The 72,089-nt window shown below is 34.1% G+C and overlaps 2 protein-coding genes and 2 pseudogenes across 3 annotated transcripts; 1 reads left to right on the forward strand and 3 right to left on the reverse strand.

Annotated features, from left to right (window-relative positions):
• Positions 1-25,445: 25,445 nt before the first annotated feature.
• Positions 25,446-25,590, reverse strand: LOC120145447 (annotated as a pseudogene).
• A 1,256-nt stretch (positions 25,591-26,846) lies between these two features.
• Positions 26,847-33,916, forward strand: LOC120144824 (annotated as a pseudogene).
• A 469-nt stretch (positions 33,917-34,385) lies between these two features.
• LOC120144836 (protein IWS1 homolog 1-like) lies at positions 34,386-35,167 on the reverse strand. The gene is made up of 4 exons (XM_039158794.1): positions 35,111-35,167; positions 34,935-34,997; positions 34,669-34,852; positions 34,386-34,457 (listed from the first exon to the last, which is right to left on the reverse strand). The coding sequence occupies exons 1-4, from the start codon at positions 35,161-35,163 to the stop codon at positions 34,386-34,388; spliced, it is 372 nt and encodes a 123-aa protein (XP_039014725.1). The 5' UTR covers positions 35,164-35,167.
• Positions 35,168-42,683: 7,516 nt separating this feature from the next.
• LOC120145060 (glycerol-3-phosphate acyltransferase ATS12, chloroplastic-like) lies at positions 42,684-60,431 on the reverse strand. 2 transcript variants are annotated; one of them, XM_039158967.1, is made up of 13 exons: positions 60,083-60,431; positions 58,875-58,972; positions 58,393-58,479; positions 58,164-58,261; positions 57,501-57,558; positions 56,919-57,020; positions 56,775-56,836; positions 56,573-56,683; positions 56,374-56,452; positions 43,699-43,818; positions 43,516-43,629; positions 43,038-43,210; positions 42,684-42,907 (listed from the first exon to the last, which is right to left on the reverse strand). In XM_039158967.1, the coding sequence occupies exons 1-12, from the start codon at positions 60,414-60,416 to the stop codon at positions 43,076-43,078; spliced, it is 1,398 nt and encodes a 465-aa protein (XP_039014898.1). In that variant the 5' UTR covers positions 60,417-60,431; the 3' UTR covers positions 42,684-42,907; positions 43,038-43,075. The 2 variants fall into 2 exon arrangements, with proteins under 2 accessions (XP_039014898.1, XP_039014904.1); XM_039158973.1 differs by lacking the exon at positions 42,684-42,907 and adding an exon at positions 42,916-42,946 and having other exon boundaries at positions 43,040-43,210.
• Positions 60,432-72,089: the final 11,658 nt, after the last annotated feature.

Here is a 72,089-nt window from a genome sequence, read left to right on the forward strand (position 1 = left end):
GTATAAAGTCTCATAAGGAGCCATTTTGATACTTGACTGATAACTATTGTTATAGGAAAATTTAGCAAGTGGCAACTATTTTTCCCACGATCCTTTGAATTCAATCACACAAGCTCTTAACATATCCTCTAAGATAGTCTGCTCAGATTGTCCATCTGTCTGAGGATGAAATGATGTGCTAAAATTCAATCGAGTTCCTAACGCTCCATGTAAAGACTTTTAAAACCGTGATGTAAATCTAGGATCCTGATCAGATATAATAGAAATAGGTACACCATGAAATCGTATAATCTCTCTAATATAAAGCTCATCATATTTATCCATAGAGAAATCGGTTATCACCGGAATGAAATGTACTAACTTAGTCAATCTGTCTACAATCACCCAGATTGAATCTCTTTTGTTCGGAGTCAAAGGCAATCCAATTACAAAATCCATCGTTACATTCTCTCATTTCTACTGAGGAATCGACATTGGTTGCAATAATCTTGACGGAACCTGATGCTCAGCTTTGACTTGCTGACAAGTCAAATATTTGGATACAAATTCCGTAATATTTCTTTTCATTCATGGCCACCAATAAATACTCTTAAGATCCATATACATTTTATTTCCTCCTAGGTGCATTATCAACGAGCTATAGTGAGCTTCTGTTAACAAATCAGTATTTAATTCATCATTTTCCAGAATTAGTAATCTTCTTCGATAGTATAAATTTCCATCAGCTTTTATCTCATAATTGGTAAGCTCTCCGTTTATCACTTGCTGTAATTTCTTTAAACACTTTTCATCTCTAACCTGCAATTCATTAAATTTATCTATCCATGATGGCCGAAGGGATAATTCAACACACAAAGCATCATCATCATTCAATGACAACTTAGCATCCAAGGCTATTAAGGCTGCAAATGTCTTCCGGCTTAAAGCATCTGCCACTATATTTGCTTTTACAGGATAGAAATCGATTAATACATCATAATCTTTTAGAAATTCCATCTATATTATTTACCTTAAATTTAACTCCTTTTGAGTCATCAGATACTTCAGACTCTTGTGATCTGTATACAAATAACATCGTTCACCATACAAGTAGTGACGCCAAATTTTAAAAGCGAATACCACTGCAGCCATCTCCAGATCATGCATAGGATAATTCTTCTCGTACGGTTTTAATTACCTCGAAGCATAGGCCACCACAATGCCTTCTTAAAATAATACGCATCCTAAGCCATTATGGGACGCATCACTATACACTACGAAGTTCTTGCTGGACTTAGGTTGGACTAACACTAGAGCTTCTGTCAAAATCTTCTTTAACTTTTTGAAACTTTCCTGGCATTCCAGGGTCCAAGAAAATTTTACTTCCTTTCTCAACAGATTAGTTAGGGGTAAAGCTATCATCGAAAAGTTCTTAACAAACCTTCAATAATTACCGACTGACCCCAAAAAACTTCTAACTTTCGATACATTCTTTGGAACTTATCACTCTAGAATAGCTTTGATCTTTTGAGGATCCACTCGAATTCCTTCTGCAGAAATTACATGTCCAAGGAATGTCACTTTATTCAACCAGAATTCACATTTAGAGAGTTTAACATAAAGCTTCTAATCTCGTAAAATCTAAAAAACTATCTTCAAGTGTGAACTATACTCTTCTTCTGACTTTGATTACACTAAAATATCATCAATAAACATCACTTTAAAATGATCCAAATAGGGTTGGAATAATCTGTTTATGAGATCTATAAAACCAGTTGGTCATTGGTTACTCTTAATGGCATCACGATGTATTCATAATGTTCATATCTCGTTCAAAAAGTTGTCTTTGGAATATATTTCTCTTGAATCTTCAATTGATGGTAACTAGAACGTAAATTAATTTTTGAGAACACTGAAGCTTCTTTTAATTGATGAATAAATCATCGATTCGGGGAAGGGGATACTTATTCTTGATGGTCACTTTGTTGAGCTATCTATAACCAATGCAGAGATGCATTGAACACTGAAGCTTCTTTTAATTGATGAATAAATCATCGATTCGGGGAAGGGGATACTTATTCTTGATGGTCACTTTGTTGAGCTATCTATAACCAATGCAGAGATGCATTGAACCATCTTTCTTCTTAACAAACAAAAATGGAGCTCCTCTAGTGAGACACTTGGTCTAATAAACCCTTTGTCCAGTAATTCTTGCAACTCTTTTGAAGCCATTTGGTATGGTGCCATTACAATAGGCGTTGTTCATGTATTATTTCAATCTAAAATTCCATTTCCTTATCCGGAGGTAACCTCGATAATTCTGCTGGAAAAATATCAGAAAACTTGTTGACTATAGGGATTTCTTCTAGCTCTTTCTTCTTGGTTCTAGTATCCAATACATTAGCCATAAAACCCTGACATCCCTGTAGTAGTAGCTTCTTTTCTGACATCACTGAGATTATATTTGCCAATGGATTCTATCATTCACTAAATACAATGACTTCTACAACTTTTGAACTTCTCAACGTTACTCTTTCGATCTTCAATCAACATTAGCGTAATAACGATATAACCAATCCATTCCCAGTATCACATCGAATTCGTCAAAAGGTAATTCCATCAGATTAGCAGGGAATTCAATTCCCTGAACTTGTATGGGACTCCCTCGAACCACCATATTCACACGAGCACTATGCCCTAATGGATTAATCACTATCACCTTATTTCTAGTAGTTTCTAACTGGATATTTAGTTCCCTTACTAACTTACTATTAATGTAAGAATACTTAGCACCAGAATCGATCAATATTAAAACACTCTTGCAATACAATTGAAAGATACTTGATATTATCTTTGGGTTATTTTGATCTTCATTGGTCTTAAGGTTGTACACTCGAGTATTGGAGTGTATCTCTTGTTGAACAGAGGACTCTGGCTGACTTCTTCCTCTACCTCTTCCCCTTTGAGACATTGAAGCAGATCTCTCTGGTGGAACAGGCTCTCCGGCCCTCAAAGTATAGTCTCTCATAAAATATCATATTTCCCCACATCGGAAACAAGCTCCTGTTTTGACTCTGCATATCCCACTATTGTTTCTTCCACAAATCTGACACTGCCCAACTTGACTCTGCTGTGCTCGCTCATCACTAGACCCTACAGACTGAGTCTATCTAGCTCTTGTCTGATTTGATCTTCTTGCAGAGGATGCTACTAACTCTGACCTCGTCTGAAACTGAAAACTAGAATCTCTACCTCTCTTAGGTAGTGCAGAACTTGATGAAGCTCCGGTTCTTTTAGATGGTTGAGCTCTTTCCTCCCCAAACCGTTCACTCTGAGCTCTCTCTAGAGCTTTAGCACGGTTCACTACTTCTTGGAATGAAGACATATTCAGTACGATCAACATTTTCTTCAACCTCGGGCGTAATCCCTCCACAAACCATTCACACACATAATTCTCTGTAGGCACTAATTCAACCGTAAAATGACTCAATTTGTTAAAATCACGCTCATACGTATACACCGTGCGGTTCATTTACTTCAAATTCAGGAATTCTTGCTTTATTTTTTTTATAAATTGATCTCCTATATATTTGTGCCTAAACTCTTCAAGGAATAGAGACCATGTCACTTGATCATTGGTCATTCTCAAAGTTTCATTTGTCCACCAAATTCTCGGTTACCCACGAAGCAAGGAAACCACTCCGTCTAGCTTCTCTACATCAGAATAGTGGAGTCCCTCTAACATGATCTTTACATCGTTGAGCCAAATGTCTACAGCAACAGGACCCTCCTCAGTTTCACCTTTGAACTCAGGAGCTCCTAATCCCTTCAGCTCCTTTGCAACATTCATCCTCTGCGTTGAGGAAGCAGGAGGCTGGAAACGCGTCAAGATTACGTCCAACGCCCTGAAGAAGACATCTTGGTCTTGTACATGCACTCCAGAAGGTGTCTGTTCCGCTTCACTTCGGGAGCTATCTTGTATGGACATCTAATAAGATATAACCAATTGTCTCTATTAGTTAAACAACATACTCATTACTCTTATCAGATCAGAAGTTCTTACTACTAAGTTGGCATGTACACTTTTTAGGACACTATGGACTTCGGTTTATGCCGAGAATCGACTAAACCGTTGCTCTGATACCATTAAATGTAATACCCAGCCCGTACCCGACCCAGATACGAATCTGAGGTGTCACATTGACTTTTCAAATCTCATACATTTATAAAAACCATAGTAAATTTAAACTTTTATTAACACCAAAACTATATTTACATCATTAAGTTCAAAACGCTGCTCCTAAGACTAGTCTTCTTACTTTTCCGTACCTACGTGTAAATAACTTACACGCTAAGTCCTAGACTTAATGAGGCATAAACTTATAATAATGCATTTCTTATGAATATGAACATGCAACATAATATTCAAAATTCCATTTCATTTCGTATGATTCAGTATAAACAATACTAATACTATAAAATATAATGCAATACACACTTTTTATATTATTTATAAGCCCATGTATATACTAAAAACTTAAGGTATTCGAGTACATAGAGGTTGTGTACATCTGATGTCACCACAGCTCGTATAAGTCACACTGAGTGGCATATGAGATTTGTCCCGAAAGACCTATGAGTATGTCCCGAAGGACCTATGAATCCCTCGACTCTTGGTATGGCAACTATACCTAGAGCTCTCATATTACATAACATGGGCATTGAAATTATATTCCATATAAACATGTACTATTGTCATTCCTCTTGTAATCACATATGTCTTTTCTGATATTACATTTCACATGTGCATATAACCATCCATCTCATATCATATAACATATATTAAATCATATGTAAACATATATAACTTATGCATGTTTAACAAAGACTACAATGTATACATGTTCATAACTATTAGACTATGAAATTAACTTAGGAAATAGACTTATCGCAAGTCTTGTTTCCATTAAATTATACATATATTATGCACTCACCTTAGCCTTGCTTGCTTGATTCAATCCTAATTCTTCGATTATTCAGGAACATGATTATGGTCTATATCTACATAGTCATACATTGATACATATCAGTATTCTAATTGATATATTCTAATCTTCCATTTCTTCAACTAAAATAAAGGCTACTTTCATCTCTTATTTAAGGTAGGTATCGATACACTATATAGTCTATCGGTACATCCCTTAACGTGTGTATGGATACACTACCTATGTATCGTTACATAAATTACATTCGAAGTTTATATTTTAAGGGGGTATCGATACACTGCCTGTGTATCAGTATATTTATTGCATTCGATTTTTTTTTCGTTCGAGAGTATATCAGTACCTGTTGAATGTGTACCGGTACACTTGCCTAGAAATCTCTGTTTAAGCACGAAAATTCACTATTTTCAGCTTCAAGACTTCATTTTTCATTCTCTTTCATATTGCTAACTCAAGACTCATTCAATACATCCATAACCTCAAAATTCCTTTATCCATATGGAAATCAATAATCATACAAATTTTTCAATATGTTCTAAATTAAATTCTATCACTTCATGTCTCTTAATTACATTGATGACAAGTCAAATTCCATCTCAAAGTTCCTTTGTTAACTCTTTTTCAAAAATTCATTTAGAAACCTCTTATCTTTAATCTTTCATAATTTTTTTCTCTTTTGATTTTAAGACATCTTAAGCTTAAGTATCACCTAAGGATCATAAACCAAACTTGAATTCAACCAATAATCAACTAACAAGGAAACTCACATTTTCCCTTAAAGTCCACGGCTGAAGAAGATGAAGAAGAGAGAATTCTCTGGAAAACTTTTCCTTAATCCTCATTTCCCACGTGTATACAACATAACCCATACCAATATTTAATTCCATAAATGATCAAATGACCATTTTTCCCTTTAATTCATTTAATAATTACTAACAATCCTTCATAAAATATTTCCCAATAAGTCCTTAAACTATCCAATTATTCTACTTTAATCACCAAATTTTGAAGTTTTACAATTTAATCACTAACCCGGTATTAAGGATGTTACAGAGTTTGTGTCCAAGTGTTTAACTTGCCAGCAAGTTAAAGCTGAGCATCAGGTTTTTTCAGGACTATTGCAACCAATGTTTATTTTTTAGTGGAAAAGGGAACATGTGATGATGGATTTGGTGACGGGATTACCCTTGACTCCAAGCAAAAGAGATTTAATTTGAGTAATCGTTGATTGATTAACTAAATCAGCTCATTTCATTCCAATAAGAACTGGTTTCTCTATGGATAAGTATGTTGAACTGTAGACGGATGGACAGTCTGAGAGGACTATCTAAATTCTGGAAGATATGTTAAGAGCTTGTGTGATCGAGTTTAAAGGATATTGGGAAAAATACTTGCCACTTGCTGAATTCTCTTACAACAATAGCTATCAGTCAAGCATCAAAATGGCTCCCTATGAGGCTTTATATGGGAGAAAGTGTCGTATGCTCTTGAACTGGTATGAGCTTAAGGATCGAGAAGTTCTTGGTCCTGAGTTGATTAAGAAAGTGGAAGAGAAAGTTCAAGTGAAAGTATTCCTAAAAATGTCTCCGTGGAAGAAAGTGTTGAGATTTGGACGAAAATGAAAACTTAGTTATCGGTTTATCGGGCCATATGAGATCGTTAAGAGAGTAGGACCAGTGGCATATTAGTTGGCTTTGCCACCAGAAATGGAGAAGATTTATAGGTCTGATCCCTCATATGTGGTGACACCAGAAGAAATAAAAGCTCAGCCTAACTTGACCTGTAACATCCTCAATACCGAGTTAGTGACTAAATTGGAAAGTTTCAGATTTTGGTGATTAAAATAAAATGAATGAATAGTATAAAGATTTATATGTAAATGATTGTGTAGGATTGAACTGAAAGGAATAAGGAATGGAAGGCCAAAAGAGTTATTTGCAAGGAAAAATAATTAAAGAAGGGATAAAAATATATATGAGTACAAGTGGGATAAAAAGAAGAGAACACCAAAGCATTCCAGAGTTATCTTCTTCTTCTTTCTTCCTTGTACGTGTGAACTAAAGCAAAGGTAAGATTTCCAATTATTGAGTTTCTTGTTAAATTTAATATTGGGTTTTGATTATTAGATGATAACTAAGCATAAGGAAAGCTTAAGTTATCTTAACATCAAAGGATGATTGAGTTAGGAGAGATTTAAGATTTGAAGTTCTTAAATGAAATCTTGGAATAGAGTTCATAACTAGAATTGAAAGTTATAATTGACTTGTCATCAATTTAGTTAAGATATACGAAGTGTTAAAAACGGAATTCAAACATGTTGATTTATTAATGTAATTCTTGAATTACATATGAAGGATAGGATTTGAAGGTTTAAGATGAAATAATGAGTATAAATTGGTTTAAGGATGTGTACTAGAGTTAAGAATGAAAAAAAGGGATTAAACATAAAGGATTTAATCCAAATGAATGAACTTTCGGGTTCAAAAAGAGGATTCTGGGCAGAGTGCACCGATGCACATTCATGGTGCATCGATGCATCAAGGTTAAAACCCAGAAATTGTAAGAATGTGCATCGATGCATTGGTAGTGCATCGATGCACTCTTTTAAAATAAAAACATCGAATGCAATTCATGCATCGATGCATAAGTAGTGCATCGATGCATCCCATTAATAATGAAACATCGAATGCAATTGGTGCATCGATGCATAAGGAGTGCATAGATGCATCCCAACAATAATACTACATCGAATACCTTTTATGCACCGATGCATCAGTAGTGCATCGATGCATACCTTCATTAAAAGATAAAATTGACTTTTCTCTTAGTCTAAAGAGTGAACCATTAGAGTATATTAGTTATAATACTGATATAGATCCATGTGTGATTATGTAGATACTAAAAGTAAGCTTATTCCGGAACGATCAAAGGATTAGAATCGAATCAAAGCTAAGCTATGGTAAGTGCATACTATATGTATATTATAATGGAATGAGACTTGTGATAAGTCTAATCCCTCTGTTGATTTTTATAATACAGTAGTTGTGAACATGCATACATGATAATTATTGTGATACATGCATAAGATATATATATGTTTATGTGATATGATATGTGATATGACCTGTGATATGAGAACATGATATGAAGTGATATGAGATACATGATCACAAGAGAAATGATATGAGTACATGAACATATGAAATATAAGAATAATGCCCATAGTATACGATATGAGAATTATAGGTGTAATTGGCATGCCAAGAGTCGAGGGTATAATAGTCCTTCGGGACGTAGTCCTTCGGGATGTAGGAGTCCTACGGGACGAATACTGAACTAAGGTTCGGTGCCCCATGAGGGAATAGATACGAGCTGTGGTGACAGCATTAGTGCACAACCTCAATGCACTCACATACCTATAATCTCAATAATATACATGGGCTATGCAATTGAAATACCGATTTACAGTGAAAGTGATACAAGAAGGTAAGTTTCGTATGTGCATTATATGTTATCGTGCGATAAATACATGCATATTGAAATGTCATGATCCAATTGTAAGTATGAACATTCATAAGTTTATTGTTTCATATTCATTTATTGCCTCACTGAGTCTATGACTTAGCGTGTAAGTGATTTACACGTAGGTACCAAGAATCAGGAAAAAATGGAAATAGAAGTAGCACGGACAACAATACTACTAAGAGATCAGATCAGAAGTAATTAACAAAGTATGTACTTGGTTATGTATAGAGTGTTGGCATGTAATAAGTGTTAATTATGAATACCCTGATCGATTTTGTATTTTATGGTCTTATATAAATTAAAGTATTTCGTTTTAATGAAAGTTTTAAAAATTCCCGGGATTTTCTATAAGAGTCAAGGTTTTGAAAAGTCAATGTGACACCTCAGACTTGTATTCGGGTCGGATATGAGTTAAGGGTGTTACATTTAATTGTATCAGAGCCAGGTTTAGTCGATTCTCGTCATAAACTGAAGTCTAGAGTATCTTATAAGGTATACATGCCAACAAAATAGTGGAAACTTCTGATCTGATGGAATAGTAAGTATGTTGTTTTGCTAATAGAACTATATGGTTGTATTTTTATAGATGTCCGGACAAAGTAGATCTAGAAATGAAGCGGGAGACGATAGACCCGCTGAAAGCAGTAATTCACCTGCCTGGCCAGGCAGAGTGATGAACAGACATCCTCTGGAATGCCTGTAAATGATCAAGATATATTCTTTAGAACGTTAGACGCGGTATTGACGCGTTTCCAACCTCCTGTTACTTCAACTCCAAAAATAAATGTTGCGAAAGAGTTGAAGGGATTAGGAGCTCCAGAGTTTAAAGGGGAAGTCAATGAAGGTCCTGTTACTGCGGACCTTTGGCTTAATGACATGAAAGTCATGCTTACGGGACTTCATTGTTCCGATGCTGAGAAGCTGGATGGAGTAATTTCCTTGTTGAGAGGACAAGCAAGGATCTGGTGGACCAATGATACATTGAGGATGTCTAACGCCCAAGTAACTTGGTCTTTAGTTTTAGAAGAATTAAAGCATAAGTACATTGGAGATCAATTTGTTCGTCAAATGAAGCAAGAGTTCATGAATTTGAAGCAATGGAATCACACTGTATATGAGTATGAGTGTGAATTCAATAAGTTGAGCAGCTTTGCTGCCGAGCTAGTTCCTACTGAAAAGGATGCTTGTGAGTGGTTCGTAGAGGGTTTACGTCCTCGGTTAAAGGAAATGTTGATTGTATTGAATTTATCATCATTTCAAGAAGTAGTTAACCGTGCCAAGGCTTTGGAAAGAGCTCAGAACGAGAGATTTGAAAATTCGAGAGCTCAGACAATCAAAAGATCGGGTGCTTCTTCGAGTTTCGTACCATCAAAAAGGGGCAAAGATGCTAGTTTTCGACCCCAGGTTAGATCATAATCAGTGGCATCCTCCGCTAGAGGATCAAATCAAATGAGAGGTAGACAAACTCAGTCAGTGGAATCTGGAGCTGGGAGAACTAATCAGAGTCAAGCCAGACAATGCATGCATTGTGGAAAGAATCATTTAGGGGTATGTCCAATGATTTCTGGAGTCTGCTTTAGATATGGAGACGCCAGACATTTCGTTCGAGATTGTCCAATGTCAACCAGTGAATCTGTACAGCCAGAGAGGTCTGTTTCTATAGCCCAGAGGGGAAGAGGCAGAGGAAGAGGTCAGTCAGAGTCCTCTGCTCAACAGGAGATACACTCCACTGCTCGAGTGTACAACCTCAAGACCAATGAGGATTGTGATGACCCAGATATTATAACAGATACCTTTCTATTGTTTGACAAAGGTGTTATTGTATTGATTGATCCGGGATCTACATATTCATATATTACTAGTACGTTAGTAAGAGAATTGAACATTCCTTTAGAAACTACTAGTAATGAAGTAATAGTGACGAACCCACTAGGGCACAGTACTCGGGTAAATATGCTGAGCCGAGGGTGTCCCATACGGATTCAGGGAATTGAATTTCCTGCTAATCTGATGGAATTACCTTTTGACGAATTCGAAGTGATACTGGGGATGGATTGGTTATATCGTTATTACGCTAATGTCGATTGTAGATTGAAAAGAGTGACGTTGAGAAGTTCTGAAGGAATAGAAGTTATTGTATTTAGTGAAAAATAGAATCCATTAGCAAGTGTGATTTCAGTGATGACTGCAAAGAAGTTACTGCTACATGGATGTCAAGGGTTTATTGCTAATGTACTGGATGTTAGAACCAAGGAGAAAGGGATTGAAGAGATTCCTATAGTCAGAGAGTTTCTCGATGTATTTCCTGCAGAGTTGCCAGGTTTACCTCCTGACAGAGAGGTAGAATTCCAGATTGAGATAATACCAGGAACAACGCCCATTGTAATGGCACCATACAGAATGGCTCCAAAGGAATTACAAGAATTAAAGATTCAATTAAAGGAGTTATCAGACAAAGGGTTTATTAGACCAAGTGTATCACCTTGGGGAGCTCCAGTTCTATTTGTTAAGAAGAAAGATGGATCAATGCTTCTTTGTATCGATTACAGACAACTCAATAAAGTGACCATCAAGAACAAGTATCCATTTCCCCGAATCGACGATTTATTTGATCAATTAAAGGAAGCTTCAGTGTTCTCAAAAAATTGATCTACGTTCGGGTTATCATCAATTAAAGATTCAAGAAAAAGACATTTTGAAAATGGTGTTTAGAACAAGATATGGTCATTATGAATTTATCGTGATGCCGTTTGGAGTTACGAATGCACCAGCTGCTTTTATGGATTTAATGAATAGAATTTTCCAACCGTATTTGGATCAGTTTGTTGTGGTGTTTATTGATGATATTTTAATATATTCAAAGTCAGAAGAAGGCCATAGTTCACACTTACATATTGTTTTACAGATTTTACGAGACCAGAAGCTTTATGCTAAATTCACTAAATGTGAATTCTGGTTGAATGAAGTGGCATTCCTTGGACATGTAATTTTTGCAGAAGGAGTTTGAGTGGATCCCTAAAAGATTAAAGCTATTCTGGAGTGGAAAGTTCCAAAGAATGTATCGAAAGTTAGAAGTTTTCTGGGGTTAACTGGTTATTATCGAAGGTTTGTTAAAAACTTTTCGATTATAGCGTTACCCATGACTAAACTGTTGAAAAAGGAAGTAAAATTTGTTTGGATTCAAGAATGTCAAGAGAGTTTTGAAAAGTTAAAGAAGATTCTTACAGAAGATCCAGTGTTAGTTCAACCCGAGTCTGGAAAGAACTTTATAGTGTATAGTGATGCGTCTCATAGTGGTTTGTGTTGTGTATTAATGCAAGAAGGCAAAGTGGTAGCCTATGCTTCGAGACAACGAAAACCGCACGAGAAAAATTATCCAACACACGACCTAGAGATGGCGGCAGTAGTGTTTGCTTTAAAGATCTGGCGTCACTACTTGTATGGTGAAAAGTGCTACTTGTATACGGATCACAAGAGCTAAAAATATTTGATGACTCAGAAAGAGTTGAATTTAAGACAAAGAAGATGGGTGGAATTTCTCAAGGATTATGATGTGGTGATTGATTTTCATCCTGTAAAAGGCAAATGTGGTAGCTGATGCCTTGAGTTAAAAGACGTTTGCAGCTTTGTAAACTCTTGATGCTAGATTATCGTTAAGAGAAGATGGTGCAATTTGTGCAGAATTGACAGTCAAGCCCGTTTGGCTAAATCGAATTAAAGAATTGCAAGTTAAAGATGAAAAGTGTTTAAAGAGGATACAACAGATAAAGAATGGAGAGGGTACGAATTATGAGATTAAGTCTGATGAAAACTTGTATTATCAAGAAAGATTAGTAATTCCGGATGATAATGAATTAAAGAATGATTTGTTAACGGAAGCTCATTGTAGTCCATTGACAATGCAATCGGGAGGGAACAAAATGTATATGGATCTTAAGAGTCGATATTGGTGGTCGGGAATGAAGAAAGACATTTCGGAATTTGTATCAAAGTGTTTGACTTGTCAACAAGTCAAAGTTGAACATCAAGTTCCATCAGGATTGTTACAACCAAGTTCAATTCCTCAATGGAAATGAGAAAACATAACGATGGATTTTGTGACGGTTTTGCCTTTAACTCTGAAGTAAAAAGGATTCAATCTGGGTGATTGTAGATAGATTGACTAAATCAGCCCATTTTATTCCGGTACGAACTGATTTCTCCATGGATAAGTATGCGGAACTGTATATTAGAGAGATTATACGTTTACATGGTGTACCTATTTCCATAATTTCTGATCGAGATCCTAGATTCACATCACGATTTTGGAAGTCATTACATGAAGCATTGGGAACTCGGTTAAACTTTAGTACATCGTTTCATCCTCAAACTGATGGTCAATCCGAGCAAACTATTCAAATTCTGGAGGATATGCTAAGAGCTTGTGTCATTGAATTCAAAGGATCGTGGGAAAGGTATTTACCACTTGCTGAATTTGCGTACAACAATAGTTATCAGTCAAGCATCAAAATGGCTCCCTATGAAGCTCTTTACAGAAGAAGATGTCGTACGCCCTTGAACTGGTATGAACTTAAGGATCGAGAAGTTATTGGTCCTGAGTTGATTCAGAATACAGAAGAGAAAGTTCAAGTAATTCAGAATAATCTGAAAACTGCAGCTGATAGACAGAAATCGTATGCTGATTTAAAAATGAAAGAAATTGAATTTCAAGTCGGAGATAAAGTGTTCTTGAAAGTGTCTCCGTGGAAGAAAGTATTAAGGTTTGGACGTAAAGGAAAGTTGAGTCCTCGGTTCATTGGACCTTATGGGTAGGATCAGTAGCATATCAGTTATTTTTTCCACCTAAAATGGAAAAGATACACAATGCTTTTCATGTCTCAATGGTTAGGAAATATTGATCTGATCCATCTCACATTGTGACTCCTGAAGAAATTGAAGTCCGACCAGATTTAACTTATGAGGAAGAACCTGTTCAAATATTAGCTCACGAAGTTAAACAACTAAGGAACAAGACTATTCCATTGGTTAAGGTCTTATGGAGAAATCACAAAGTAGAGAAAGCAACATGGTAACGTGAAGAGGACATGAGGATTAAGTACCCCTACCTCTTTGCATAATGAAAATTTGAGGACGAATTTTCTTAAGGGGGGAGAGTTGTAACATCCTCAATACCGGGTTAGTGACTGAATTGGAAAGTTTCAGATTTTGGTGATTAAAATAAAATGAATGAATAGTATAAAGATTTATATGTAAATGATTATGTAGGATTGAATTGAAAGGAAGAATGAATAGAAGGGCAAAAGAGTCATTTGCAATGAAAATTAATTAAAGAAGGGATAAGGATATATATGAGTACAAGTGGGATGAAAAGAAGAGAACACCAAAGCCTTCCAGAGTTATCTTCTTCTTCTTTTCTTCCTTGTACGTGTGAACCAAAGCAAAGATAAGATTTCTGATTATTGAGTTTCTTGTTAAATTTAATATTGGGTTTTGATTATTAGATGATAACTAAGCTTAAGGAAAGCTTAAGTTATCTTAACATCAAATGATGATTGAGTTAGGAGAGATTTAAGATTTGAAGTTCTTAAATGAAATCTTGGAATAGAGTTCATAACTAGAATTGAAAGTTATATTTAACTTGTCATCAATCTAGTTAAGATATAGGAAGTGTTAAAAACGGAATTCAAACATGTTGATTTATTAATGTAATTATTGAATTACATATGAAGGATAGGATTTGAAGGTTTAAGATGAAATAAATGAGTATAAATTGGTTTAAGGATGTGTACTAGAGTTAAGAATGAAAAAAAGGGATTAAACATAAAGGATTTAATCTAAATGAATGAACTTTCGGGTTCAAAAAGAGGATTCTGGGCAGAGTGCACCGATGCACATTCATGGTGCATCGATGCATCAAGGTTAAAACCCAGAAATTGTATGAATGTGCATCGATGCATTGGTAGTGCATCGATGCACTCTTTTAAAATAAAAACATCGAATGCAATTCATGCATCGATGCATAAGTAGTGCATCGATGCATCCCATTAATAATGAAACATCGAATGCAATTGGTGCATCGATGCATAAGGAGTGCATCGATGCATCCCAGCAATAATACTACATCGAATACCTTTTATTCACCGATGCATCAGTAGTGAATCGATGCATACCTTCATTAAAAGATGAAATTGACTTTTCTCTTAGTCTAAAGAGTGAACCATTAGAGTATATTAGTTATAATACTGATATAGATCCATGTGTGATTATGTAGATACTAAAAGTAAGCTTATTCCGGAACGATCAAAGGATTAGAATCGAATCAAAGCAAAGCTAAGGTAAGTGCATACTATATGTATATTATAATGGAATAAGACTTGTGATAAGTCTAATCCCTATGTTGATTTTTATAATCCAGTAGTTTTGAACATGCATACATGATAATTATTGTGATACATGCATAAGATATATATATGTTCATGTGATATGATATGTGATATGTGATATGACCTGTGATATGAGAACATGATATGAAGTGATATGAGATACATGATCACAAGAGAAATGATATGAGTACATGAACATATGAAATATAAGAATAATGCCCATAGTATATGATATGAGAATTATAGGTGTAATTGACATGCCAAGAGTCGAGGGTATAATAGTCCTTCGGGACGTAGTCCTTCGGGACGTAGTCTTTCGGGATGTAGGAGTCCTACGGGATGAATACTGAACTAAGGTTCGGTGCCCCATGAGGGAATAGATACGAGCTGTGGTGACAGCATTAGTGCACAACCTCAATGCACTCACATACCTCTAATCTCAATAATATACATGGGCTATGCAATTGAAATACCGATTTACAGTGAAAGTGATACAAGAAGGTAAGTTTCGTATGTGCATTATATGTTATCGTATGATAGATACATGCATATTGAAATGTCATGATCCAATTGTAAGTATGAACATTCATAAGTTTATTGTTTCATATTCATTTATTGCCTCACTAAGTCTATGACTTAGCGTGTAAGTGATTTACACGTAGGCACCAAGAATCAGGAAAAGTGGAAATAGAAGTAGCACAGACAACAATACTACTAAGAGATCAGATCAGAAGTAATTAACAAAGTATGTACTTGGTTATGTATAGAGTGTTGGCATGTAATAAGTGTTAATTACGAATACTCTGATCGATTTTGTATTTTATGGTCTTATGTAAATTAAAGTATTTCGTTTTAATGAAAGTTTTAAAAATTCCCGGGATTTTCTATAAGAGTCAAGGTTTTGAAAAGTCAATGTGACACCTCAGACTTGTATTCGGGTCGGATATGAGTTAAGGGTGTTACATGACCTATGAAGAAGAATCGACACAAATATGGGCTTATTAAGTGAAATAGATACGGAACAAGAATATTCCATTGGTCAAGGTGTTATGGAAGAATCACAAGGTAGAGGAAACAACGTGGGAACGTGAAGAGGACATGAGGAATGAATACCCCATCTCTTTATGCAATGAAATTTCGAGGACAAATTTTCTTAAGGAGGAGATTTGTAACATCCTAAACACCGGGTTAGTGACCAAATTATAAAATTTCAGAATTTAGTGAATAAAGTAGATAAATTGAAAAGTTTAGGGGCTTATATGGAAAATTATGTGTATGATTGAATTACAAAGAATGATGAATAGAACGTAAAAATGGTGATTTGGTAAAGAAAAATAATTAATCAGATAGTGGTTAGATTATAACCACGTGGAATTGAAGGCATGCAAAAATAAAAAATTCTAGAGAACTCTTCATCTTCCTCCTTCAGATGTGAAAGCTATTTGGAAAAAGGTGAGTTTCTTGTTAGCTGATTTTGTATTGAATTTAAGCTTGGTTTATGTTCCTTAGATGATACTTAAGGTTAAGGAAAGCTTAAGTTATCTTAAAATTAAAAGATGAAGGAGTTAGGAAGAATTAAAGATAAGAGGTTTATAAGTGAAATCTTGGAAGAGGGTTAAAAAGTAGAATTTGATATTAAAATTAATTTGTCATCAGTTAAATCAAGAAGTATGAAGTGTTAGAATTGAAATCAGAACATGTTACAAATTTGTAGGATTTTTGGTTTCAAGAATTAGGATGAAATATTGAAGATGAGGATGTGTTATATGAATATAAGATAGGTTAAGTAAGTTGAGTTAAGTTTAGTAGCATGAAAGGAGTTAAAAATGGAAGGTATATGTAAGTATGGGTGAATTTTCGAGCTAAAAAGATAAATTCTGGACATGAGGTATCGATACTGTTCATCCAGTACCGATACTTCAAGGAGGAAAAGGGTTAAAAATTGAGAGAGGGTATCGATACTATATGAATGAGTATCGATACCATAAGTCAAAATTTGACATGTTAACCTAAAGGGTAGTATCGATACCTAGGGTATCGATACCATAAGACCAATATTGGTACCGTTTTTGAAATAAATATTACAGAATAGAAAAAGGGTATCGATACCTAGGCTTGGTATCGATACCACAGCTAGGAAGTATTGGTACCATACATAGGGTACATATACCATTCAAAGGGGAAAATTTTATTAAGCCTTTCTTTTAGCATTGAGTTATTAAGGATCGAATTATCATGCTTAGAATTATGATATGCATATCAAATGTATGATTGCGTAGATATCGAACATAAGCAAGTTCCGGAACGACCGAAGAGTTAGTATCGATAAAAAAGAGGGATAAAGTCATAGAAGTTGGATTGGATTCAGTGAGGCTAAGGTGAGTGCATGTTATAGTATAGATGTAGTTTTATGGAAATAAGACATGTGATAAGTCTATTTCCTATGTTTAAATTTCATGGTACAATAGTTATGAACATGCTTATATATTGTGGTCATTATAAGCACATGCATAAGTGTTATAAGTGTTATATGTTTTTGATACATGCTATATGATTCATGTAAACATAATCAAACGACATAACCTATATGATATGATATAGTTGGTTATATGTACATATGATACATGGTTTGTGATAAGATATATGTTATTATAAGAGAAATTATATGAGTGCATGAATATGTGATGAATTAGTGATGATATGGATATATGGAATATATAAAATATTCAAGCCCATGTTATGTGATATGAGAGCTATAGGTATAGTTGGCATGCCAAGAGTCGAGGGTTACATGAGGTTCTTCGGGACATACATGATCTCCTTCGGGACAAATCTTACATGCCACTCAGTGGACCATTATACGAGCTGTGGTGACAGCATATGTGTACAACCTCAATGTACTCGAATACCTTAAGTTCTCAGTAATGTACATGAGCCTATGAAAGATATAAAAGAATTTACGTTATTATATGCTATCATGTTATTATTGTTTATGATGGATCATATGTGACATGATTGAATAATGATATGATAGTTGTGATTATATTTGAAATAATTGGATTGCATGTTAATATTTTAGAAAATTCATTATTGTATTTTTATGCCTCACTAAGTCTATGACTTAGCGTGTAAGTGTTTTACACGTGGGTATTGAGAAGCAGGAGGATCAGACCTAGGATCTGCAGAACAATATACGTCCACTCGAAGATCAGATCAGAAGTAAATTACATAGTATGTATTTTGTTGTATCAAATGTGTTGGCATGAAGACAAATTTGTGATTTACATATGCTCTGGTCGGTTTTTGTAATATTTTAATTGTACTTATGTAAATTGTTAACTTTATGTTAATGAAAGTTTAAATTTTCCATGATTTTTGTAAGTGTAAAAGTTTTGAATAGTCAATGTGACACCTCATATTCGTATCCGGGTCGGGTACGGGTTGGGGTGTTACAGTTATTATATCAAGTTACCTTAGTGGTTAAAAGATGGTTATTATCCCTAGAGATCCCGGATTCGAGAACCAACAACTATAGAGTACTTGAGCTTTTATTGTCAAATGGTTAGAGTCTTTAAAACATATACTATCACTTGTAATCATTCTAGATTAATCAATATATATATATATATATATATATATATATATATATATATATATATATATATATCTAGAAGAAAAATAAGTAATTTAGTAAAAAAAACTTAGATTATAAAGTTTTAAATAAAAAATTAAATTTATTAAATTATTTAATTGATAAATTTATTATCATTCATAATTAACTTTGGGTGTAATTTACCCTTAATTTAACAAAATTAATTTAATTACACTTTTATTAGTGGGGTTTGGAAGTTTTACCAGCAAACTAAATTGTTGAAAACCAAGAGCCATCAATGTCCTTTTTGTTTTCCTTTCTCTGCAGTTGTACAATAAGAATAAAGTAGTTTATCAGAGCATATGATCTGAAGTAAATATTTAAGGATCTACATGGATTTTTCTTTAGATATTTCTTCTTCAATATAACAAAGGAGAGACATCTCTTGTTCATCGGATACATTTGCTTCCAGATCTTGCAAAGGAGTAACATAAAGTTGATCATTTTCGAGAAAATAAATAAAAACGTAATTTGAACCAAGAAAAACAAGAAAACACAAATGCAGTAATACAAGAAACGAGATAGGGAAGGAGGTGCACGAAAGCACATACAAGAAGAGAGCAGAGATATGAGATGCAAAAGAGTGAAATTTAAAGAGAAATTCAAAACAAAAAGTAGAAATCACTTGATAATTTTCTTAAAAAATGATAAACATACCTTCTGATAGCCATAACCAAGGAAGAAGATTTGAGGAAAAGTTGTCGATGACAACTTTTCGACTGGAGGCATGGTCCCTCTCTATCTCCTTGGAAAAGACAACAAATAAACATTATATTCTATTCTTATTTATTCTACTAACATATGGTTAAATAGGGTAATCATTAGGCTATTTTTAAAATTCCTTAGATATGTTCAGTTTTAAATAAATCTAATCAATTAGGGTATCAAACCAAGTGAGTTCATCGAATCAAATCAATACTTGAGTAATTGAATACTTTAATAAACCAACAACTTATTGTTAAATTGTTATTATATCAAGTTACCTCATTGGTTATAGGGATGATTATTATTTCTAAAGGTCTTGGGATTGAGCACTAAAAAGAATATTTAAACTTTAAAATTAAATGATTGAGAGTTTTTAAAATAGATAATACAATATATATATTCTAGACGAAAAATAAGCAGTTTAGTAAAAGAAAAAAAATACTTAGATGATAGATTTTTAAACGTAGAAATTTCAATTTATTAAATTATTTAATTGGTAAAATTATTATCAAATTCATAATTGACTTTGGGTGTAGCTTATCCTTAATTTAACAATTTATTTTATTACACTTTTATCATTAGAGTTAGGAAGTTTCATCAATAAACTAAATAGTTGGAATATTTACTCAACTTTATTTTGGTCCTGGAACCATTAATGTTCCTTTTTTCCTTCAATTTTCTGAAGATGTACAATAAGAATAAACTAGTTTATCAGCGTATATGATCTGAACTAAATATTTAAGGATCAATATGTATTTAGTTTCAGATATTTCTTCTTCAATATCACAAAGGGGCATCATCTCTTCTTCACTGGATACATTTGCTTCTAGATATTCTAAAGGAGTATCATAAAGTTGATCTTTATCCATTTTCAAAAATATCAATAAAAATGTAATTTGAACTAATAAAGCAAGAAAAACAACAAAACAAGAATTCATTAGTACAAGAAACGAGATGGGAAGGAGGTGCAAGAAAGCACATACAAGAAGAGAGAAAATGTATGAGTTGCAAATGAGTCAAATTTAGAGTAAATCAAAACCAAAAATAGAAAACATTTGATATTTTTCTTAAAATAGAAAGAAAGACATATGTTCCTGTAGATTGTAGCTTTCGTCCTACTCAATATTATTATTATTATTATTATTATTAAACAATAATTAAATATTATTACAAGCCTAGATACAAAGTAGGTTGGAGGCCCAGTTATAAAGCATATCCAGAGACCCCATTTACAAACAAATCCGACCTAGTTACAAACACCCAGGTCGGGTCAGCCCAAGACCCAAGCAGGTAGGGTTTCCCATATCTTCTCCAGCCACCACCAACTCAGCCATTGGATCTTACCTTGATCCAACAGTCCGGATGAGAAGATGAAACCCTAGAGTTTCATCATAACCATAGGGATATGCCAGTCGTCGCCTTAGCCCGAGGATAAGCCAGCCTTCACCTCCAGTTCCAGATGCTCCTCTCAGCCACCGCCACGTAAGTCACCGCTGTTGAAGACCACTAGCCAGATCCAAAAGATCTGGGTGCATTAAATGCACCCATCTATAAATCGGTGATTTCCTAGTCACCAACATAGACCGGTGACTCAGAGGGAGCCCATCCCTCTAATCGGTTCGAGAGATGTACCACGAGGCTTATAAAAAACCCCCTCATCTGCAAACAGAGAAAAAAAAGACAGAGAGAAAAATGGAGAGATGAAAGATCTAAAAAACCACCAACAACAACCATTCGAAAGCATTAAAGAAAGGAAAAAGAAGGACTTACACTGTTCACCGAAACCTCCAAACTGTCGTCGGAACGCCAATTTTTTGAAGGTAAAAACACCTAGATCTAGGTCGATTGAAGGGTTTTTAAGAGGAAAGGAGTTTAGATTCGGGTTTAGGGAAAGTCGGAGTTTGATTTGGTGTCATTTTCTGAACTCCGACCACCATGGATGGTGGCCGATAGTAGTCACCGACGTCGATGTATGCCAGCTAGCCTGATGGTTGGTTTTCCTCCGGCTAAGGACTTTAAAAAAAACGAGAGAAAATTCTCTCTCTTTTTTAGAGAGAATGAAATTGAGAAAATGAAAGAGTGAGACCCTTAAAGGTCAATTTTCGGGTATAAATACCCTTTTCCAATGATGTCGTTTTGGGGAGGGGGTTCCTACGTATTTAGTAGATGGGAAAATATTCCCGCAGCCATTGTACTTTGTAATGTTTACAATTTGGTCACTAGAAATTAAGTTTCATGCATTATGATTTTGTCTTTAAATTTTACCCGTATTATGTTTTAGTCCTTTAATTTTGGTAGTTTTTATTTTAATCTTGAATAGTAATTATGGTTAAATTACAATTCCAATACCTCGATTTTGTGATGTTTTTGTTTATGGCTATGAATTTTTATTATTTTACAATTTAAACCTTTGATTTTTTTTAATATTATTATTAGATTATTTACAATTGTAGTGCCCAACATATGAATTATTTATATATGTTTGCCTAATCTTTTGTTAGTTTTATAATTTAATCCCTAAAATTATTATATTTATTATTTTAATTCTTTATTTATATATTTGTCAATTTTTGTTAATTATAATTTTTTTAAATATTATTTTACTCAAGCAATTTATAAAAGCACACCTTAACTAACCAGGAGTGTATTTCTAATAATTGTTCGAATAAAATAATATATTTTATATTCAAATGAATTTATTTTTTATATAATTAACGTATGTGTATTTTATTTAAAATTTAGGCCATATTCGTTTGTATGTGGAGTCCATAAAAATGCCCCTTAACTGACAAAGAAGGTATTTTCGAGGATTGTTCGTATGAAATAATAATCATTTTTTATTTTTCTAAAAATATCATGATTTAAATATTATTCGAATTTGCCAATTTCGATATTTAGATGACGTATAATCGTGTAAGTACCGATTTTGGGCTTTGTTGGGGTGCTAATCCTTGCCCACACGTAACCGACTCTCAAACCCTCTTCAAAATGAATCTCTGGTCCAACGCAGATCAATTTTTTATCCTTTAAAATTATTTTTCTTAAAATTATTTTAAAAGGTATTTTTAGGTATTCGACTTACCTAACCCAAAGGTCGATGGCGACTCCAAATTTGTCTATTTATGTATTTATTTTAAAACCCAACATGTTCCAATATTAAATTGGATCGATCCTTGAAAAAGCCCTAAAACGCCACGGGGACCGTTTCGACAGTTCTGATAACCATAGCCAAGCAAAAAGATTTGAGGAAAAATTGTTGACTGTAACTCTTCGGCTGGAGCCATAGGTACTGCCCTTTGTCTTCTATCTCTTTCTCCTTAGAAAAGAAAAAAAAGAAAAACCATACTCTACTCTTATTTATTCTACTAACGTATGATTAAATAAGGTAGTCATTAGGATATTTAAAAAAAAATTAGATATGTTAAGTTTTAATTAAATCTAATCAATTACGGTATCAAACCAAGTGAGTTCATCGAATCAAATCAATACTTGGGTAATTGAATACTGTCATAAACCAACAACAAGTTATTGTTAAATTACTATTATATCAAGTTACCTCAGTGGTTAAAATGATAGTTATTATCTCTAGAGGTCTCAGGTTCGAGCACCAACAACTGTAGAGTGTGAGTGTTCATTGTCAAATGGTTTAGAGTCTTTAAAATAGATTCTACGACTTGTAATCACCATAGATTAATCAATATATATATAATTTTTCTAATGAAAAAAATAAGCAATTGAGTAAAAGAAAAAAAACTTTGAAGATAAATTTTTTAATTATAGAAAATTAATTTATTAAATTATTTAATTGATAAATTTATTATCAAATTCATAATTGACTTTGGGTGTAGTTTACCCTTAATTTAGCAAAATTTATTTTATTGCACTTTTATTAGTGGAGTTTGATAGTTTTATCAACAAACTAAATTGTTGAAAAACAATCATGTTGGAATATTTACTCTGCTTTGGTCCTAGATTAGAGCCATCAATATCTTTTTTGTTTTCCATTTTCTGAAGATGTACAATAAGAATAAACTAGTTTACCAGCACATATTACCTGAACCAAATATTTAAGGATCAATATGGATTTTGCTTCGGATATATCTTCCTCAATATCAGAAAGGGGCGATGTCTCTTCTTCACTAGATACATTTGCTTCTAGATCTTCCAAAGAAGGAGTAGCAAAAAGTTGATCTTTAATTTTTTCAAAAAGAAAATAATAATAATAAAAACGTAATTTGAATTAATAAAGCAAGAAAAACAACAAAACACAAAATTAGTAATACAAGAAACGAGATAGGGAAGGAGGTGCAAGAAAACACATACAAGAAGAGAGCAGAGATATGAGAAATTGTGAAATTTAAAGAGAAAATAAAAGTTAAAAATAGAAATCATTTGATAATTTTTTTAAAAAAAAACCAAAAAAGAAAAACATTCTGATAACCATTTCCAAACAAAGAGATTTGAGGAAAAGTTGATAGTAATTCCTCGGCTGGAGCCATGGTCTCTGCCGTTTGCCTTCTTTCTCTATCTCTTTGGGACAGAAAACAAAGAAACACCATATTGTCATTAGGTTATTTTGAAATTTCTTTAGATATGTTAAGTTTTAATTAAATCTGATCAATTAGGTTATCAAACCAAGTGAGTTCATCGAATTAAATCAATACTTGGGTAATTGAATACTGTCATAAAGCAACAACTTATTGTTAAATTGTTATTTTCCCTAGAGGTCCTAAGTTCGAGGATCAACAACTGTAGAGTATTTGGGCGTACATTGTCAAATGGTCGAGTCTTTAAAATATATACTACCACTTGTAATCACCTAGATTAATCAATAGATATATATAATTTTTCTAGAAGAAAAACAAGCAATTTAGTGAAAGAAAATATGACTTGGATGATAAATTTTGTAAATATAAAAAAATTAAAATTTATTAAATTGTTTAATTGACAAATTTATAATTAACTTTGGGTTTATTTTTCCTTTAATTTAACAAAATTTATTTTATTACACTTTTATTAGTGGAGTTTGAAAGTTTAACCAACAAGTTAAATAGTTGAAAACCAAGCCTGTTGAATATTTATTCAATTTTACTTTGGTCCTGGACCGGAGCTATGAATGTCCTTTTTATTTTCCATTTTTTTGAAAATGAACAATAAGAAAAAACTAATTTATCAACGCATTTGATCTGAACTAAATATTTACTTCTCTTTCATGGTAAAAATCAATTAATGGAATAAATTAGAAGGGGTGATTTCTTGCAATTAGTATCGAAGTTGGTAAATCTAAATGATTAATTCAAATGAAACATGTGAAAGCAAATACATATTTAGGTATTTAAATCATTTCCAAATAAATATGGAACATAAAATTGCAAATTGCCAACTGCTAAAAACCTGGCAGCCAAAACCTGTACTGATCAAAATAGGACTAGACAACGTCCTCGACCAATTTTCAAATTTTAAATAAGATGGCACGACTGCTTCATTGAAGAAGAGTTCTAAGTAAATCTTTTTTAGTAAGTAAAATTGGCAATGTTAGACTCTAAAAGTTGACAAAGTCCGTTGATGGAGTCAGTCAAACTGATACTTGATATACTAGTGCAAGATCACAAAATATTTTTGAGGTAGAACACATATTAATAACAAAAGATTTTTATACGGATGAACTAGTGGCGGATGCAGTAAGCCCCCATAAGGGCCAAGTGCATCCCCATTATTTTGGAAATGTGGTTAAATTTAACTTAATGTGTTAAGAAAAAAAGAAAAAAAGAAAAAAATTACAATTTTTGCATACCCATTATTTTTAAGAAAATAAAATTAAAATTTTGGATCTCTATTCTTAAATTTCTAGATCCACCACTAGGATGAACACAAATAAATTTTTCGGGTGAGTACATCAGTAAAATGAATAAATAACAATAAAAAAATCGGATTTGGATGCCATGGCCCCCTTAACAATGATGCCATTGGCCCTGGTGCCAAGAAAATTCCATATATTTTCCAATGAGATGGAAGAACAAACAATGTCTATGATCTATCCGCGCATTCCTGAAGGAAATGTGCTAGAGAAACACATCGAATACATTCAACGATTCTGTGGTTTACATGATACATTTAGTACACTTGCTTCCCCAATATGTCCGAAAACTTGGGACGACCATTAAATAAACCAAAAAAAATTGTTTTTACTAAGATTGGATGAGGACCGCGCGAACGCAGGCCCCTACTACCAAAAATTATGACGTAGGCTCTCTCACTTTGGGGAGACCTTAGGCGAGAACCCCTTCTAAGTGCAATGGAGGTTAGCTTGGTGATCACTCATTGACCCATTCCAGGTAAGTATGTTGCAATGTAGCTAGTTGCCTCTTATTTGTAGGGTCCAACTCCTGGTCCCTTCTCTTCCTTCTTCACATGGTATTAATGCTTCATCATTATTCTCCGCTTCCCTAAAGACTAGTAGGGCTGAAGAATACATGGAACTAGTGAACAGATGAGAATTTGATTCCTTGTTTCTTTATCTCAATGATACAGCAAAGGTTGTAAATCAAACATGTTCTCTCTTTCGAATGGTCATAAACGAAGATATCGGTCTGAAAAACAAGTCCTCAACGGACTTGGAGAGATTTCGTAACAAAGTGTGCCCATTGCTACCATGTACAGATCGAATTTATTCCAGTTCATCCATATTGTTTTCAGTATTCTCTTGCTTTTGGTGTGAGGTAATCCAATAACCATGGCAACAACCAAGCATAGCTTGGCTTGGACGTGGATAGTTTGAAATTTTGGAGCATTTGGGCAGTTTTTTTTTTTGTCTTTAAACGTTCATCCAAATTGCACCCTTTCAACCTTTTTGTTTCAAAGAATATATGCTGAAAACATTAATGTTTTGTGCAGTAACTTGAGGAAGATTTAATATAAGATAACAATTGCACATACTGTTGTTGGGTTTGAAACGAGTTAATTGGTAAAACAATATGGTTGCAGACTCATAATCACAATGCATTCTTAATTGAGCTTCTAAAGCCAAGATAGTCAGGTCAGATCTTGTACAAAACCAATATAAAATAACCTAACAAAACGCTTGAATGATTCATCCAATTTTTTTGGTTTCTGAATCTAGTATCCTTTATGCACCTTGCGTGTCTTTGATTCAAGACACCATGCGTTACCTGTTGCATGGATCATTACATGTAGCGTTGCAACTTGCAAAGTGATATAGGTTAAGCAAAACTTTTAACAACCATTATATGTTTTGATGAGTTGAGTAACATAAATGACCTATGTTAAAGTGAAATGGGACCTCTTTAAGGAGACTATTAAGCATAAGTTCTTTTAAATTATTGTAGAATCAGATGATGTTCATGACTATATGAACATATCCATGAGAACTAGTATTCTTGTCAGAGAGGTAGTTGCGTGAAGTATATCATCGTTTACATAAACGACAGAATAATTCAAGTACATCACGTCTACTAGTCAGTTAGTATTTCACAAGGGAATGTTCAAAGGAGAATACATATCTATCCTATGCAACTATCGATCGTAGAGTCTCTCACCACATCAAACTAAAATATTTTGACAAAACCATCAATTTCATTCATGTTAAGGATAGTTGAAAGCCTGATCAAGAGTACATTTTGTTGTCCCATCCTATTCTCCCTTTGGCGCGTTCGAAGATCTTGGGTGAGGAATGTTGTTAAAAAATGTTGCAAATATTGAAGTTCAGCTTGAGATTTTGAAGCGTCTTGGTGAAATAGTTTACGTCATTCGGTGAGGCGTAAATACTTTGGCTGCGTCGGAAGAACTAATTCAGGATTTTGTTGATCAAACTGCCTTCCTGAATCATTTCAAATCCTCTTCTGTGCCTAAGATTGATTATTTCTCTTTCACTATTACTCATGCACAAATAAGCAGATGCCGCCAAGGTTTCCATATGTAGTACTGATGTTACTTATTCATGTCTTCTTGACCCGAAACACGACTTTTAACAACGAAAAGTTTTCAGGTTGCAAGCCATGAGGCATGTTGTAATACCCCAAATATTGAATTAGGGACTTTATTAAAAGGATTTAAAAATATGAGGATGTATTCGAGTAAGTAACAAAATATGAGAAGGATATGTAATAGTGTTTAGACTAAAGTGTATCACTTGATAAAGTAAGAGGGCATTTTGGTCTTTTAAAAAGATAAAGGAATTTAAAAATATATCATAGTTAGGGATTTTAAAATAGGGGAAAAAGAGAAAAGTGAAGTATTTCTTTTATTATTCTTCTCCTTCATGTGAGTGGTGCTATCCTCCATGATATAAGGTAAACTTCCATTAGCTAATTGTTTCTTTAACTTATGGGTTGCTTTAGTAACATTAAGTGATATGTAAGCTTAATGAAGGATTAAAAAAGGTTAAAACTATGAAATGGAGGAAATATGGGAAATTTTAGAAAATGGGTTTTGAAGTGATATGTTAAAATATAAGTGTTTATTGAGGTTTATTGGTAGAATTGACTTGTCATAGAAGTAAATGAGAGATTAGAAGTATTAGATGGGATTAAGAACATATTAGAAAAAGTGGTTTGATTCTTAGAATTGAATGTTCTTGAATAATTTTAGAATGTTACTTTTAGAAATATCCTATTTTGTGGTTAATTAAATTAAAACAAAATTTTAAGGGTTTTCAAATGATAAACATTATTCTAAAAGTGATGTGACATCCATATATCGTGTACGGAAGATATACAGAATATGAGTGTTATATTTATTGGTATCAGAGCTACAAGTTTAGTCGATTCTCGGCCAAAACCGGGTTTAATTGAACTAAGGAAAAGGATTACATGCCATTAAGATTGTCAAAGTTACTGATATGATGTCAATTAGAGTGTGATAGACACCACTCCTTACTAACTTGAGTGTTTTTATTATATACGTTCTAAATGATGTAGGAAACTAAGGATAAAAGTAGGAAAGTAATAATATTAAAAATAAGGTTGAGATCAAAATCGACTTAAGAGAATTCGACATGACTTCAGTATCATGTCTTAGAATGGTAGGAAAATTCTAGGGATTTTCCTCCATTATGTGGAAGGAATGTCCCAGCGTTTAATGACATTTTCGCAATTGAGAAATACTTAAGTGAAGCATTAAAGTGTTTAAGGTGTGGTTAATTTGAATAAGAGAAAGTGGGTAAGCGGTAAATACATTATTGCTAAAAGCTTATAGAAAGAGGAGTTATTAGTGAATCAAATGATTATGAGTTTGTTTGAAATAAATGTTAAGTTTTATGGACTTGATAGATAGTACTTTTAGAAGGTAATTTGTGAAAATGGATTATTTACTCAATCCATGCTATAATGAATTAATGCTTAAATGGAGATTTACTCTCGAGGACTTGAAAAGTGTCAAGTTTGTAGTGATAAAAATGGTAAATTTGTTTATTAGTGAAATTTTTAGTATTAACTGCTAAGAATTTATATGAAATTGACAAGTCTTTTTATTAAATGATGTGGATAATTAGACCTTCATATTTGAGAGGGAAATTGTTTCAACTGCTCGAGAACATTCTTAATGGATCCGAAAAAGTTATATGGATTACCTCAAAAAGGAAATAAGAAATTTTGAAATAAGAGTATCCTATTCAATTTGATCTCGAGTGATATGATAGCGATAAACCCTATGGGTCATGGTGCAAGTGTGAGTTGGACATGTAGTAAATATTCGATAAAGATTCTAATGTTATGTTCCCTATGAGTCTGATGGAATTATCCTTTGATAATTTAAGATCATATTGGGTATATGTTGTTTGTCTCTAGAGACGATTAGGTCAGAGAGATACATATATATATACATAGTTTTTCTGGCTAATGTGGTATATACTCAATTGATTAAAGAAGAATTGTTTGATAATTTCACAAAAGTTGGAAATTTATAGATGTCTTTTCAGATAGAATTATGGGGTTATCTCCAGATTGAGAGGTAGAATTCAAAGTTGATGGTTAGTAAATTATTGAACATGTCTCTCTAATTTTGTATCCAATGACTTAAACGAGTTAAGAAAATTAGAGGATCAATTAAAAGAGTTAATTTATCAAGGTTTTAACAGATTGAGTGTATCATTGTGGGGAATACTCATGTTATTCGCAGAAAGAAAGATGAATCTATGTGGTGATCCATATATTATTGATAGTTAAATAAGGTAACAAGAAAGAATAAGTATTCTCTCTTGAGGGTTGAAGATCTGTTTGATCAATGGAAAGTCACAACAGTGTTCTTTAAGATAGACTTTAGGTCAGAATTGCCACCAATTAAAGATTGCAGAGAATGTTAATAAAGGCACCAATGTTTATACAAATTGAGTTGGGTAAAAATTTATATGGTTTTTAGATATGCATCTCCTAACGGCTTATAAAGGGGTTCTTATGCAAAATGATAAAGTTGTGGCATATGCATCAATAAAGTTAAAGAATCGCAATAGGAATTATATATGCATGCATTAGAGTCGACCGTAGTCTGGACATTATAATTTGTATAGTAAGCGGTACTATAGTTGTGGTAATTACAAAAGTCTTATGTTGATTCGAAGAGAAAAGTAATTGAATAACAAGAAAGTGGTAAAGTCTTATGAAAGTATCACTTTGGAAGTAAGTATAGCAATTGGGACTGGATTTTCGAATTATTGAACCTTAATAGATTTTATCAGTTAACTAAAAAAGAGCTAATACAGATCTGGATTAGAGAAATCCATAAATCGCGTAACCAAAAATGATTCCTCTAGTTGTAGTAGTATGGTAAACGAGAAAAGTTTTTTTTTAATTCGAGGAAGAATTTTCTAAAGGGGGAGAATTGTAATACCCCAAATATTGAATTAGGGACTTTATCGAAAGGATTTAAAAATATGAGCATGTATTCGAGTAAATAACAAAAGATGAGAAGGATCTGTAATAGTGTTTAGACTAAAGTGTATCACTTGATAAAGTAAGAGGGCATTTTGGTCTTTTAAAAAGATAAAGAAATTTAAAAATATATCATAGTTAGGGATTTTAAATAGGGGAAAAAGAGGAAAGTAAAGCATTTCTTTTCTTCTTCTTCTCCTTCATGTGAGTGGTGTTATCCTCCATGGTATAAGGTAAACTTCCATTAGCTAATTCTTTCTTTAAATTATGGGTTGCTTTGGTAACATTAAGTGATATATAAGCTTAATGAAGGATTAAAGAATGTTAAAACTATGAAATGGAGGAAATATGAGAAATTTTAGAAAATGGTTTTTGAAGTGATATGTCAAAATATAAGTGTTTATTGAGGTTTATTGGTAGAATTGACTTGTCATAGAAGTAAATGAGAGATTAGAATTATTAGATGGGATTAAGAACATATAAGAAAAAGTGGTTTGAATCTTAGAATTGAATGTTCTTGAATGATTTTAGATGTTTTAAGAGGATAAATGAAGGAATGTTAATATGGATAGGTAAGGAAGAGTTTAATAATATTATATGGGGTAAATATAACGAGAATTGACCACTTTGGGATGAAAATCGAGTTGAAAACTGGAAATTCTGGGCTGGGGTATCTGTACTGCTAAGAACAGTACTGATACCATAGGCTAAAATGGGATGAAATACCTGAGTAGTATTGATACTGTTTGAATCAGTATCGATACTGACAAGGTAGTATCGATACAATGGTAAGGGTATCGATACCAATCTATATCGAATCTAAAATTGGTATCGATACCAGAAGGGGGTATCGGTACCATAGTAGAGTAGTATCGATACCATGATAGGGGTATCGATACTATAGAGCCATAAATGTTAAAAATAGGTTTATATTGTTATAGAAAGTTAATGATATGTCCTTTTGAGTATTGTTTAAGTATAATGGTTAGAAAATATACTAACTTTGGGTATGGTACATGTTTTAATGGATGCTTGAGTCAGATCGAAACCAAGCTTCCGAGTCAAGCAAAACAAAGGGCAAAGGAAAAGTACCGGAGTAATCCGCCTTACGCTTTGGATGTTTAGCAAGGAAAGTTAGGTGAGTGCATTTAAATATGTACGTATATGTTACGATAGACCTATTTGTATGACTTATTAATGTAAATTTGGTGATTTCTAAAGGACACTAAGTGTGTAAAATAAATGAAATCATACTAAGTGTATGAATTTCAGATAGGGAGTTTTGTACGCTAAAATGTTAAGAAATCATACTAAGTGTATGAATTTCAGATAGGGCGTTTCGTATGCTAAAATGTTAAGAAATCATACTAAGTGTATGAATTTCAGTTAGGGCGTTTCGTACGCTAAAATGTTAAGAAACCATACTAAGTGTATGAATTTCAGATAGGGCGTTTTGTACGCTAAAATGATAAGGAAATCATACTAAGTGTATGAATTTCCATATAGGACACTTCGAATGCTAATATGATAAGAAATTCATACTAAGTGTATGAATTTCTGTATTGGACATCTTGGGTGCTAAAGGACAAGAAATACATACTATGTGTATAAATTTCCGTATGGAAAATATATGGGTATACACATAAGAACTACATAATAAGGAAATGGATCTTTTATTAGTAATGGGTATGCAAACCACATAGATTTTAGAAAGGGTTGATAAATGATGATATTAGCACTAGGGATGTAGATTATGGAATACTTTATGAATTGAAAGATGAAATTGTTAGAGGTTCATAATAAAGGTTGAATTGTTGTAATTGTATTGGATGGGTAATTCATGTAAATTATAGAAAGAAAATTGAGGTATTATTGCACTGACAGTATGAGTATAAACCATAGAATGTATAATGATGGAAAGAGTTAATTGATACGATGAATGATTAATATAGTAGAGACTGCTCTAAAATAAAAGATCAAGAGGCCTAACTGTGCATATGACATAAAGGTGTCCTTTATGCCAATTAAATGAAAGACTAAGTGTCTTTAAGGCCTAGTAGGCATTTGGCAGAAAGGTGTCATTTATGCCAGTTAGATGAACGGTTAAGTACCGTTGAGTAAAAGAATAATGGCCTAGCTGTGCATTTGGCAGAAAATTGTCATTTATGCCAGTTAGACGAACGTTAAACACTAATGAATAAGATAATAAAGGAATTTTAATGTATTGTGATATGAAGGGAAGATATATTTATATATTGTACAACAATGCATAATTGTATGAAAGGATGCCAGAAATGAAATGTATAATAGTGTATCAAAGGCATGAAAGGATGCCATAAATGAAAGGTATAATAGTGTATAAAAGACATGTAAGGATGACATAATTGAAATGCATATAGGTGCATTATAATCATGAATGGATGCTATCAATGAAAATAAAGAATAATGACTAAAGAGATAAATGGAAAAGAAAAATATAAAGGAAGATAGGTATGCTAGGCATACGAAAAAGAATTAAGAAAATGGTGAATGGAATATGGTCTGAATGAGGAGGAGTATGGGATACTTAAAGAATATACGAGTTAGTACAAAATAAATAAATGTGACATATTTACGTATATTTAAAGGTTACATTACGATATTATGTTTCACTAAGTAATTACTTAATGTGTGTTTATTTCACGCGTAGGTAAAGGCATGGATTAGTGCGTAAGGAGTGTAGCAGTAGCAGCAGCTTTCATCAATTAAAGGTTGACTCATCAGTAATATTATGACAATCTTATTCAATTTAAGAACTTAATTGGCATGTAATGAAACTATGGTAAACATTTTATAATGAAATTAATGAATAATTTTAGAATGTTACTATTAGAAATATCCTATTTTTTGGTTAATCAAATTGAAACAATTTTTTAAGGGTTTTCAAATAATAAACATTATTCTAAAAATAATGTGACATCCATATCTCGTGTACGGAAGGGTATATGGAATATGAGTGTTACACATGCTGCCAAAGAAGCCTACCACGTGAAGCTGAAAACGAAATTGTTTGACAATTCACATCTTGCTGCACTTCATAGAGTCGACTGGTTGGTGCACAAGCTGAAAACGGGGTTGCATTCGACATATTGGCTTGTCCGGTATGTGGATGAAAGTGATTATTTTCAGAATGTCAAGGAAGAATACATTGCATCTATGTCTTGGCACCAGATTCCTGACTCTGCTGTTACCTTAAGATGGCAATTGCCATCTATTTGCAAAGGTAGCAAGTCTCAAAGAGAGCAGCATTACACATGCAAGGAAAGTTTTGCAAGCATGTCATTAAGGTCAATATGATGTGTGAAAACGACGAAGGATGCAAACCTTACATGTCTTCTCAATCGTTTGAGAGAGATATTGATGGATCTTTGGAAGAAACGAACAGGTGACTCGATTGTACTAGATGAGTCAATTGCCTGGACCTACAAGATGCTTGCTCAAATCAAACAACTTGTTGAACAGAATGGTTCAAATGATATTGGCATCGCGGTTAATAATATGCCATTGAAATGTGTTTCTAAGAAGGGCAGGACATTTGTAGGTACACTGGGTTCCTTTTCGATCTCTTCCATCTACTTCCAAGACCATCACCAAGAATCTGCAGAAGAAGAATACTAAATGGAAGAGATTATCAAGATTAAGCTGACCATCAAAGTTGTTTCTATGGGGCTATCTTAAGACCCTAAGCCGTGGGACCTGCTGTATTTGCAAACACAGTCCAATATCATCTTCAACTTCATTGCCTGAAGTATTTTAGAAACCAAGCTAGTTTACAAATAGAATGAGTGAAACTTTGTAACTTGTAAATATGTCTAGCTGAACTTGTAAAAAAAAATTGTTTGAGAATCCTTAGATTCGTCAACATTCATTTCTGGAGAAAACTGAAGGCCAAAATCTAGAAAAATATATACAAGCGGCAGAGAAAAAAATACATATATACATGTAAACAGAGGTGGTGAGCAGAAGAAAAAAATCAGAATCAATGCACTTGAAACATTACGTTACCATATTTATTTGACTTGAACCGAAGGTACTTTTCCAAGATAGAATTAATGGAACTCCAAAATGAATCCCTTTTAACTATTAGAAACCATTGGATATGTAAATCAGAAACCATCAAAGAAGCTCTCTCCAGCGAAAGACGCAACTTACAGTTTGGATATGTGGATTGTGGAGTATCGTTTACAGGTACGTAAGCATACCACGACCCTCAAAACTAAGTTTCGTCGCCAGCAGTTGCTTTTTTTTGGGGGGGGGGGGCTTTCAACTGCTGCAACTTTTTATTCATCTGCCAGGAAAAAATTTTGAATTCAGAAAATGTAGCAAAAAGAGAATAAGGGGGATTATGCTTGTTGCACCTCATTCATTCTGTACCACTATTAAGTAAATTTATGGAGACATTAAGAGGGTATTATGTTAGGTTTTCTACTGATGAAGGAACGAAATAAGATAAACATCCCCTTTGGTTTCGTCATTTAATACTAGAGAGAGAAGACAACCTTTAAACGACGCTGCTGTACAACTTGTTTTGCACGAGCTCTAATTTCATCTGGGTCAATCTTAGACTGGGGACGCACAACAAAATCCAATGGTGTTGCATCTGGCCTTGAAGCATGTACCCTTGAAGAAGATTCAGACCTGGAAGCATTTTGGCCTGATGATAATCGACCAGACTTGTGGTCCCTGTCGTTTATAACCAACAAATAGTCAATAGCATAAATGATCAGAATAATGCTGTTAAACCAAATGTTAGTTTTCATCTTACCGAGAAATATCCAAATCAAAATCACCATCTCTAGATTCCATTGATGCAGCTCTATTTACAGGCCTACAAATGAATTTTGGAAAAACCAGTAAGAAACAGCACAATGTGAAAACGCGTGCACATTGTAAGCAAACATGACATCATATTTTGCATAAAACTTTTTTTTTAAAAAGTACCTCTTTACGGGTGGCCTTCGCATTGGAAATCTATCATCATCAACATTTCTCATGTCTTCAAAATTATTAATAAAAGATAATGCATCTAGACAGAACAATTCCATTTATATCCCGAAAAATTCAGCAATCTTTAATAAGAGCACTAGGTTTGAAGACATGAATGTTGAGGAGATGTGCTACTGAGTAAAAAAGACAAAACATAAAGATCAAGAGGCATGACTATTGCTGATATAAATCCAAAGATGATACGAAGGAAGCAGGGAGAAATTTAGAACATAAACAGGAATTTAAACCAGAACATTACCCATTTATCAACCAAATCCTTCGCGAGTTTCCTGTTGGAAGTGGTTTCCTCGTCAGATTTTGATAAGAACATAATGACCTGCACATATATGAATTTCGGGGAGCAAAGAATTAAAACTGAAAGATGCTTCAAAATACAAAGCTGAATGTGATTGTTGTTGTAAGGAAGTTTCTACTTTTCTAAGACCACTTCTCTTTAGCTGCTCCCTTCTATCATGCTGTTCTAGATCAATTTGAAACTGCATGAAAGACACATTTCAGTTTTCATGCAGCAAAACGTCAGGACAGTGACCATTATTACACAGGCAAAAATAGAAAGATGCCAGTTTATACGTCAGTTAAAATCTGCAAAGTAGCTGCACGAATATTTATATTTGGTAAGCTTCCATCAGGAAGGGGTTCAAGCAAAATTTTCAACAAGGTTAAAACTCCATGATCTAAGAATTCTGGTTGTTGTTGCTTCTTGCATAAAGAGTAATTTAAAAGAAGATGAGAATGGACATCTCTAGAAAAATACAAGCAAAGCATATTAACTCAGGTAGCAGTTGTTAACGTTAAGCTAAGAAAACAAGCTTGAAAGCAAAAAGGAGATGAGGAGCAGAAAACAAAAGAAAAGGGAATGCGAAAGATCAAAAACAAGATTGAGAGACTTCAACATGCTCTCTTCCATTCTAAATTTTAAACATGATTACAAAACACAATAGTCTAAAATGTACAGCTGTCAAACATTAGAATAAAAGAAACACTTAAACAGACTCAAAAACAGCTAAAAGACATAATTACAGCTGACATACAAAACATATCTGATTTACGATATAATCTGGGTTGCAACCTAATATCTAGTTTCCAACTTAAATTTTGAGTTGCAACATAAAATTTGATTTCCAATATCATACTCAATACATCAACACTCCATCTTGAGGTCGATATTGGTCATACCAAGCTCATGTTTGAGAAAAGATATTTTATTCCTTGAAAGAGTCTTTGTCATCAAATCAGCAACCTGCATTTCAGAAGAACAAAATTTCATCTTGATCTGCAAATTATTTTCAGCTTCACGAATTGCATGGAACTTTACGTTTATGTGCTTTGTTCTACCATGCTGAAGTAGATTTTCAGCAATTGCTATAGCAAACTTGTTGTCACAAAGTAGAACAGTAGCACCTTCTTGCTCAAATCCAAGATCAGAAAGCAAATTTCGCAACCAAATTGCTTGATTTGTTGCAGCAACAACAACAATGTATTCAGCTTCAACAGTTGATTGAGCCACAACATGTTGCTTCTTCGAACTCCAGCAGATTGCACCCAAGCCAAGGTCGAAAACATATCCAAATGTACTTTTCATATCATCCAAACTTCCGGCCCAGTCACTGTAAGAGTATCTATTCAACAATACACTACCATTCTTCAAATAGTTCAGCCTCACACATTGTGCTTTTCACATACCCGAAACTCTCTTAACAACACCCAAATGAACATTAGTTGCTGAACTCAAGAAACTAGATAACAACGTTGCAGGAAACATTAAATCTGGTCTTGTTGCTGTCAAATAAAGCAAGTTTCCAACTACACTTTTGAAAATAGAAGGATCACAGAGTTTCTCACCATCGTTCTTTGCAGCTTCAAGTTTAAAGGTAATGGTGAATAAACTCCTTTACAAGATTCCAGCTTAAATTTCCTTAGAACATCCAAGGCATATTTCTGTTGTGTAATAAAGATACCAGCTTCATTTTGATTTATTTCCATGCCGAGAAAGTAGCTTATTAAGCTAAGATTAGACATCTTAAATTCCTCTTGCATACTTAACTTGAATGTTGAAAGAGCTTCAACATTGCTTCCCATTACCAACAGATCATCAACATAAAAAGAAACAAGCAAATCAACATTCTCATCTTTTTTAAGATACAAAGTAGCTTCATTAACGCTCCTTTGAAAACCTAACTTCTGCAAATAAGAATCAATTCGATAATACCAAGCCCTTGGTGCTTGTTTCAAGTTTCAAGTTAGCCCCAAGTGAGAGTAGTGGGAGCAGATTATTGGTTTTTGCTGTCTGTCTTGTGGTCGATCACGTTGAGTTCTATGACACCTCATGTCTTGAATTTTTCTGTGAATACGAACTGGGAGCCGCCAATGACAGCGGTGGTTCTGAAAAGTTAGTAAATTATCTTCCTGGTCAGGGGAGTGGACGGAGAAGGAGTGCATGGGTGATCATGTGTTGATTCTATGTCGTAAGGATATGGTTAAAGAAGACAAGAATAATGAGGAGGCATCGTTTCAATTCTACATGAAATATTTCAATAGATATATCTTTGTGGAGAAATATGGAGTTCATGTATTTTATGTGGATGCAGAGAGTTGCACCCTTACTAATGTGATGAGATGTGATAAATCCAACCAGAATTTTGATTCTCAAGAAGATGCTAATACTGAGGAGTGAGGAACCCCATCACCATTCTGGTACAAAAAGGAGCTTTAGTTATAGTGGTGGTGAAGAAGGGGACGAAGGGTCTAGAAGATTGAAATACTTCCGTTTCTTATAAGATTCAACTTTTCGATAATGTCATCCCAATTCATAGGTAAGCCGGTTTGATACTTTCATTTCATTTTTTGTATTACCGTACTTGTATTGCCATTGTCATAAAAAAATTTCAACTTGATTTGAATGAATATAAGGCTAGGAAACAACTTCCATGGGTAACTCTAAATTTATGGTGCATTTACTCATTAATACGCTGATGACGGGCAATTACTTTCTTATAATATGGTTATCAGACATAAATTGCTGGTCATTTACAAAGTGCTATAGGCCTATATATACCATTTTGAGTAAGTGGAACCTTTTGTGATAGTTTTACATAAAATGGGAAATTTGTTCAATAATTTGTGATAGTTGCTAATTATTTTCTTCACCTGTCTTCTTTTGTAGGTATAGAAGAGAATTTCCAGGATGGAAATTGGCTTGGTTTAATTCATAGGAGCAATGGTGGCTGCAATGGCATTCGTAATATGTTCTTGATCCACCAAGTTTGATGTGGTGTTTCCCAGGAAACTAAATTTCAGCAAATTGCTCTTTTCCCCAGAATTATATGAATCCAGAATTTTTCGAAGTTTTCTTTTGTCAGAACTTCTGGAGATTCGGTTTGTTGGACTTTGATTATGAAATAAGTTGGGATGAAGATCTGTTGTGTGAATGTCACTGCCTCTCAAGATGGAACCTGCTGCCATATTTGAGTTCACCCCAATCATGTATTTCTTCAAGTCTTCACATATAACAGTAGCGGACCTAGAAATTTAAAAATAAGGATCCAAAAATTTTAGTACATTTTTTTCTCAATAAAATAGGTATGCAATATTTTTTATTTTTTCTCATTCGCTTAATATATTGAACTATATTTAAGAACTTATGCAAAATAATGGGTATGCACTTGGTCCCCTAGGAGGCTAAATTCCGCCTCTGCTCTACGAGAGATAGAAGCACAAGGGAAAAGATGAGAGTCAAGAAGGAGAATAAAGTGGAGAGGATCCCTTTCAATCGTTCCTTAAGGTATAAATACTCAAACTACATAAGGCGGCTGATGTTAGACCTATGATGATAGCTATTTGTTGGTTTACTTATAAAGATGGTTACAATAGCATGTTTGATAATGATAAATCATGTAAAACTATTAAATGTCTAATCATGGGTATGCAGTTATCCGGAGAGTATGAGACTCTAAGTGAATCATGAGCGTTGATACTATTTTCGAGAATATTTCTAGATGAATCATGGGTGGAAATATTATTTTTGAATGATATCTTAGGGGATATAACAATTTTTTTTATGAATTTCGGGAAATAATAGGAAAGTAAGGTCTTTTTGTTTGGTTGGTTTTGACTGAAGAACGATTGAAATGTATGAGCAGTGCGACGATTTTGATATGTGAGCAGTTGTTTAATCGTTAAAGAAACAGGACAGACAAATTAAAATGATAAAATGTAAAATAAGATAAAATAAAGTCCAATGAGCGAAAAAATCTAATGTATTAAATTTAGTGAGAAAATTGAAAATTTTTAAAGTTCAGTGAACAAAGTACGAGAAGAGTAAAGCTTAGTGATGAAATTTGAAATTTAGCCTTTTAATTTTACGGTTGGAGAGGATGGGACCTATGTTTAAAATGTTATTTGCTCTTAGCAATTTCATTGATACTTGGGAAATATAGAAATAGACTCGGAATATCCTTTCATATGAAATACTTCATAAGCTTGGTATTGATGCATTCAAGTTATATAAAATTGTTTCTTTAGAGGTGACAGATAAACGTGCATCTTATTATTTTAAAAATAATTGATTTAATAATATTTGAAATCCTCAAAATTATTTTTAAGAAAACTAATATAACCTTCAAATTGTTATTACACTCAATGTCATATTCAAACTCAAGAGAGAAAATTTAATATAACCCCTCGATCAACTGTTTTCGTGATTAAAACACGATAATTCACTATGCATACGAGACAATAGACGATGGTTAATAACTACAAATAAATTAAGTTAATTTTTGACCAAATTCGAAACTGAAATTAAGTTTTTTAAATTTAGAAACTCATATAACGTTTTTTTAAAGAAAATTGATGGTCACATTAGGTTAAAGTTGTTGCGTGTAATTAAACCCTATAATTTGATGCAACGGTAACGAACAAAATGGGAAAAGCGATACAATGGATTGAGGGTGGAGGGTGGAGACTGGAGACTGGAGATCTTACTCGTATTGAGTAAACCTCCAAATCCTTGATTAATATAACTAAAAGATATAATAAATTTAAATACATTCAAGTATATAGCTTTTAATATTATTATGATAATAATAATATCAAATAAATTAAATTCTAATTAACCTTACTCGTTAAAATTAGTTTCTATTGTTTTTCAATACTACATGGTTATTGTCGTAAGAAAGAACTATACTTAATTGATTAAATGTCCGGTGTAAAAAACCTCTAAAATTAACAATGGATACTATGACCAATAACGATGCGATCTACTAATAAAATATCGGACCCTTAATTTCAGAGGCTGAAGATCAAACCCCGATGATAATAATATTAGATAAAAAAACAATGACTATTGAGAAGGTGGGACACGTGTATATTAGGGTTTTTTATTAAAATAAATGTGATTACAAAGTAGTATGTAATAATCCAAAAATAAGATTAGTGACTAAAATATAAATTTTGAAAGTTTAGTGGGCAAAGTAAAAACTTAGAAAAAATTATGGACCAAAGAAGTAATTTTCCCAAAAAAAATTATTCTATAAATTAATAATACATATTTAAGAGTAGATTCTTTATGGAATTCAGATTTTGATTCGGAAGTGGTGCCAAACTGAGAAAACTTAAAAATAATTACAATAATATCACTCTATATATAGTTTTTTCAATTAAGTTATTATTTTTATTGAATAAAAATAATATTTTTATTATTATTTTGGATCGGGTTGGGTTTCTAAGTTATATGTCGAGTCGGATTCGGGTCAGGTGAAATTTTATTTTGGTCGGGTCGGGTAGGATCTCGGGTGTAGGATCATTTGTTCTCGGATCGGGTCGAGTAGGATCTCGAGTGTAGGATCCTTTGTTCTCAGGTTGGGTCGGGTGGACCAAAAACTCGACCGACCCATGTCCATCCCTAGACGAGGATCACGTACTTAATATTCTCAATCAAAAATTATTGGGCTACAAAATGAAATTAAAAGATATAGTATTGTAAAAAAAATATGATACAATAAAGGAACGGTACAGAAAAAGAGACAGTATGCAAAAAAAGAATAGTACATTAAGAAAGGCAGTAAAAATTTAATTATTATATCGCAATAAAGTTTTGTATGTAAAAGAAAAATTGATTTAACATTAAATGGTTTATAAATGAAAAATTAAATTATAAGTTGTGCACATATGAAATGATCTGGTTAAATCTTATTTAATTGAATATTTTTTATATGAAATTTTGTACTAAAACGTATATGTTAAATAATATTGTTATGCGACTTTAAAAGTATAAATTAAATGGATTGAATCTAAAAGTGTATATATGTGTGTGAATAGATTAAGGGTAAACCATATGCAACTAACTTAAGAAAATTTATGTGCCTAATGTGGAATATGATAATGATCGTTGTCAATGAGTAATTGTGTGACAGTAAACAATAACCATAAATAACCATAAAGTAGATATCTCAATAAATTTAATTATAAATATTACAAATGTTATATATATATATATATATATATATATATATATATATATATATATATATATATATATATATAAATGATAAGGGTTGTATTAAAATTGTAGAGTAATATAATGTAAGAAATCATAATAAAAAAAGAAAAAAATATGATAAGTGGTTAGGTGGTTATGTATGAGTAGTAATAAATTATATTATAAAGATTAATCAGATTATTATTTTGAGTAAGTAGTGTTAATTGTGATATAAATTATATTAGGTTGTTATGTATGTAAATTGAAAATTAAATATTTCATTATGAATTTATGTAACTAAATAATTTAATAATAATTGCTAAATTTGAAAGTTTTGAAAGAAGCTAAATTTTCACCAGTTTCAAGTAGGAAATATTATTAAAAAAACAATATGATATCCTTAATTTGTATTTGGGTTCGAATGAGTGTTACGTGTGTTACATAACATATGTTCTAAATACTCTCAACCATTTGACAATTAATGCTCAATCACCCTTGCAATCATTGATGCTCAAACATATGACCTTTAGAAACAACAGTAATTACTTTAACCACTTGAGGTAAGTTAGTTCGTGTGTGTATATTAGGTTTAGTTTCCAAGAAACTGGCACATTTTAAAACATTGGCACATTATCCAGCCACACTCTTCATTAAAAAGAAAACGAAATAAAAAAGACATCTAACATCTAAGATTAAGGGTTTGATCTCCCAAACCAGTCTTTTATTTCAGCACTCACGTGAGGTGACCTAGTAATAGCCCAGCTGAAATTAGTAAATACTTACTAGTAATACCGTGCTCTACTGCTCATACTGTCTACAAACAAAGCGTATAGTCTACATATGACCTCTATTCTCTTTCTTATTGATAATCACATTTTCCTTCTCCTAAAACTGTTTTTGATGTACCTATCCATCTTTCCTTTGATTTGATTGCTACTTGCTAGAGCACTGTTCCTAAAAGTTTCCAAGCAAATTACTGGACCTTTAACTCCAAAATATGATGTTATGCATCAAATTTTAATGTCATATTCACAGTTAAGAATTGGCTATATACTACAAGTTTGAGTCTTTCTAGGAAGTAAGACCAGTACAGAGCAAACCCAAAGCACACTTTCGGGATAGCTTCAGTTTCCAATAGATTCAGCACACTAAAAGGTACTCTACTGTGGGTATCGGGAAACAAACATGGTTCGTCTTGCAGGGAATTCTTCTGCCTACGTATATGATGGCTTTCTTGTTATCGAGCCAAAAATTAGCTCATCAGAAACGACCTGGCATGCAGAGCAAATCAAAACCCAATTGAATTAACATATGACATTAGGTTGTTCATGCTAACACTGCAGAAGTATAGATGTGCACTTTATACACCAGAAAAATTAAGCCAACACCTATTACCAGATGTTCACACCATGATAAGGTTTTGACTAGATCCATGGCTGCGACAAAAGGACACCTGCGGTTGATGCCTCTAACCCTTGTTTTCCATGTATAGCGCGCTTGAGGACTTTGTATTGCTCAGTCACAGACCTATGCAGAGCTTGTGCGTATGCATCTTTAGCCTGCGCAAATTGAAAAGCCAATTTATACTAAAGAGATAAAGAACATACATACATGATGGTGTTTTTCGAAAGTTATCATCTAGTGCTTTTTATAGCATAGAAATAATGCAAATAGTTGTTATGGCTCATCCAAATAAAATCTCGGTAGTCATTTTTGCCGTACATGAATAAAGTTAAGTCTTACACTCTGCATCGATCAGATGCTTTATCATGCAAAAGCCAAAATACATTAACTTTCTCGCTTATTTTCAAGTCTGTAGTGCGGTAAAGAATCAGAAACAGAGTGTAAACGGAACATAATCGACCTCTTCAGACTTTTTACAAGCAGCAGCAGTTTCCAGGGGGCAGATTTTTTGCGCCACTGACAATCCAACCCCATGAAAAGCAATGATTCTTTTTTCTCCAATTTCTTTTTCAATCTGGAAAACGCCGTTGAGTCACACAAGAGAAGTTATACATAACAGAAACTGACAGGCAAAAATGCAAACCTTGGGTGGAGGAGGCATGATGTCATAGCACAATAGAGCCAAGGGATATATATGCCCTGCTGCACCTGAGTGTCTTATGAGCCTTCTCATATTGTCTACTGAAGAAGAATCAAAGGGTTCCTAACACTCCTATTAGTATGCATAAACACAAGCTTTTCTTAAAAATAAGGTGACACATATTTGCGGCCAAAAAGGTTCATATCCTTTTGAGGGTCTAATAAAGACGAGAATTTATGCACAACAAGCTTGTATAAATAAAATAAGGAAGGACATATTAGGGGGGCCAGGGCTAATGATAATAAAAATCTAAAATTTCGAGGAGAACAGAGTAAATAGGATAAATATCAAGGGAACAGATATAAAAGATAACCTAACCTTCAGCACCAATGGGTCCTTCATCGCATCATCCAACCAAGAAATAAAACCTAAGCATCATAACTAGGGCTGATGGCTGTAAGAATTCCTAAAATTAAGGATAAATTACTTACCTTATTCCTAGGAGTTCCCTCGTATAGTAGGATCTAATCTTAGTCTCTAATTCTTAGGGAGAATGATTTTTAGGGATTGTTTCCTTACTTATACTTAGACTACTCTATAAATGCTGTAAACTATTTAGTAAAAAATAACAACCTTCTTTCTAAGTTTGTTCATGGCATCAACGCTATAGGAATCATTCAATCCTGCTCCTTTCGTCTTTATCTTCTTGTCCCTCTCGTTAATCTTTCCTACCTCTCCAATTGAATCCATTTTCCATGGGTGACAATGAAACTCTATCCAAAACTGAGACCTCACAAATGACTCAAACTTTTAACCAAGGAACCTCTCAAGGTGACCTTAATTTCTCCCTCATAATCACCAATCATCGTCTACATGGAAAAAAATTTCCTGCAATGGTCCCAATCGGTCATTATGGTAATTCGTGGCCGTGACAAATTAGGTTACATCAATGGAGAAATTTCTCGACCAGCCTCAACAAATCCGCCTTACGCGACTTGGGAACTCAACAGCTCGATTGTAATGGCTTGGCTAATTAACTCAATGGAAGGTCATATAAGTCGCACCTATCTCTTCTTCAAAACTGCAAAAGACGTGGGATGCAATCAAAGAAAACTATTCGGGTCTGGGAAACACCTCCCAAGTATTCGAGATCAAGTTGAAGTTAAAGGATATTCGACAAGGAGCACTCGAAGTAACTCACTACTACAACAATCTGAAAATTTTATTGCAGGAGCTGGATATGTACTACGAGGCAGACTGGGGCAAAGGCGTGAACACACCAAGTTTACGACTCATCTCAACAAAGAACGCCTTTATGTGTTCCTAGCTTGGTTTTAAAATGCGAGATGCGCTCTGATGTGTTTAGTGTCCCGGGAGCCTATGAGTGATGCGCTCGCATCACGAACCCAATGCGCCAATTTTCACAAAAAAAATACTTTTGAACTAATTTTATACCTTGTAAATACTTATATATCAAAAATACTTCAATTAATACCAAAAGTAGTTAAATATTACTTCATAAATGTTGAATAACATAATAGACAAGTACGCGTAGGATAATCAAAACAACCAAAAGACAAATCAACAATAGCCCCCACTTCCCTTTCCCCCCACAAAGTTCTCCAAACTTTCTCTAGTCACAAACTAAATGTCTCCAAGATCCCCATCATCAAACCCGAGCACGTCTCCATCTCCCTCATCATCATCAGTCACTCCAATGTCTTCCTCCATCTCATCTTCATCAACAAGAGCGAGTCTTTTTCCTTTATCATTTCTTGATGGGCCGACCCCATCATCACCTCCTCTTCTTGATCCTCTAGTGAAATGACTTGGCTCATTAGCCCCGGAAGCTCTATCCTCCGCATCCCATGTAAGATCATCATCAAGAAACACCAAATCTTCATCTTCATCATTTTCCATTCTACCCATCAACCATTCATTACTTTCATCAATATCATCCAAAGCAATAGGATTAGAGGTTCCCTTTTAGCGTTGCAATGAATGATTGAATTTAACATAAACCATATCATTCAATCTTTCTTGTACCAACCTATTGCGCTTCTTGGTGGGAAGCTATCAAAAATTAAATTGTATGTTAATTGATAATATATTTTAATTAAAGTACGAAATTGGGATATATATACACTTACGTATTGAAAAACGCCCCAATTTCTTTCACAACTTGTGGCACTACAAGTAAGTCTAATAACTCGTATGGCAAACTTTTGCAAGTTAGGAGCCGAAGCCCCATATGTTTCCCACCATTCCGCTACAAGGAGAAAAAAATTAGAAGAATAAAATCAGTATGCATAAGAGTAATAACATATTTTTAATTTAATACATTTATAGAATTATTCTTACCCGGTGCCATTTGCTTCCTTCGCCTAATAGCCGAACTTTTACATCCCTTCGGCTTTTTTATACTTGTTTAATTCTCTTATAGTTTGGTCTTCCACTTGAGCATTCGGGGACAACCTTTCAATGCAAGATTGTAAACCATCCATTATTTCTTCACAACTTTCAATCCGTTTCACTTTCACATCATCATAGAAAATGGATGGGTTTAAGTAATGGCCCACGGCATGCAAAGGTCGGTGGAGTTGATGTTCCCACCTATGGTCAATGATCTCAAATGTTTTTTTGTAATGATCTTCTTGATTTGGGAAGCTTCTAGCAATACTCTCTTTGGCCCTATCCATGGCTTCATAAATATAACCCATGGCCGCCCTTTTTTCCCATCAACCAATCAAGGACACTAACAAGAGGACCCGTCAACTTGAGTGTATATGCAATGTTCCTCCAAAAGGTCTCTTGTAAAAAGTAAGAATGCACCAATTTGCCCTTATGTTCTTTAGACCACTTGCTCTCCATCCATTCTTGAGAAGTAACCATCTTCCTTGAGTTATTTTTTTGCTTGTGAAATTGAAGGAGAGTGATAAAGGATGTTGCAAATCGAGTAATCGCGGGCCTATGCAAGTTCCTTTGATTTGTGAGCTTCCTCATCAAGTTTACTAGACCAACATAACTGTATATATACCCGTTTGCCGACATTGCCTTTTTCAAACAATTTTTCACCTGCGGAATTTGCTTACCAACTTAGTTTAAAAAAGCGTGCATCAGGCGCGCCTGATTCTGGTCAAAGCGCATATGACAGCCTGATGCGGTAGGGGATACATAATGCAGTCTGATGCATTTAGTAAATTTTTTTGGGCTTTTAGTTGGACTAGTTTATGTTTCTAACTTAATTGCTGGAATGGGCTTAAAAAAATCAGATTCAATTGACCTAAATCTCTAATAAAATGTCACGTCTGGTCGCTGCTTTCCCTCCATCGAAGCGTCCTCAATTTTCCCTCCATCGAGCTTTCCCACCTGCGATTGAAGGCCTGCCTTTGAAGAAACTTGAAGGTAAGTCTCAATATTTGTTTTTTTTACATTTATCATTGATTTTACTGTTTCTGAACATTAATCTTGCGATTTCATCATGCTTCTGCTATTCTGATTGAACATGATTCTGCGATTTGAACATTAATGATGTTGCTGTTGTTTTTTTTGTTCTATTGAGTATTATTGTTCAATAATCAGAAAGCTAATATGCTCAACCATGCTTCTTTTTTGCTGATTGTTTTTTTTAAACTTATTTACATGCTTCTTCTGATTTTTGTAACTTATATGTTGATTTGAACTTGAATGATTCTGCTTCTGAGGTGTTTGATTCTTTTTTGTAACTTATATGTTGATTAAATTCTGCTTAATGTTGATGTTCGCCTGTTCATTTGTTCAATAATCAGAAAGTTTGTTTAAATGTTGTTAATCTGTTCATATTTCAATGTTTTGTTGCTGGGGAGTTTGATTGTTTTGCTACTTGTTTAAGCTTTTATGTGTTTTAGTAAATTGTTTTTTGTGATTTTTAGTATAGAACCAACTCCTAGTGCTACCGCAACGGGTTCAAATACAAACACAACCAACAAATCAACTGATCCAGCTAGGAAATATTCTATGTAAGAGCCTAGTAACATAAACAATTTTCGTTATCATTTTTGTCCTAAATTAGTGAAGGGTGGTGTGTATCGAATGAAATGGCATTTCATTGGTGGTTTGTCGGATGTTATTAGTTGCCTAAACTGTCCAGAGCATGTAAAGGAAGAGATGAGGTCTTTCATGCAAAAAAAAAGAAATAGAAACCATAGAAAAAAAGAAATAGAAACCATAGAAAAAAAGATGAACTCAACTTACTCAAGAAGATTCGACTATAGTGACTATGATCTTGATGATAATTGTGTTGAAGTGCAAGGGGGTAGTAGCAAGATGTCTCAAAGAAAAAGCCAAGACAAAAAGGTCCTATAGATAAGTTCTTCGCTCCTAATCCCGAAGATGTTGTCAAAGGAGGAAAAGTTGGAAAAGGAGGGAAGCAACAAACTATCAACGATGCGGTTCAAAAAGAGTTGAGGGAAAAAGTTTGTAAATATATAGCACGGTGGTTCTATGACGCGGGCATTCCTTTTCATGCCGCAAATTATGATAGCTTTAAGATTATGATTGAAGCTATAGGACAATTTGGTCCGGGAATGTAACCACCAAGTATGTATGAGCTTAGAGTTCCATTACTCAAGAAAGAAGTAAAAGAGGTGGAATAGCAAGTCAACGAACACAAGAAAGAATGGGCCGATAAAGGTTGCTCAATTATATCGAATGGATGGAGAGATTCGGTTGTCCAAAAGGACATCATTAACTTCATGGTGAACTCTCCAAAGGGTTCCATATTTGTTAAATCGATGGATGTTTCGGATGTCTACAAGGATGCCAACTTGTTGTTTGGGATTCTTGACAAAATGGTAGATGAAGTTGGCGAAGAGAATGTGGTGCAAGTGATCACCGATAATGCATCCGCCTATGTCAAAGCGGATAACATACTACTTACTAACATTTACTAATTTAGTATTTCTCTTTCATATATATATATATATATATATATATATATATAATGTCACCTAATTGTTTATTTTAAACTTTGTAGGAAATATGTTAGAAGCTACTAGAAAACATCTTTACTGGACTCCATGTGCAGCACATTGCATAGATCTCATGTTAGAAGATATTGAGAAGCAAATTCCGTAGGTGAAAAATTGTTTGAAAAAGACAATATTGGACGGGTATATATACAGTTATGTTGGTCTAGTAAACTTGATGAAGAAGTTCACAAATCAAAGGAACTTGCATAGGCCCGCGATTACTCAATTTGCAACATCTTTTATCACTCTCCTTCAATTTCACAAAAAAAAAATAACTTGAGGAAGATGGTTACTTCTCAAAAATGGATGGAGAACAAGTGGTTTAAGGAACCTAAGGGCAAATTGGTGCATTCTTACTTTTTACAAGAGACCTTTTGGAGGAACATTGCATATACACTCAAGTTGATGGGTCTTCTTGTTAGTGTCCTTAGATTGGTTGATGGGGAAAAAAGGCCGCCCATGGGTTATATTTATGAAGCCATGGATAGGGCCAAAGAGAGTATTGCTAGAAGCTTCCCAAATCAAGAAGATCGTTACAAAAAACATTTGAGATCATTGACCATAGGTGGGAACATAAACTCCACCGACCTTTTCATGCTGCGGGCCATTACTTAAACCCATCCATTTTCTATGATGATGTGAAAATGAAACGGATTGAAAGTTGTGAAGAAATAATGGATGGTTTACAATCTTGCATTGAAAGGTTGTCCCCGAATGCTCAAGTGAAAGACCAAACCATAAGAGAATTAAACAAGTATAAAAAAGCTGAAGGGATTTTTGGTAAAAGTTCGGCTATTAGGCAAAGGAAGCAAATGACACCGGGTAAGAATAATTCTATAAATGTATTAAATTAAAAATATGTTATTACTCTTATGCATACTGATTTTACTCTTCTAAATTTTTTCTCCTTGTAGCGGAATGGTGGGAAACATATGGAGCTTCGGCTCCTAACTTGCAAAAGTTTGCCATACGAGTTATTAGTCTTACTTGTAGCGCCACAAGTTGTGAAAGAAATTGGGGCGTTCTTCAACACGTAAGTGTATATATATCCCAATTTCGTACTTTAATTAAAATATATTATCAATTAACATACAATTTAATTTTTGATAGCTTCCCACCAAGAAGCGCAATAGGTTGGCACAAGAAAGATTGAATGATATGGTTTATGTTAAATTCAATCATTCATTGCAACGCCGAAAGAAAACCCCTAATCCTATTGCTTTGGATGATATTGATGAAAGTAATGAATGGTTGATGGGTAGAATGGAAAATGATGAAGATGAAGATTTGGTGTTTCTTGATGATGATCTTACATGGGATGCGGAGGATAGAGCTTCCGGGGCTAATGAGCCAAGTCATTTCACTAGAAGATCAAGAAGAGGAGGTGATGATGGGGTCGGCCCATCAAGAAATGATAAAGGAAAAAGACTCACTCTTGTTGATAAAGATGAGATGGAGGAAGACATTGGAGTGACTGATGATGATGAGGGAGATGGAGACGTGCTCGGGTTTGATGATGGGGATCTTGGAGACATTTAGTTTGTGACTAGAGAAAGTTTGGAGAACTTTGTGGGGGGAAAGGGAAGTGGGGGCTATTGTTGATTTGTCCTTTGGTTGTTTTGATTTTCCTACGCGTACTTGTCTATTATGTTATTCAACATTTATGAAGTAATATTTAACTACTTTTGGTATTAATTGAAGTATTTTTGATATATAAGTATTTACAAGGTATAAAATTAGTTCAAAAGTATTTTTTTGTGAAAATTGGCGCATTGGGTTCGTGATGCGAGCGCATCACTCATCGACTCCCGGGACACTAAACACATCAGAGCGCATCTCGCATTTTAAAACCAAACTTCCCAATATCTTCTAACATGAGATCTATGCAATGTGCCGCACATGGAGTCTAGTAAAGATGTTTTCTAGTAGCTTCTAACATCTTTCCTACAAAGTTTAAAATAAACAATTAGGTGGCATTATATATATATATATATATTATATATATATATATATATATGAAAGAGAAATATTAAATTAGTAAATGTTAATATGTAGTAATTTAGTTGTATGTTACCCGCTTTGACATAGGTGGATGCATTATCGGTGATCATTTGCACCACATTCTCTTCGCCAACTTCATCTACCATTTTGTCAAGAATCCCAAATAACAAGTTGGCATCCTTGGAGACATCCGAAACATCCATCGATTTAACAAATATGGAACCCTTTGGAGAGTTCACCATGAAGTTAACGATGTCCTTTTGGACAACCGAATCTCTCCATTCATTCGATAGAATTGAGCAACCTTTATCGGCCCATTCTTTCTTGTATTCGTTGACTTGCTCTTCCACCTCTTTTACTTCTTGCTTGAGTAATGAAACTCTAAGCTCATACATACTTGGTGGTTTCATTCCCGGACCAAATTGTCCTATAGCTTCAATCATAACCAACTTTTCTTTCTTTGACAACATCTTCGGGATTAGGAGCAAAGAACTTATCTATAAGACTTTTTTGTCTTGCTTTTTCTTTGAAACATCTTGCTACTACCCCTTGCACTTTAACACAATCATCATCTTCATCAAGATCATAGTCACTATGGTCGAATCTTCTTGAGTAAGTTGAGTTCATCTTTTTTTCTATGGTTTCCATTTCTTTTTTTTTTTGCATGAAAGACTTTATCTCTTCCTTTACATGCTCTGGACAGTTTGGGCAACTAGTAACATCCGACAAACCACCAATGAAATGTCATTTCATTCGCTACATACCACCCTTCACTACTTTAGGACAAAAATGGCAACGAAAATTGTTTCTATTGCTAGGCTCTTGCGTAGAATATTTCCTAACTGGATCAGCTGATTTGTTGGTTGTGTTTGTATTTGAACCCGTAGCGATAGCATAGGAGTTGGTTCTATACTAAAAATCACAAAAAACAACTTACTAAAACACATAAAGCTTAAACAAGTAGCAAGTAGCAAAACAATCAAACACTCCAGCAACAAAACATTGAAATATGAACAAATTAATAGCATTTAAACAAACTTTTTGATTATTGAACAAATGAACAGGCGAACAGCAACATTAAGCAGAATTAAATCAACATATACGTTACAAAAAAGAATCAAACACCCCAGAAGCAGAAGCATTCAAGTTCAAATCAACATATAAGTTACAAAAATCAAAAGAAGCATGTAAATAAGTTTAAAAAAAATAATCAGCAAAAAAAAACATGGTTGAATAGCATAACAGATTAGCTTTCTAATTATTGAACAACAATACTCAATAGAACAAAAAAAAACAACAGTAACATCATTAATGTTCAAATCGCAGAATCATGTTCAATCAGCATAGCAGAAGCATGATGAAATCGCAAGATTAATGTTAAGAACCAGTAAAATCGATGATAAATGTAAAAAAAACAAATTTCGAGACTTACCTTCAAGTTTCTTCAATGGCAGACCTTCAATCGCATGTGGGAAAGCTCAATAGAGGGAAAATTGGAGGATGCTTCGATGGAGAGAAAGCAGCGACCAGGCATGACATTTTATTAGAGATTTAGGTTAATTGAATCTGGGCTTTTTAAGCCCATTCCAGCAATTAAGTTAGAAACATAAACTAGTCCAACTAAAAGTCCAAAAAAAATTACTAAACGCATCAGACCGCAGCAGCCGCATCGGATCGCATCAGATCACATTATGTAACCCTACCACATCAGGCTGCCAGATGCGCTTTGACCATCGCAACGGCCGCATCGCGCATTAGGCGCGCTTTTTTAAACCAAGGTTCCTAGCATGACTGAATCGTGAGTTAGATGAGGTCCGTGGACGAATTCTGGGCAGAACTACTATACCAACAATCAGGGAAGCATTTGCAGAAGTTAGAAGAGAAGAAAAATGACGACTTGTCATGATGGGAGACCCAAAATAATTTAAACCTGTGACAACAATTGGTTACTGTCCTCCTAAAAATTCTACCCTTATCTCTAGAAGTCCTCAACCACAAAAATTTCGTGTTGGAAATGATTCTGGATCAAACAGACCATGGTGCGACCACTGCAATCGTGCTGGTCATACAAAGGAAAAGTGCTTCAAACTCCATGGCTATCCTGAAAAAAACCAGAAGGAGAATAAGACTGCAATGTTGTCCACTAATACCTCCACTACTGCACATGATGCTCTCAACGTTCGCCTAACCAAAACCCAACTTGATACACTCCATAAGTTGCTTGGTACTTCTACGGCTAGTGGTTCTCCAGCCACCCAAGGTACTGCCCTCAACATTGTCTTTGAACCTAACAATTCCGCCTGGATACTCGATTCGGATGCTTCTGATCACATGACAGGTAACCTCACTTTGTTTCACTTATAAACCATTGTAATTCCAGATTTAGGGATTGTTTCAACTGTGCAACAGAAAGAAATTAGCATAATCAATCACACCACCGAAGAACAACAACACCCTGATCTAGGAAGGCAGCAAGAACAGGCCCCAGAACTTCAGGTATACTCTCGACGACTTTATTCTCCTGAAACTGAAACAGCAGTGCCAATTTCATCCCCAACCAAGGACTGTTCTGAAACACAAGTCTCACCTCCATCACCATCAATCTATCTTCCAATTGCAGTTCGAAAAGGAACAAGGAACTGCACTCAACACCCTATTTCTCAATTTGTGTCATATGAAAACTTATCTGAGTCTTATAAAGCCTTTGTGTATAATGTTGATACTGTAGAAGTTCCGAAAAACATAAAAGAAGCTCTTAAATCAACTGAGTGGAAGCAAGCTGTGATGGAAGAAATAAAGGCTCTCAAAGACAATGAAACGTGGGAAGTCTCGAATTTACCAAGTGGTAAGAAGACCGTAGGATGCAAGTGGATCTTCACTACAAAATTTAAACCCGATGGCAATATTGACCGATACAAGGCTCGACTTGTGGCTAAGGGCTTTACTCAAACCTATGGCCTTGACTACGACGAGACGTTTACACCAATTGCCAAGCTAAACACCATTCATGTTCTCCTATCCCTTGTTGTCAACTTGGATTGGCCCTTGACCCAATTGGAGGTAAAAAACGCTTTCCTCAATGGAGAATTAAATGAGGAAGTGTACATGGACTTCCCACCTGGGTTTGAAGAGAGAAAGGGTCAAGTGTGTAAGTTAAAGAAGTCCTTATATGGACTAAATCAATCTCCAAGGGCATGGTTCACCGATTTGCCAAAGCTATGACTAGTAAAAGCTATATTCAAGGACAGGCTGACCACGCCATGTTTTACAAACACTCGAAAAGTGGAAAATGTGGCATTCTCATTGTTTATGTGGACGATATAATATTAACAGGGGATGATTCAAGCGAAATTAAAAGGCTAAAAGTGTTTCTTAGTGCTGAATTCGAACTTAAGGACTTGGGGAATCTTAGATATTTTCTTGGAATAGAGGTAGCAAGGTCTAAAGCAGGTATTTCCATCTCCCAAAGAAAGTATGTTCTCGATCTGTTTTCTGAAGTTGGTTTGTTGGGCCGCAAACCAGCCGAAACACCTATGGAATTCAATCTTAAATTGGGAACTGATCAGGATGGAGAAGATATCGACAGGAGGAGATATCAACGTCTAGTAGGGAGACTTATCTACCTATCTCACACTCGTCCAAGCATAGCTTTCAGTGTGAGTGTTGTCAGTCAATACATGCATGCTCCAAGGGAGAAACATTTGGAAGTTGCGTACAGGATATTAAGGTATCTCAGAGGGACTCCGGGTAAAGGTCTACGCTTAAAGAAAACTGCCAACCGAAGTGTATAAGTATACACTGATGCAGACTGGGCAGGTGCTGTTAACGACAGAAGTTCTACAAGTGGTTACTGTAGCTACGTTTGGGGTAATCTCGTAACATATAGAAGTAAAAATAGTCTGTTGTAGCACGCAGCAGTGCAAAAGCAGAGTATCTTGCACTATCCCATGGTATATGCGAAGGAATCTGGATACAACGACTATTGGGAGAACTAAAAGTGTCCTATACTAGACCTATAAAAATGTATTGTGACAACCAAGAAGCTGTCAGCATAGCACATAATCACGTTCACCACAATCGCGCCAAACATGTGGAAATTGATCGCCACTTCATCAAAGAAAAAATTAACTCGGGAGAGGTTTGTGTTACCTACCAACCAACGAGACAACAAGTTGCAAACTTGTTTACCAAAAGCTTGAGCAGAAACATGTTTGAAGAAATATCTACACTCTAGCGCTTGAGGGGAGTGTTAGAATTCCTAAAATTAAGGATAAATTATTTACCTTATTCCTAGGAGTTCCTTGTACAGTAGGATTTAATCTTGGTCTATAATTCTTAGGGAGTTACTGATTTTTATGGATTGTTTCCTTATTTATACTTAGACTACTCTATAAAGGCTGTAAACTATTTAGTAAAATATAACAATCTTCTTTCTAAGTTTGTTCAATGGTTGTAACTTCAATTATGATTATAAGGGTTGCAAAGAAGTCCAAAGGTAATATTGCTTAAAGCACCAATGATTAGTTGTGGTAAAGTACATGCTCTTTTCACCTTATAAGTTGTTATTTGGCTAATTTCATCATTGAAAATTATTTGATACGCCACACATGGCAATCTTTAACCCCTGCTTGTGCAGTTATAATAAACTTCAGTGGAACTCATAGAATAGCAATTTTTTTTCCTTTGCCTAATCCCTATGATGTTCTCATTATGTTCCAAGATAAAGCATATAAAAAATTAAAGAGTAGATAGTCTTACACAATCTTAATAGCAACAACAATAAGAAATTCTTGTAGTACTTGTTTGTCTTATAAAATGTAACAATTACATACATTTCACGTTTGGTTGTACAAATTATTATTATTTTTTGGTATAACGACTGGTATCCAACTTATTGACCGTCTATTCTGGATCGAGTACTGTAGAGGCCTATTTTGGAGAGGTAAAATAAAAAGTCTACTAATGTTGATTAACCTCATTGCACTAATTTTGCACTTACTATGCTCGCAAGCAACAAACCCAGATAATGTCAGATTCCTTTCCCCAACAAGAAATAATTTCTATTAACTCATGAAGAAGAATAAAGTTTCATCGTTCATACTATGAACGAATAATAAATCAGACATGAGCGCGAGGGTAAAAAGTGATCTTCAGTATGAAGGATTTAGGCTAAAGCGCATAATAGCCTTTATGTATTTATTTATTCTAATGTAAACTCAGACGGAGACAAAAGACATATGTATGGCTCTCCAGGTTTTTCCTGCAAACCTCCTCCATGTGGCCATGAAATTAAAAGTATAGGACAGAATCTGTGATTTTCTATCTTCAACCATAAACTCAGTGGAAGACTAAGTCATGTCTCTCCAGTTTTTTCTCACAAGCCTCTCTCTATATGGCCAAGAAGTTAAAAGTTTAGAACAAGAATCTGTGATTTTATCTTCTACTCAAGCTATTAACATTTGTTTTCAAATCCAAATAGATAACCTTCTTAAGCGATAATATGTTCTGGATTCGACTCTATGCTAATGAAAGCAGCTTTCGCCCATTTCTAACATTGTACCCACAATTCTTTATAGCAAGATAAAATTGAAATAAGAAACTAAAGAAATTTTTGAAGAAAATTGAAAACCCAGTTAAAGAGGAGTAGAGGACAACTGCAAAAACTTACTGGATGCCATTCTTCTGTAAGGGAATCTGGGCGGTCCCTGCCACCACTCGGTGCAATCCACACTATTTTAGTGCCATCCCTGTTATGAAAAAGAACTTTGGGCTAAGGATGGAAATCAATAGTGAAACACCATGGTGCAGATTCATGCATGTTAATGCAAGTTTTCATTCTAAAAGTATGACTATGGTCATTAAGGCACCTTAGCAGCAAAGCCATCTCTTTCAAACTTCTTGTGTTTTCTCTTCTTTTCATCTCAACATGCTCAGGAACATCATACATATGCTTTTTGGAGTACACACATATAAGATTCCTAAAAGGAAATGGTAAAACCTTCTTTGTAAGAGACTATTTAGCACATTTTGGAATAATTGATTCAAAACAGGTAGCAACTTTTTGAGTACCTTCCCATGCTAAAAGGCTTACAAAGAGGATCTGTTATGACTCTATCTCCTGCAACATAGATCTGCAAAATAGAATATAAGTTATGATCAAGCACATGGACAATGGCCACCACCACTGACTCAAAATGTAAAATCAATAATCACCATGTTCTCAGCAATAAACGGATTTGTTTTCTCTAGCAACAATGCAATAATGGCTGGGTCAGCTTCAGATTGATGATTGGATATGAGTACAACATTATGACCCTGAAACCAATCGACAACAATTATATACATAAAAGCCAATGTATATAAAAGATTTAGCTAGTATTACACACTTCCCAAGCTAAAGTTGAATGTCAAAAATCCTAAACACTGAAAACTTGGTACGACTACTTTAGAACTGAAAGAAATATACCACAAAAAATCCTTGTATGAAAAATAAGAAATGACAGGAAAATGGAAGCAAATTTAAACATGAAAAAACATGTTATTTATATTTGTTTCTCTGATACGTGTTTTCATTAGTTATTAAACAAAGAAAATTTAAGTGTTACAGCCAAAACAAAGATTTCCATCCACAACCAAGAAGGTTAGTGATAGATAAACCAAGTTATGATCTTTAACTGTCTTTACAAATGTAAACATGATAGAACATCTAACCACAGCTTTGCGAAAAAAATAATTTAGCAATACTCAGTCACGCTGAGAAGAGTCTAGGAAAGGGGGAAAAGTGAGTACTAGCACCTGCTTAAGCTTTTCTTCTATTTCATTGAAAAAAGAAAGATTGCCAAGGTATGAATTTCTGCAATGAATGTAACAGAAAGATGTCAAGAGAACTAAAAAACAGTAAGACCACATGTGCATTCACGTGATAACAAAATATTCATATGAAGCAAGTGAAATACTCGCAGTGCGATTATGAGGTAGTTGACAAGAACTGAAGTAAAATAAGCACCAATAAGACAAGTGAAATAAGATGGTGCTGGAACAGGAAAGAGAGTAAAATATACATAATGCATGCTTCTCTTTCATGGCATTGTTATCAATACGGTCGGTGATAAACAATTAAACATGAAGAAAAGAAAAACTATCTGAGAGTACTTTGTGATTTCAAATGCATTATTACTTTATTTCAATACAATAATCAATTCTTGATCAAGAAACCCCGTGTAAATTATTAAAGAACCACCAAGAGAATGCAAAAAGTAAGAATCATTGAACAAGCTTAGTCTTAGATGGTCTAAAAAGGTAGCTAACAATTAAATGTCCTGTAATAGGGTTATGGAATTGAAAAACTACAAATTCCATCAAAGCACATTTTGAATTTTCGAGGGAACTTTCTGCAAACTAAATTGATATGAGTAAAGAAACCATCATCGGGGAACACTGTGGAAGTCATTCAATCACCTGAAATCAACCAATGGCCGGATATAATTTTGACCAAACATATAGTAGTCAAATGGCTCTCGCAATGCTTTGTGGTACGGTTCAAAGACAAAAGGATCCTGAAAAATTACTGTCATATATCATGCAGAACTTTATAAAACTGATAATTGGTATGCAATACCTGAACATGGAAGTTCATATACGTTACAAACTGCAGAGTCATCTTGAAAGAGAATTTTAGAAGAATTACCTCCAATTCCAAAAGTACACAGTCAAATGCAACAGCCATGTTTGACAGTGCAATCTCAGCAGCTGCAGGATCTCCACTTTGGAAAACCTAAATGTTGCCACATGCAAAAGATATTCTCTTAACTTTTTGGGGGTAAAGATAAAAGGATGCCATTGAGTAATAAGGTTGGCCCAAATATTGCAATCTTGAGGTGATAACCTATTAGAACCATGCAGTTCAAACCTGAATACTCCGATTTTGAAGTGCAGATACAGCACATAAGTATAAATCATACATTTAGTACAAAATACAGAGATTTAAAAACATATGAAAGTAGATCTGCTAAAATATGAGTTTAATAATGACACGAAGGATAAAATGGCACTAAAAGGGAAGCTTGATGCTGTGACCAAAACAAACGTAGTACATGCAGAGGAAAACCTATCATATCTAGAATTCCATTAATTTCCACTGAAGTAAGGAGATCAAATATATTAGTTCACCGCATTTCTATAATTCTGATAAAGTTCTTCCATTCCTGCTGCAACAGTTGGGGGTAGTCTTTTTGCTTCTACTTCCTTCCTAATCCCAGATATGAGTTCTGTAGACAAATAAGTTGCATGAGAGTAAAATCAGTCCCCTAATTTAATTTTTGGAACTACAAGAGGCTATAGTTGAAAGAAAACAACAGGATATATTCAAACTTCAAAGTGAGAAATGCTGTTCTTTTATTTTCTGTTCACTTTTCTTTCAATCAACCAAACCTTTCAATTGTCGACGGTGTCCAACCACCCCCATTTCCCAACTGTCTCCGTCTTTTATGCTCCTCAAGAAACCAAACACACCTTACTTTTTTGGAACCATCAAAATATTATTCAATACAGAGGAGATAGCTTCCTCATTCTTGATCAGTGTCAAGATAGATGTACCGTTTTGAGTCAGCAGAAGTTCAATAAATAAGCCGTTCTAATACTTGAACATGATCCTGATCAATTCATGATGTTGATGCTCTTATCAATAACATATCCCAGCAAACTTTATTTCTACAGCATCTACATCCATTCCTAAATAAATACTCTTAAACAAGGACAGTTTTTGCAGTAAGCGCTTTCAAAGTGTAATTATTCATTTCACAGATATTTGTGCATTTAGAAGCAAAACTGTTTTAATCCAAGCTCACTAGAAATGCATAAAAATGATTTGGTACGGAACCTTTTTTAAATCTCTTCTTTCAATGTAACAAAGGACGAAGAAAACAAGAAATATTGTTTGTAAAAAAAAAAAAGGAAACCTGCAATTGGCACGACGGGCTATTAGCTCAGAGGTAGAGCGCGCCCCTGATAATTGCGTCCATTAAATAATAAAACGACCTTCTCTTAAAGGCTATTACTGTGATGTAAGCAATTTAGTTTTTCTTCTTTTTCCCCTCTGTTTTAAAAAAGAAGCAGTTGACTAACATATAAAATCATAACCAAATTATCCAATAGCAATTCTTTATTCTGGCATTTTCTATATCTAATTCTTTTTCTCTGTGAGGAAAGGAAGAAGAAGAAGAAAACGTAATAATTTTCATAATACCTATTTCTTTTTCTTCGGGGAAAAGAGTAACACGACGGAGAAATATCACCATACTTTATATAAATTCATTTGGTTAAAGAAATAAACACAAACGCATACACAATTTTTAAGTAAAATCAAAAGGAAAACGAACCTTGCTCGGAGCGAGCTTCAAGAAAGGTACGGGAATGCTCAACCTCCGGCCGCCTTCCGCCTCCATTACTAGCGGCGTCGGCCGCACCGTATTCTTTCTTATCTTGGCCAAGCTCAGCCATTGCCTTTGTTTTCAAGGAGTAAAACACGCATGAGAAACTCCTGGACATTGTTTTGGCAGTAGATCGAAAGAGCTGGAGTGGCTGAAACGGAATCAAAGAATAAGAAATGGAAGAAGGAAGGGAAGAACATTTGACTGATGCGAGAAACGGAGCCCTAGTGGCCGTCGATGTGCCCCTGAACCTGCAAAACGACAGCGGCAGAGACGTAGACATTTTTCTACTTCAATTTTTTTTTGTTTTGTTTTTTTTTAAGCGAAGAAAGAAGGAAAAGAACGAGAAGCACCAATTTCCTCCCTCTTGTACTGTTGAATTTCATTTTCTTTTTTCTTTATAAATAAAAAAATTGAAAATTATGGTGGCGGTGTTGTTGGAGGAAGCACGTGATTTACGATGAACATACCAATAGGGAAATGGGTGAAAATGCTTACGCGTACGGACACCGATTGGAGTAGTAGTCTCCGGCTCGCGTTGCATCCAATGTTTACGTGTCAGCCAACAAGAATTCTCTCTCTTTTTTGGCAAAATAAAAATTGTAACTCGGAGTTTGATTATTTGAGGCTGACACCATTTTTGTCATCTTCTAGTTCATTTATGGTTATAATAGCAATCGCATATCAATATAGGAGGCTAGAATATTATAATTTTATTTTTAAAATAAATATAAAAATACTTTTTAATTTATTAAATTGATTTTGGAGGAAAAATACACATTATATCTCTTCAATGTTTATATTAACATCTCATATTTTCATGTTAATATCATCTCTCTTCAATTTAACATTATATCTTTTTATATATCCATCCCATTATTGTGAACTAAAATCGATCTTTTTAATTAACTAATAAGATTTAAACATTTGATATTATTAATTAAAATTATTATTATTATATTAATATAAAATATAAATACAAAATACTAATATCACATAAAAGGGTCTAGCTTTTATATAATAGATTCATTTTTTCGTATTAATATCATATCTCTTCATATTAATACCTTATATTTTTTCATTTGAACATCATATATTTTTATGTTAACATTATATCTCTTTATATGCATTCTCATAATTGTGAATTAAAATCTATCTACTTAATTAAATAATAGGATTTAACACTTAAGATTATTAAACATAATTATTATTTTATTTATATGAAACATAGATAAAAAATACTAATATCATACGGGCCACCAAATATAAAAGTATCCAACATTCTCTTATTTGGTTCATGTGACATTAATTTCATAGTTTAATAATAATCATAATATGCATAATTTAAAATTTTTTACCAACTCTAAATCTAATCCTAATCCTACCAAATATAAATATATATATATATATAATTCTTTTAGTTCTACATTAATTTAGGATTGTTGGATGAGTGAAAATAAATTGTTGGAATTAACAGTAAGAAATGAGAAGATATTCACTGGAAAAAATAAGGAGTTAATCTGAGTCATCTATTTTCACTCATCCAACAGTCCTAAATCTTTAAGTTTTACATTGTGTAAGTGGATTATGATAACTCTCCAAAAAAGTTATTCTTTAGAGCTTTTTTACATAGATTAAGCTTGAACTTTAGCATGTTTAGGATCACATTTAGAATAACTTTAGCATATTTTACATTATTTGCATATTGGGAGAGATTGTTGATGTAACATCCTTAATACCGGGTTAGTGACTAAATTGTAAAATTTCAGAATTTGGTAACTAAAGTAGAATAATTGAATAGTTTAAGGACTTATATGGGAAATGTTGTGTAGGATTGAATTACAAAGAATAAGAAATAAAAGGACAAAATGGTCATTGGCAAGAAATAATTTAATTTTGGGTTATGGTTATATTAACCCATGTGGAAGGCAAGGAAGCCAAAAATCTAAGCTTCCAAAGATATCTTCTTCTCATCTCTTCTTCATATGTGAAGGCCCCAAAGTAAAGGTAAGTTTTATTGTTAGTTGATAATTAGTTGAAATTCAAGTTTGGTTTTGATCATTAGGTGATAATTAAGCATAAGAAAAGCTTAAATTGTCTTAAACCAATAAGATGAAGAGAATAGAAGGGATTAAAGAAAAGAGTGGAATAAGTGAAATCTTGGAAGAGGGTTCTTTAATAAAGTTTGAGACTAAATTTGACTTGTCATCAACCTAATTAAGAAGTATGAAGTGTTAGAATTGGAATTAGAACATGCTGCAAAGTTGGTGTAATTCTTAAATTTCATATGGATGATAGGATTTTGAGGTTTAAGAGGAGATAAATAAGTATTAATGGGTTTAAGCATGTGTATGTGAGTTAGGAATATGTAAGGGGATGAAATAGGAAGCATTTGAGCTGAAATGAAGTAATTTTCGGGCTCAAAAAATGATTTTTGGGTAAGGGGTATCGGTACCCATTCAACAGGTATCGATACCTTAAGAGTAAACTTTAAGAAGGCATTCAAATGGTATCAATACCTGAAGAACAGTATCGCCAACAAATATCTCAGCCTTCAAAAAGAACTGGAGCTTCATCGAGTTCTGTACCGCCCAAGAGGGGTAGAGATTCTAGCTTTCGATTTCAAGTGAGGTATGAATCTGTGGCATCATCTGCTAGAGGATCAAATCAGATGAGAACTAGACAGACTCAATCTGTAGGGTTTGGTGATAGGCGAGCATAGCAGAGTCAAGTTAGATTTGTGGAAGAAACCATAGTAGGATATGCATAGTCAAAACAGGAGCTTGTTTCCGATGTGGGGAAACATGACATTTCATGAGAGACTGTCCTTTGAGGGCCGGAGAGCATGTTCCACCGGAGAGATCTACTTCAATGTCTCATAGGGGACGAGGTAGAAGAAGAGGCAGAAGTCAACCCGAATCCTCTACTCAACATGAAGTTCACTCCACTGCTCGAGTGTATAACCTCAAAACCAATGAAGACTGGGATGATCCAGAGATAATAGCATGTACCTTTCTACTGTTTGATAAATGTGTTATGGTGTTGATTGATACGGGCTCTACATATTCGTATATTAGTAGTAAATTGGTGAGAGAATTAGAAATTCAGTTAGAAGATACCGGTAATGAGGTTATAGTGACGAATATGTTAGGTCACAGTGCTCGAGTTAATAGAATGTGTCAAGGGTGTCCCATACGGATTCAGGGGATTGAATTCCCTGCTAATCTGATGGAATTACCCTTTAACGAATTTGAAGTGATACTGGGAATGGAATGGTTATACCATTATCATGCGAATGTCGATTGTAGATTGAAGAGGGTAACACTAATCAGTTCGGATGGATTAGAAGTGGTAGTGCTCAGTGAAAGATGGAATCCATTGGCAAATGTTATCTCGATGATGTCAGCAAAGAAGTTATTACTATAGGGATGTCAGGGTTTTATGGCTAATGTATTAGATAATATAACCAATGAGAAAGGGTTAGAAGAAATCCCTATAGTCAAAGAGTTTCCTAATGTTTTCCAGCAGAATTACAGGGGTTACCTCTTGATAGAGAAGTGGAATTCCATATTGAAATAATGCCTAGAACTACGCCTATTGCTATGACACCATATAGAATAACTCTGAAAGAGTTGCAAGAATTAAAGATACAATTACAAGAATTATTGGACAAAGGATTCATAAGACCGAGTGTCTTACCATGGGGAGCTCCAGTGTTATTCGTCAAAAAGAATGATGGGTCAATGTGTCTCTATATCGACTACAGACAACTCAATAAAGTAACCATTAAGAATAAATATCCTCTTCCTATGATCGATGATTTATTTGATCAGTTGAAAGGCACTTCTGTTTTCTCTAAGATTGATTTGCAATCGGGATATCATCAGTTGAAGGTTCAGGAGAAAGATATTCCAAAAATCGTATTTAGAATGAGGTATGACCACTACGAGTTCATTGTGATACCCTTTGGAGTTACATATTTACCAGTTGCTTTCATATACTTGATTAACCGAATATTTCAACCTTATTTGGATAAATTTGTAGTGGTGTTCATCGATGACATATTGGTGTATTAAAAAATGAATGAAGATCTTAGTACACACTTGAGAATAGTTTTACAAACTCTTTGAGACAAGAAGTTGTATACCAAATTATCGAAATGTGAGTTTTGGTTGAATGAGGTAACATTTCTCGGACATATGATTTCTGCGGAAGGAATTCGATTTGATCATCAGAAGATAAAAGCCATTCTCAAATGGGAAGTTCCCAAGAATGTATCTGAAATTTGAAGTTTTTTGGGACTTACCGGTTATTATCAAAGGTTCGCTAAGAACTTTTCGATGATTGCTTTACCTTTGACTAAGCTGATGTGAAAATGTGAGGCATTTGTATGAACTCCTAAATGTCAAGAAAGTTTTGACATGTTGAAAAAGATTTTGACAGAAGCTCCAATATTAGTTCAACCGGAGTCTGGTAAAAACTATGTGGTCTATAGTGACGTATCCCATAATGGCTTGGGATGTGTATTGATATAAGAGGGCAAAGTGGTGGCTTATGCGACGAGACAATTGAAACTGCATGAGAAGTATTATCCGACACATGACCTGGAGATGGCTGGAGTAGTGTTCGCTCTTAAGATCTGGCATCACTACTTGTATGGTGAACGATGCTACTTGTATTCGGATCATAAGAGTTTGAAGTATCTGATGACTCAGAAGGAGTTGAATTTAAGACAAAGGAGATGGGTGAAATTTCTGAAAGACTATGATGTAGTAATCGATTCCATCCTGGAAAAGCAAATGTGGTGGCGGATGCTTTAAGCCGAAAGATGTTTGTAGCATTACGAGCTTTGGATGCTAAATTATCATTGAATGGTGATGGTGTAATAACTGTGGAATTAACCCTTCGGCCATCCTGGATAGATAGAGTCAAGGAATTACAAGCTAGAGATGAAAAGTGTTTGAAAAGTTATAGTAAGTGAAGAATAGAGAGTTTACTGATTATGAGATTAAAGCCGATGGGAATTTGTACTATCGAGGGAGACTAGTAATTCCAGACAATGATGAGCTGAAAATGAGTTGTTAACAGAAGCCCGTTGTAGACCATTGACGATGCACCCTGTAGGAAACAAAATGTATATGGATCTCAAAAGTTAATATTGGTGGCCTGGAATGAAGAGGAATATTACGGAATTCGTATCCAAGTGTTTGAGTTGCCAGCAAGTCAAAGCTGAGCATCATGTTCCGTCAGGACTGTTGCAACCAATATATATTCCTCAGTGGAAATGGGAAAATATAACGATGGATTTTGTGACGGGATTACCCTTGACCCCAAACAAAAGAGATTTAATATGAACAATTATGGATAGATTGACTAAGTCAGTCCATTTTATTTCGGTGCGAACCGATTTCCCCATAGATAAGTATGATAAATTGTATATTAGGGAAATTATCAGATTACATGGTGTACCAATTTCCATTATTTCTGATAGAGACCCTAGATTTACATCAAGGTTTTGGAAGTCTTTACATGGAGCGTTAGGAACTCGATTGAACTTCAACACAGTGTTTTATCCTCAGACTGACAGACAATCCAAGCGAACTATCCAAATCCTAGAGGACATGTTGAGAGCCTATGTGATTGAGTTCAAAGGATCGTGGGAAAAATATTTGGCACTTGCCGAGTTTGCCTACAACAATAATTATCAGTCAAGAATCAAAATGACTCTCTATGAAGCTTTATATGGAAGGAAGTGTCGTACACCTTTGAACTGGTATGAACTTAAGGATCGAGCAGTTCTTGGTCCTGAATTAATTTAAGAAGTGAAAGAGAAAGTTCATATGATCTAGAATAATCTCAAAGTTACATCAGATAGACAACAATCATATACAGACCTGAAAAGGAAAGAAATTGAATTCCAAGTCGGAGATAAAGTGTTTTTAAAGGTGTCTCCATGGAAGAAGGTGTTGAGGTTTGGTCGGAAATGAAAGTTGAGTCCTCGGTTTATTGGACCATATGAGATTGTAAAAAAAGAGTAGGACCAGTGGCATACCAATTAGCTTTGCTACCGGAAATGGAGAAGATTCACGATTTCTTTCACGTTTCGATGCTTCGAAGATATATATCTGATCCCTCCCATATGGTCACCCCATAAAAGATAGAGGTTCAGCCTGACCTGACGTAGAGGAAAAACTGGTTCAAATATTAGCTCATGAGGTGAAACAACTAAGGAATAAGACTATCACATTAGTCAAAGTATTGTGGAGAAATCAAAAGATAGAGAAAGCATCGTGCGAATATGAAGAAGATATGAGGAATCATTACCCCCATCTTTTTGCACAATGAAAATTCAAGGACAAATTTTCTTAATGGGGAGATTTGTAACATCCTTAATACCGGGCTAGTGACTAAATTGTAAAATTTTAGAATTTGGTAACTAAAGTACAATAATTAAATAGTTCAAGGACTTATATAAGAAATGTTGTGTAGGATTGAATTACAAAGAAGAAGAAATTAAAGGAGAAAATGGTCATTGGCAAGGAATAATTTAATTTTGGGTTATGGTTATATTAACCCACGTGGAAGGCAAGAAAGCCAAAAATCTATATAACACCCCCAACCCGTATCCGACTTGGATCCGAGTCCGAGGTGTCACATTGACTTTTCAACCATGTACATTTATAAAAACACTGAGAAATTTAAACTTTTATTAACATAAACTTATCTGTACATACTGAAGTTCAAACCATTACAAATTTTGGTCAGAGCGTGTGTACTTAACGACTCTATTTACATGCCAACATATCTATTACATAACCAAAACATATTGTGTAAATTACTTCTCATCTGATCGTCACGCGGAGATATGCTACTCTGTTGCTCCTAAAACTGAAGAATAAAGGAAAAGAGAATTCTAGAAACTCACTTAGTTTTCCTCTTCCTACACGTGGTTAATATATATAACCATACTTAATTATTTTCCTTACAAATGACCATTTTGTCCTTCAATTCTTTCCTCTTTATAATTTAATCCTACATAACATTTTCATATAAGTCCTTGAACTATTCCATTATTCTACTTTATCCACTTAATTATGAAATTTAACAATTTGGTCACTAACCTGGTATTGAGGATATTACAAATCTCCCCCTTAAGAAAATTCGTCCTCGAATTTTTACTACGCACATTGATAAAAACATATCTCCTAATGTTCTCATATTGATTCATTTACTTAATCTTTCATGTATTCGTCAGAAATTTGCCTTCCTTTCTTTAGTTCTTCAACTACCTTTTTTTATACCTTCATCTACTGTCATTTATCATGTAAATAATAGCATCAATTCTTATTACTCAAAATCATAAATCGATCAGAATTCCTTATCAATCTTTAATTTCCCCTTATCTTATGAATCCTTATCTCCGTTACTTGATACTTGATTAAATTACTTGGATATCATCTTCTAATTTCTTAACTCAATTACACTTTCTATCATATAATTTCGTTAGTCTATACCAGTTCTTTCACTCTGAAATGTAAACCTTCATTGAACCCATTATATACATTCTTTTCAATTAAAATTAAACTTTCAATAATTTACTTAACTTATCAAGTCCACATCTTTTCTCATACACTATACAATTTCCTTAATTTAAATTCAACATTCCATTTACCTTTGTCTTATAAACTGATCACTGATGTACACTTTCTTAAACTCTTTGAAAGCAATAATCCTATCACTTGCTCTTTTACTATTTTCCAGATAACATCTATTCCTCTACTCTTCTTAAAAATAATTATGGAGATCTTCTAACATTATAATTTTCCATTCATCTGAAATAATTAGTGTTCCCTTTTTCTTTCACAATCCATATTTGCATGATAGTGATATAACCTCTCCATTCCCAGTATCACTTTAGATTTGTCAGAAGGCAATTTCATCAGATTAGCAGGGAATTCAATTCCCTGAATCCGTAGGGAACACCTTTGACACACTCTATTAACCCCGAGCATTGTATTCGAACGAATTTATCACTATCACATCGTTACTATTAGGTTCTAATTATATTCCCACTTCTTTCACCAATTTACTACTAATATATGAGTATTTAGACTCCACGTCAATCAGTACCATAACACATTTACCATACAAAAGAAAAGTACCTTCAATTATCTCTAGATCGTCCCTATCTTCTGTGGTTTTGAGATTATATACTCGAGCAGTGGAGCAAACTTCCTGCTGAGTAGAGGATTCTGGTTGACTTCTGCCTCTTCCTCTTTGAGACATCTAAGCAGATCACTCTAACTGCACATGCTCTCTTGTCGCCAATGGACAATCTCTCATGAAATGTCATGTTTTCCCACATTGAAAACATGCTCCATATTCAACTCTACATATTCCACCATGATATCTTCTACAAATCTGACAGTATCTCTGTTGTGCTCTTCCATCACCATACATTCCTAATTGAGTTTGTCTAGCTCTCATCTGATTGGATCCTCTAACAGAGCATATCACTGATTCAGACCTTGCTTGGGATCGGAAACCAAGATCTCTACCTCTCTTGGGTGGTACAGAGCTCAATGAAACCCCTGTTCTTTTGAAAGACTAAGCTCTCTGATCCCCAAACTATTTATTCTGAGCTCTTTCTAGAGCTTTAGCATGATTTACTACCTCTTAAAACGACGACAAATTCAACACAATTAACATCTCTTTTAGCCTTAGGCGCAAGCCCTCAATGAACCACTCACATACGTATTTCTCTGTAGGCACCAATTTTACTGCAAAATGACTTAATTTGTTGAATTCACACTCATACTCATACACAGTGAGGTTTATTTGCTTCAAATTCAGAAATTCCTGCTTCATTTGTTTGATGAATTGATCTCGTATATATTTGTGCTTAAACTCTTCAAGAAACAAAGACCATGTCACCCGATCACTAGTCATCATTAAAGTGACATTCGTCCATCAGATTCTCGCTTGCCCACGAAACAAGGAGACTACTCCATCTAGCTTCTCCACATCAGAACAGTGGAGTCTCTATAACATGATCTTTACATCGTTGAGCCAAAGGTCCGCAGTAACAGGACCTTCCTCGGCTTCACCTTTGAACTCTGGAGCTCCTAATCCCTTTAATTCTTTTGCAACATTCATTCTCTAAGTTGAGGAGGCAGGAGGTTAGAAACGCGTTAATACCGCGTCCAACGTCCTGAAAACATATCTTGATCACCTAAAGACACTCCAGAAGGTGTTTGTTCTTCACCTTGCCTAGCCAGGGCAGGTGAATTACTGCTCTCAGCTAATCTATCATCTCCCGCTTCACTTTGGGAGCTATCTTGTCCGGACATCTAATAAGATATAAACAAATGTCTATATCAGCAAAACAACATGCTCTTTACTCTTATCAGACCAGAAGTTCTTACTACTATGTTGGCATGTACATTTTTTAAGACACTCTAGACTCTGGTTTATGCCAAGAATCAGCTAAACCACAGCTCTGATACCATTAAATGTAGCACCCCCAATCCGTATCTGACATGGATCCGATTCTGAGATGTCACATTAACTTTTCAACCATGTACATTTATAAAAACTCTGAGAAATTTAAACTTTTATTAACATAAACTTATCAATACATACTGAAGTTCAAACCATTACAAAATTTGGTCAGAGCATGCGTACTTAATGACTCTATTTACATGCCAACATATCTATTACATAACCAAAACATACTGTGTAAAGTACTTCTGATCTAATCGTCACGCGGAGATATACTGCTCCTAAAGCTGATATTCTTGCTTTTTGGTACCTACGTGTAAACCACTTACACGTTAAGTCATAGACTTAGTGAGGCATCATCACATAATAAAGAATTTCTATCAATATGAACATGCAATCTATTATCCAAATGCAATTATGTTCATTATATCATAAATCAGTCATACAATATACATATATATATATAAATGAATATAAATAATGGTACCGTATTAAAATACAATTAAGTACATACTCTTTATATCCTTTATAATCCCATGTACACTATTGAGAACCCAAAGCATACGAGTACTCTGAGGTTGTGCACATTTATGCTGTCACCACAGCTCGTATAAAATCCACTAAGTGGCATATGAAATCTGTATCCCGAAGGACCTATCCATATGTTTCGGAGAACATAGGTAACTGTTGGGATTTTGAGGAAGCTTGAATCGACAACCGAAAGGGTTTGCCAAGAGGGGTCGGTACGGTTTTTTTGTTTAGGGAGTAAGGAGATTAAAAGATAGTAAATTGCATAGCGATTTATAGTGGTTTGACTTCTCAACCAAGTCTACATCCACTACCTTAGCTCCTCACCAAGGATTTTCCAACAAATTCACTAATTTGTTCTTTTTTTTACAAGACAAAGAGATAACCTTTATAACTCCCCAGTTTTTACAATGGCTAAACTAGAACCTTTCCCCTAGCTTTTCATGGGCTAAGCTAGAACCAAAACCCCTTTATAATGAAAGGAAAATGTAAACAAGAAAACCTCTCTAAGGTGGGTGTTTACAAGATTGAGCTCGCAAGAACAAAATATTTATAAGAGAAAGATGAAATAAGATTGAAAAGCTCTTCTCTCGTGTTTGATTGCTTGGATTGTTGTTCTCTTCTATCTTCAAGTGTCCTCAGGTTGTTTTTATAACTTGAAATGAGTTTGAAGTCATATATAGCCGTTGGGGATTCATTTTCTGCAAAATAAAACTGCTCATAATATGGTGTATCGGTAAACTATTAAGGTGTATCGGTACCCCTTCATAAAATTCAAATTTTATGACCGTTGGGCCGAAATTACTGTATCAATGTATCGATACACTGTAGAGGTATCGATACACATTTTACATTCAATGTTTTTAAGCATTGATATTGTTCATCACTGTTCACACAGTATCAATACTATTCATACAGTACAGTACTATTCATAAAAACATTTTTGTGCTGAATTCCAAATTAAATAGAATTTGAATTATTTTTGTAAACTTTGTAAACTTTGAATTAATTCAATTCAAGTCCAAACACATTTTGCCATAAATTGTTATATCAAAACATAGTTTAACAATAACTGTCCATATGTATCGAAAGACATAGGTAAACTGTCCATATATCTCGAAAGACATAGGTAACCCTAAACTCTTGGCATACCAACTATACCTATAGCTCTCATATCATATAAATGGGCATTCTCTTATAATCACATCTTCCTTATCTTCTATCACATACCACATGTATGTGCAAACATCTATCTCATATCATATAACATGTATCACTTATACATGTAATCACATATATCATGTCTCATAGTTTATATTATTCCACATATGTTCATATAACCAATCATGCCATATATTGTTCACATATGTTCTCAAATACATTACATAGCATATAAAATAACATATAATCTTATATATATATTAATGTACATACTTTCATATAGTCCGTATATCAATGCCATATAACTTATCTCACAGTTTTACTTAATTACTTATATCACATTAATTATATAATATTTCCATGTATTCACTTATATTGAATCCACTTATCTTATATTACATATTCCTATAATCACTTATGTCAATACCACATAGCTTGTATTATAATTTCATATAATCATATATATCATGTATACATTTATTTACTTATCTCATAGTGATGTATCATATTACATATATTTGTATTCACCTAGTTTATATTCTTCATTCCTAATCACATTTATCCAGTTTAATAACATATATCATATATGTATATAATAACTTAAATCATATCTTCTAATTTATGTTTCACTCACTTTTTTTTACATAAATCGCACACCACATATAGACACCTACATTACTTTCATATAGCTAATATTAACTTATCGAATCATTTGATATTTCTTGTCCTATATATCATATCACATAACATGTATCATATAAACATA

This window comes from Hibiscus syriacus, unplaced genomic scaffold (genome assembly GCF_006381635.1).
Source record: "Hibiscus syriacus cultivar Baekdansim isolate YM2019G1 unplaced genomic scaffold, ASM638163v2 tig00002338_pilon, whole genome shotgun sequence".
NCBI lineage: Eukaryota > Viridiplantae > Streptophyta > Magnoliopsida > Malvales > Malvaceae > Hibiscus > Hibiscus syriacus.

What these genes read in the sequence shown, in the direction of transcription:
- LOC120144836 (XM_039158794.1), bottom strand. Translation starts at nt 35,163, where the DNA reads ATGAGAAATGTTGATGATGATAGATTTCCAATGCGAAGGCCACCCGTA. An exon ending in CGAAGGCCACCCGTAAAGAG is followed by an intron (nt 34,998 to 35,110) that starts GTACTTTTTAAA and finishes ATTCATTTGTAG; the next exon opens with GCCTGTAAATAGAGCTGCAT. An exon ending in TTTGATTTGGATATTTCTCG is followed by an intron (nt 34,853 to 34,934) that starts GTAAGATGAAAA and finishes TATAAACGACAG; the next exon opens with GGACCACAAGTCTGGTCGAT.
- LOC120145060 (XM_039158967.1), bottom strand. Translation starts at nt 60,416, where the DNA reads ATGTCTACGTCTCTGCCGCTGTCGTTTTGCAGGTTCAGGGGCACATCG. An exon ending in GAGATGGCTTTGCTGCTAAG is followed by an intron (nt 56,453 to 56,572) that starts GTGCCTTAATGA and finishes TTTTCATAACAG; the next exon opens with GGATGGCACTAAAATAGTGT. An exon ending in TTACAGAAGAATGGCATCCA is followed by an intron (nt 43,819 to 56,373) that starts GTAAGTTTTTGC and finishes TAGGAGTGTTAG; the next exon opens with GAACCCTTTGATTCTTCTTC.